This window comes from Oncorhynchus gorbuscha, linkage group LG23 (assembly GCF_021184085.1).
Source record: "Oncorhynchus gorbuscha isolate QuinsamMale2020 ecotype Even-year linkage group LG23, OgorEven_v1.0, whole genome shotgun sequence".
Classification (NCBI taxonomy): domain Eukaryota; kingdom Metazoa; phylum Chordata; class Actinopteri; order Salmoniformes; family Salmonidae; genus Oncorhynchus; species Oncorhynchus gorbuscha.
In genome coordinates this window covers 35,472,866-35,543,683 of record NC_060195.1, presented here as the reverse complement: position 1 = coordinate 35,543,683, position 70,818 = coordinate 35,472,866, and the positions used below count along the sequence as shown (strand labels likewise).

Here is a 70,818-nt window from a genome sequence, read left to right as displayed (position 1 = left end):
CATCCGCTTAGCCCTAGGCGAATGGCGACAGTGGTTGGAGGGGGCGACCATTCCTTTTGTCGTTTGGACAGACCATAAGAACCTTGAGTACATCCGTTCTGCCAAACGACTTAATGCCCGTCAAGCTCGTTGGGCGTTGTTTTTCGCTCGTTTCGAGTTTGTGATTTCTTACCGTCCGGGTAGCAAGAACACCAAGCCTGATGCCTTATCCCGTCTGTTTAGTTCTTCTGTGGCTTCTACTGATCCCGAGGGGATTCTTCCTTATGGGCGTGTTGTCGGGTTAACAGTCTGGGGAATTGAAAGACAGGTTAAGCAAGCACTCACGCACACTGCGTCGCCGCGCGCTTGTCCTAGTAACCTCCTTTTCGTTCCTGTTTCCACTCGTCTGGCTGTTCTTCAGTGGGCTCACTCTGCCAAGTTAGCTGGTCATCCCGGTGTTCGAGGCACTCTTGCGTCTATTCGCCAGCGCTTTTGGTGGCCGACTCAGGAGCGTGACACGCGCCGTTTCGTGGCTGCTTGTTCGGACTGCGCGCAGACTAAGTCGGGTAACTCTCCTCCTGCCGGTCGTCTCAGACCGCTCCCCATTCCTTCTCGACCATGGTCTCACATCGCCTTAGACTTCATTACCGGTCTGCCTTTGTCTGCGGGAAGACTGTGATTCTTACGGTTGTCGATAGGTTCTCTAAGGCGGCACATTTCATTCCCTCGCTAAACTTCCTTCCGCTAAGGAGACGGCACAAATCATTATTGAGAATGTATTCAGAATTCATGGCCTCCCGTTAGACGCCGTTTCAGACAGAGGCCCGCAATTCACGTCACAGTTTTGGAGGGAGTTCTGTCGTTTGATTGGTGCGTCCGTCAGTCTCTCTTCCGGGTTTCATCCCCAGTCTAACGGTCAAGCAGAGAGGGCCAATCAGACGATTGGTCGCATACTACGCAGCCTTTCTTTCAGAAACCCTGCGTCTTGGGCAGAACAGCTCCCCTGGGCAGAATACGCTCACAATTCGCTTCCTTCGTCTGCTACCGGGTTATCTCCGTTTCAGAGTAGTCTGGGTTACCAGCCCCTCTGTTCTCATCCCAGCTTGCCGAGTCCAGCGTTCCCTCCGCTCAAGCGTTTGTCCAACGTTGTGAGCGCACCTGGAGGAGGGTGAGGTCTGCACTTTGCCGTTACAGGGCACAGACTGTGAGAGCCGCCAATAAACGCAGGATTAAGAGTCCAAGGTATTGTTGCGGCCAGAGAGTGTGGCTTTCCACTCGCAACCTTCCTCTTACGACAGCTTCTCGTAAGTTGACTCCGCGGTTCATTGGTCCGTTCCGTGTCTCCCAGGTCGTCAATCCTGTCGCTGTGCGACTGCTTCTTCCGCGACATCTTCGTCGCGTCCATCCTGTCTTCCATGTCTCCTGTGTTAAGCCCTTTCTTCGCACCCCCGTTCGTCTTCCCTCCCCCTCCCGTCCTTGTCGAGAGCGCACCTATTTACAAGGTACATAAGATCATGGACATGCGTTCTCGGGGACGGGGTCACCAATACTTAGTGGATTGGGAGGGTTACGGTCCTGAGGAGAGGAGTTGGGTTCCGTCTCGGGACGTGCTGGACCGTTCACTCATTGATGATTTCCTCCGTTGCCGCCAGGATTCCTCCTCGAGTGCGCCAGGAGGCGCTCGGTGAGTGGGGGGGTACTGTCATGTTTGTCAATTATTATCATGTCTTGTCCCTGTGCTCCCCATTCTATTCGTTTCCCTCTGCTGGTCTTATTAGGTTCTTTCCCTCTTTCTATCCCTCTCTCTCCCCATCCCTCTCTCACTCTCTCGCTCTCTCTTCTCTCTATCGTTCCGTTCCTGCTCCCAGCTGTTCCTATTCCCCTAATCAATCATTTAGTCTTCCCACACCTGTTCCCGATCCTTTCCCCTGATTAGAGTCCCTATTTCTTCCTTTGTGTTCCGTTCCTGTCCTGTCGGTTCCTTGTTTAGAATTCACCGTGCTGTGATTGTGTATCGCCCTGTCGTGTCGTGTTTTCCTCAGATGCTGCGTGGTGAGCAGGTGTCTGAGTCTGTCTGGTTCAAGTGCCTTCCCGAGGCAACCTGCTGTTCACCTGCTGTTCAAGATCGAGTCTCCAGTTTGTCCTCGTCATTTCGAGTGAAAGTTGTTTTTTTGTTTGTATTTACTTTACTGGATTAAAGACTCTGTTTTCGCCAAGTCGCTTTTGGGTCCTCTTTCACCTGCATGACACAATAGGCCTATACAGTGGCAATTTTAGCATGTAAATCTTGGTGGGGAAGAAAATATAATTGTGGGATGATTGCCAGCAAAGCCACTACACAACACAACACTAAACAATACATGAACTGCACAATACCACTGCTACACCTGTCTAACAGCGGAGCCTTGTCTGGCAGTGAAACAGTTAATTCAGCCTCATTTACTGCCTTTAAAAAAAACCTAACTGATATGGCTGACTTGCTTTAACAAATGTGGTTTCTACTGACAATTGAGATGTACAAACTATGGCATAAGGGGATGACAAGAGGATAACAGGCAATCCGTAATTTCGATGAAAACATTTTTACATTTTTAATTTCACCTGTATTTAACCAGGTAGGCCAGTTGAGAACAAGTTCTCATTTACAACTGCGACCTGGCCAATATAAAGCAAAGCAGTGCGACAAAAACAACAACATAGTCACACATGGGATAAACAGACGTACAGTCAATAACACAATAGAAAAATCTATATACAGTGTGTGCAAATGTAGTAAGATTAGGGAGGTAAGGCAATAAATAGGCCATAGTGGGAAAATAATTACAGTTTAGCAATAACACTGGAGTGATAGATGTGCAGATGATGATATGCAAATAGAGATACTGGGGTGTAAAAGAGCAACAACAACAAAACAACCAAAAATAATATGGAGATGAGGTAGTTGGGTGGGCTATTTACAGATGGACTGTGTACAGGTGCTGTGATCGGTAAGCTGCTCTGACAGCTGATACTTAAAGTTAGTGAGGGAGATATAAGTCTCCAGCTTCAGTGATTTTTGCAATTTGTTGGCCAAAGGAGGTGTTGGCTTTGGGGATGACCAGTGTAATATACCTGCTGAAGCGCGTGCTACGGGTGGATGTTGCTATGGTGACCAGTGAGCTGAGATAAGGCAGTGCTTTACCTAGCAAAGACTTATAGATGACATGGAGCCAGTGGGTGTGGCGACCAATATGTAGCGAGGGCCAGCCAATGAGAGCATACAGGTCATAGTGGTGGGTAGTACAAAAACAGAGGGCACTGTGATAGACTACATCCATATTTGCTGAGTAGAGTGTTATTTTGTAAATGACATCACCGAAGTTAAGGATCGGTAGGATAGTCAGTTTTACGAGACTATGTTTGGCAGCATAAGTCAAGGAGGCTTTGTTTGCGAAATAGGAAGCCGATTCTGGATTTAATTTGGGATTGGTTAATGTGAGTCTGGAAGGAGAGTTTACAGTCTAACCAGACACCTAGGTATTTGTAGTTGCCCACATATTCTAAGTCAGAACCGTCCGGAGTAGTGATGCTAGTCGAGCGGGCGGGTGTGGGCAGCGATCAGTTGAAGAGCATGCATTTAGTTTTACTGCCATTTAAGAGCAGTTGGAAACCATGGAAGAAGTGTTGTATGGCGTTGATGCTCGTTTGGAGGTTTGTTAACACAGTGTCCAAAGAAGGGCCAGATATATAGAATGGTGTCGTCTGTGTAAATGTGGATCAGAGAATCACCCGTAGCAAGAGCGACATCATTTATATATACAGAGAAAAGAGTCGACCAGAGAATTGATCCCTGTGGCATCTCCCATAGAGACTGCCAGAGGTCCGGACTACAAGCCCTCCAATTTGACACACTGAACCCTATCTGAGAAGTAGTTGGTGAACCAGGTGAGGCAGTCATTTGAGAAACGAAGGCTATTGAGTCTGACAATAAGAATGGGTGAGGCGGGATGCAGGAAAGTATATTTAGTTTGTAGATGGAAAGTGAGATTAAAATATATGTGGAAAAATTAAAAACAGACTATTTACACGGGACAAGACAAACACACGTACGACTGCTACGCCATCTTGGATTGATGAGTGAGCTAAGACGGACATAGTCAATATAACTATTCGGCACTTTTGAAATGTACAGCGGCAGAATTCAGAACATGGGCCGTTCTTACAGTTTTCACCCTGTACACCAAGTCAGAATTAGGATAAATAAAGGGTTTCATATAAACAGACAATGAAAGCTCTTACAATATTCGATGATTACATTTCTCAAAAACAGGTTATAGGCTACATGTGCACCACCAAGTCAGAACAGTAGGCGAAATTAAGAGGTAAAAATAAACCAAATTATTAAGGTGAGTTACATGGCCTACTAACAGCTTACTACACAACATTTATTTACCTTATTTTATTTAACCTTTATTTAACTAGGCAAGTCAGTTAAGAACAAATTCTTATTTACAATGACGGCCTACCGGGTTAGGGTTAGGGTACTTTCTTAGCTACTGTATACATACAGTGGGGCAAAAAGTATTTAGTAAGCCACCAATTGTGCAAGTTCTCCCACTCAAAAAAGATGAAAGAGGCCTGTAATTTTCATCATAGGTACACGTCAACTATGACAGTCAAAATGAGAGAAAAAAGTCCAGAAAATCACATTGTAGGATTTTTAATGAATTTATATGCAAATTATGGTGTAAAATAAGTATTTGGTCAATAACAAAAGTTTATCTCAATACTTTGTTATATACCCTTTGTTAGCAATGACAGAGGTCAAACGTTTTCTGTAAGTCTTCACAAGATTTTCACACACTGTTGCTGGTATTTTGGCCCATTCCTCCATGCAGATCTCCTCTAGAGCAGTGATGTTTTGGGGCTGTTGCTGGGCAACACGGAATTTCAACTCCCTCCAAAGATTTTCTATGGGATTGAGATCTGGAGACTGGCTAGGCCACTCCAGGACCTTGAAATGCTTCTTATGAAACCACTCCTTCGTTGACTGGGCGGTGTGTTTGGGATCATTGTCATGCTGAAAGACCCAGCCCTTGCTGATGGAAGGAGGTTTTCACTCAAAATCTCACGATACATGGCCCCATTCATTCTTTCCTTTACACGGATCAGTCGTCCTGGTCCCTTTGCAGAAAAACAGCCCCAATGCATGATGTTTCCACCCCCATGCTTAACAGTAGGTATGGTGTTCTTTGGATGCAACTCAGCATTCTTTGTCCTCCAAACACGACAAGTTGAGTTTTTACCAAAAAGTTATATTTTGGTTTCCTCTGACCATATGACATTCTCCCAATCTTCTTCTGGATCATCCAAATGCTCTCTAGCAAACTTCAGACGGGCCTGGACATGTACTGGCTTAAGCAGGGGGACACGTCTGGCACTGCAGGATTTGAGTCCCTGGCGGCGTAGTGTGTTACTGATGGTAGGCTTTGTTACTTTGGTCCCAGCTCTCTGCAGGTCATTCACTAGGTCCCCCCGTGTGGTTCTGGGATTTTTGCTCACCGTTCTTGTGATCATTTTGACCCACGGGGTGAGATCTTGCATGGAGCCCCAGATCGAGGGAGATTATCAGTGGTCTTGTATGTCTTCCATTTCCTAATAATTGCTCCCACAGTTGATTTGTTCAAACCAAGCTGCTTACCTATTGCAGATTCAGTCTTCCTAGCCTGTTGCAGGTCTACAATTTTGTTTCTGGTGTCCTTTGACAGCTCTTTGATCTTGGCCATAGTGGATTCTGGAGTGTGACTGTTTAAGGTTGTGGACAGGTGTCTTTTATACTGATAACAAGTTCAAACAGGTGACATTAATACAGGTAACGAGTGGAGGACAGAGGAGCCTCTTAAAGAAGAAGTTACAGGTCTGTGAGAGCCAGGAATCTTGCTTGTTTGTAGGTGACCAAATACTTATTTTCCACCATAATTTGCAAATAAATGAATAAAAAATCCTACAATGTGATTTTGTGTTTTTTTTTCTTCTCATTTTGTCTGTCATAGTTGAAATGTAACTATGATGAAAATTACAGGCCTCTCTCATCTGTTTAAGTGGGAGAACTTGCACAATTGCTGGCTGACTAAATACTTTTTTGCCCCACTGTATCTCCCTGGAATATTACATCATTTATGCAGCAGGATACAAGACATTTTTGGACTCACCACTCATTGTTGAATTTGCGATTTCACAATTGTTGTGTGATGTTTATGTCTAACGGCCGATGAGCACCAACGCGTTTTATCTATAATTTTTCATCATTATTTCTCTGCATATGACAAAGATTAAAAATGATTTGCCAGTAGATTATCGACTTAATTCATGATGATGACTGCTAGCTAAGTCCAATCAAAGCTACTGTAGATATAACGTGATTTGATGAAATGTTATCTGTGGCCAATGACCTGGCCTTCTTGGATGGGCACTTCTAATGTAACTCTATGGCAGCACCCAAGGGGCTTGAATCATCGAAGTCTACCCTTAGACTTGGCGGTGACGTAGAGCCAATCACGGCACAATGCTCCGTAATTGTTTCTGGCTTGCCCCATCACCACAGAAAGCACTGAGCTAGGTTGAAACACCTGCATTTTGGAGCTGCCTTACTCAAGAAAACAAAAAAGAGACCATATTTGTATACGGCTTTATTAACTCAACCATTTATTTTATATTTTTTACATTGTTCGTAAACTGATATGTGACACGTATTAATGTCAAAATAACATGCAAAACAGGCAAGCCCCCCCCCACAATTTTAAAAAACAAATTTCTTTGCTAAAAAAATTGGGTGCTCAAAACCAGCCCCACATGCTCTGAATGACAGTCGCCACTGGGCCTATAGCAAATGCAGCATACGGCATTCATTTTTCACATGCAAATAGCACTTTTCAGTAGTGCTGAAAGCATGCCATTCCATGATCACAGCATTTTGTTTTTCAACTTGAATCAATGAGCCCAATCAGTCCTCCATGACAACTAAATCATAAACAACAGAGTAGGACTGGCTAATAGGTCATTATTTTTGGGGTTATGCTCAGGTAAAACAATTTGGCTAACCTATACTTCCATATTTCCAAGTCCTATTCTTGAAGATCAAGGGGTATAACATTTATTGGAATGACTGGAATTCTGATAGACTTTGGTTTTTAATGTAAAGATATAATTGAATCATATTATTAAATGTAGTAGAAAGCAATGGGTTAGAAGAAGCCTACATAATCAACCCATAAAGTAAAAATTACCATCCATATATGGCCAGCTATGTAAACTTCAACATTGATTTATCCTGCAATAGACGTCGTTCAATTGGTAACATACATTTTGGTCTTCTTCTAATGCCTCTTAAGGGGAAAGAAATCTAAAAATAACTGAAGGTAATCAGATTACATTACTGAGTTTGGGTTATCCAAAAGTTACGTTACTGATTACAATTCTTGACAGGTAACTAGTAAATGTAACTGATTACATTTAGGCAATAACCTACCCAACCCTGTGTGTGTGACCCAGCTGCAGTCAAGCGGCCCCTATACTCCCCAAGGACAAGCTTTGCTGGATAGGCATTCAAATATTTATCTCTTAAAAGGACAAAGGTCAATTCCATCCATTCATAGAATTTAGGCTACTGAAATTAATTTTGTAAACTGAAAGTTTTCATCGAAAACATACTGAAATGATTTTAATTACCTAAAATAATAACTGAGAATGAAAATGTCACTGTTTAAACGAGAAACCTACACAGATTATATAACCTACACTCCACTCCAGTCTTTAAACTACTTGCCACAACTTGTCAGTCTAGCAATTTATCTTATCATAGGCAGGTCTCGCCATCTAGTGGTGAAATGTAACACTAACACAGGTACACAACGATGTAGTCATTGCAAAAGAGTGCTATGCCAAAACAAGTCAATGGCAAAACAATCATAAGGAACAGTTCGAAAATAACTCCAGTGGGAGGGTGGTCCAAAATAGGGAGGGCTGTCAAATTCTGTTATTTTTGCTTTGGAGAGGGTTGTGTGGTATTGTATTGGGAACAGGAGAGGGTAGTGCGTTTTTTTCCTTAACATTTGCCATTTTGCAGGTTTTACTATATCATTTCTTCCACAAATGTCCTCATCTGCTTGGATGAACCTCCCCTATATCTAGGTGTTTTGTTACTTCCCTTTTGACCTATGCTTTTTCATGTGCTTACTATACCACAGGGCAATATAGTCTATCGGTCTAACTCTCTATCCTGCCTTCTATGCGCCATTCATAGTGGCAATAGTGGTAGGTATATAATTTGTCCAGATCTAGGCTAACTATCAATACAAAGGGAGTGGCTCCTAATGCGTTACCGGATCTTTTATTTCTGAGGCTCATAAATATAGCATCAAAATGCTGACAATCTGATTTCTCCGAGCTGAACACTGTCTGCAGTCGGCTCTGATCGTAGTGTAATGAAACAGGCAGAGAGAGTGAGCTCGTCCGTCCGTAGACCTGCGTAGCATCGACTGTGCCAAAAAAGTCTATATCCACATTTTTAAATACAGTTATTGTTATTTGTGGTCGTAATCATTATGTTTTAGTTCATAACATGTTTTACAAGGGGAGAGTTATGTGAGAATATATTTAACATTGGGTGGGGTGTGTATATTTTTTAATGACAGATCAAGTTGCACAACCACCAATGACTCTGTTCCATTACATTACACAGTCATTGTCTGCTGTACAGGGGAGTTTTGTGAAGAGCCAATCTGAACATTAACAAGTCTCGCTTTTGTTATGGTTTAGGAAGCATAAGGACCTTATATTTCATATCAGTGAGAAATGATTTTCTAAAAACAAAAGGTTAAATTGATACACACCTTGATAGGGTTAAGGTTAGTGTTCCCACATGGCCATATCTACATGTTACAGCACTTGGTTACTGAAGACAGAGGCATTTGCTAATTAGCTATCTAGCATGCTCCAAACACCTTTGTGTAAGCGTAACTTGGGAAGTGTAGTGGAAGTGTAGTTTCGTTGGATGGAGGAACCAATAGCTGTATGGATCTGCGCAAAACCTCTACAGTAAGTGTGTCTGTTTTATTTGAAGGATCCTTACCTTGCTGATGAAAGATAAGGGCCATGTGTTTCGAAAACCGTAGGAACCTTGAAAGGACTCCTTGTCCTATCGTAAGTTTCTCAGAGTTCTAGCCAGGTCAGCTCATACATAGTTCAATGGTTCTCGGTCTCTCCTTAGTCACACTGACGTTTACAATTCTAATTCATTATTCATGTTACAGAATCAAATGATTACTAATAGTTACATTTGTCTAATTATTCATTATATCTGTTACATAATGTCACAATTACGTTTCAGGGTGGAATTTTTTTAGTCATTACCTTTAAGCATATACATTCCCTTATCAGTAGCACTTTAATTTCCTTCTGACTTTGTAATATGATGTATTTCTGGAGCAAGATAGGAATTTCTCAGATATAACGCTGCTTTTGAAATTGTGTTTTGAGGGTGAGTGCAAATGATAGGGCTAGGTAGCTAACAAGACAACTAGTTAGCTTCGGCTAACAGAGAAACTGACAGGATGTTTAATCTCATGTTTTTAGCTTCCCATATGATCTCTGCGTGTTGGCTAAGTTACTGTAGCTACCAGAAATATTTGTGTTTTTGTTTGTTTCTTTATATTTACAGCTTGTAGCAGCACAACCAAGGAGGATGAGAATGGGCCTGCCAAGAAAACAAAATAGCCTTCCAAGTGGAAAGTAGAGGTTTGGAAGAGAAGGATTCTGGGTAAATCCTACTTTGGCAGGGAACAGATCATTGAGTTGACTATGACTATTCATATCTGCATTGTTTGATTATTTATTACATACATGATTCTTACCAGAAAACTTTTATTCCATGCTGCAATGTCTGATTTGCATACTAGGAACATGATTAATAGTGAAATTTCGATATGAATGGTTTTACTGTTGTACCATTTACCTGATACTACTTGATATTTCAATCTGAGTAGAAAATTCAACATCACACTTTGTGTAAATATTTTTAGGACGCATTCACAATCACATTTACTTGAAATTATATTGTGAAATAAATGTTCATTCATGCGATTGAAATTGTGAAATTATTCTAATATCTTGAGTACCGTCTACATGTTTATAAAACTGAGCACTATGATAGATATTAAGTCAAATTTGAAAAATACAGTAATTAACACTGTACAGCACGGGAGGGTCGGAGAATGAGTCCAAATAAAAGTTTACGAAACGTAGCGCGTACAGTAGGTCACTTCTTGAATACGTACTCCATTTGTACTTATTTTGAAACATGCATAGATGCAAGCTTCAAAGGAAAATATGCAAATAAATATGACACAAACGTTTAAAAAATGACACAACATCTATTGAAATCAATGGCAGCTAAATTGTTACGATTCACATATCTAGCTGATAATTGTGAAGTCAAACGTTTGCTTTGTGTATATCTTGATTCGTCTATTGTTGCCATTGTCCTGGCTGGAAGGAGGTTCAGTGAATGGGGTGATGAAGCGTAAGGTAATACAGTAGGGAGAGTGCGAGTGCTTCCTAAATGTATTGTTTTATGCATTCTCCTCACTCGCGTCCACACAAAAACGTACTCAAGAGAACGGAGTGGAGAATACAATCGGAGCATGAGTGTGGAGCATAGCAGTATGTTTGGAAAAACACCCCTAGAGTTTGAGAGCTACAAGCCCCCACTCACCCAGTAATTGTTTAAATGTCTCTAAATTATCCTATTAAAACACTACATGAGAAATACGTAATGAACTCACAACAATTCAAAGTGCAGAGTATAAAACATTACTTAGCCTCATATATTATTAACAGCTAGGATAGCGTCGTCTACTGGTAGGTCTATTTTGAATCAATATTTAAACTCGCCACCACACTACCTTCCACTGGTGTTTCCCAAATGCAGTCCTCAGGTTGCCCCAGCAACACACATTCACATTTTAGAGCCAGACAAGAACACTTGATTCAATTTGTTAACTAATCCTTCGATTAGTTAAATCAGTCCAGAGCTACAACAACAACAACGTGTGCTGATTGAACTAAACTAAATAGTTGGAGGATGCAGGCGTCGATCCCGCTACCTCTCGCATGCTAAGCGAGCGCTCTAACATTTGAGCTAATCCCCCTGTGCCTCCTAAAAGAAGTATGAAATCTCAATGACCGCACTGCCAAATCCCTCGTCCATAAGAAAGGATACGTTTTAAAAAGTATGCTTGCTTCAGCTTTCTAAAAGTATTTTTCATGGTAGTTCAGTAAATGTTGAAGTAGTGACTGCAGTAAGCCCAGTGGTGGAAATAGTTGTATTGTTGGGTTAGTATCCAGAGCTACAACAACAATGTGTGCTGATTGAACCAAACTAAATTTTTGGAGGATGCAGGCATCGATCCCGCTACCTCTCGCATACTAAGTAGGTACTCTACCATTTGAGCTAATCCCCCTGTGCCTCCAACAAGAAGTATGAAATCTCAATGACCGCACTGCCAAATCCCTCGTCCATAAGAAAGGATACTTTTTAAAAGTATGCTTGCTTCAGCTGTCTAAAAGTATTTTTCATGGTAGTTCAGTAAAGGTTGAAGTAGTGACTGCAGTAAGCCCAGTGGTGGAAATAGTTGTATTGTTGGGAAATTATCCAGAGCTACAACAACAATGTGTGCTGATTGAACCAAGCTAAATATTTGGAGGATACAGGCATCAATCCCGCTACCTCTCGCATGCTAAGCGAGCGCTCTAACATTTGAGCTAATCCCCCTATGACTCCAACAAGAAGTATGAAATCTCGATGACCGCACTGCCAAATCCCTCGTCCATGAGAAAGGATACTTTAAAAAAAGTATGCTTGCTTCAGCTGTCTAAAAGTATTTTCATGGTAGTTCAGTAAAGGTTGAAGTAGCGACTGCAGAAAGCCCAGTGGTGGAAATAGTTGAATTGTTGGGTTAGTATCCAGAGCTACAACAACAATGATTGAACCAAACTAAATAGTTTCAGGATACAGGCATCGATACCACTACCTCTTGCATGGCAAGCGAGCGCTCTACCATTTGAGCTAATCCCCCTGCAGCTCCAATCAAAAGTATGAAATCTCAATGACCGCACTGCCAAATCCCTCGTCCATAAGAAAGGATAATTTTTAAAAAGTATGATTGCTTCAGCTGTCTAAAAGTATTTTTCATGGTAGTTCAGTAAAGGTTGAAGTAGTGACTGCAGTGAGCCCAGTGGTGGAAATAGTTGTATTGTTGGGTTAGTATCCAGAGCTTCAACAACAATGTGTGCTGATTGAACCAAACTAAATAGTTGGAGGATGCGGTCATCAATCCCGCTACCTCTCGCATGCTAAGCGAGCGCTCTACCATTTGATCTAATCCCCCTGCATCTCCAATCAGAAGTATGAAATCTCAATGACTGCACTGCCAAATCCCTCGTCCATAAGAAAGGATACTTTTTTAAAAGTATGCTTGCTTCAGCTGTCTAAAAGTATTTTTCATGGTAGTTCAGTAAAGGTTGAAGTAGTGACTGCAGTAAGCCCAGTGGTGGAAATAGTTGTATTGTTGGGTTAGTATCCAGAGCTTCAACAACAATGTGTGCTGATTGAACCAAACTAAATAGTTGGAGGATGCGGGCATCGATCCCACTACCTCTCACATGCTAAGCAAGCGCTCTACCATTTGAGCTACTCCCCCTGTGCCTCCAATAAGAAGTATGAACTCTCAATTACCGCACTGCCAAATCCCTCGTCCCTAAGAAAGGATTCTTGCTTCAGCTGTCTAAAAGTATTTTTCATGGTAGTTCAGTAAAGGTTGAAGTAGTGACTGCAGTAAGCCCAGTGGTGGAAATAGTTGCATTGTTGGGTTAGTATCCAGAGCTACAACAACAATGATTGAACCAAACTAAATAGTTGGAGGATGCGGGCATCGATCCTGCTACCTCTTGCATGCTAAGCAAGCTCTCTACCATTTGAGCTAATCCCCTGTGCCTCAAACAAGAAGCATGAAATCTCAATGACCGCACTGCCAAATCCCTCGTCCATAAGAAAGGATACTTTTTAAAAGTATGCTTGCTTCAGCTGTCTAAAAGTATTTTTCATGGTAGTTCAGTAAAGGTTGAAGTAGTGACTGCAGTAAGCCCAGTGGTGGAAATAGTTGTATTGTTGGGTTAGTATCCAGAGCTACAACAACAATGTGTGCTGATTGAACCAAACTAAATATTTGGAGGATACAGGCATCAATCCCGCTACCTCTCGCATGCTAAGCGAGCGCTCTACCATTTGAGCTAATCCCCATGACTCCAACAAGAAGTATGAAATCTCAATGACCGCACTGCCAAATCCCTCGTCCATGAGAAAGGATACTTTTTTAAAAAAGTATGCTTGCTTCAGCTGTCTAAAAGTATTTTCATGGTAGTTCAGTAAAGGTTGAAGTAGCGACTGCAGAAAGCCCAGTGGTGGAAATAGTTGAATTGTTGGGTTAGTATCCAGAGCTACAACAACAATGATTGAACCAAACTAAATAGTTTCAGGATACGGGCATCGATCCCGCTACCTCTTGCATGGCAAGCAAGCGCTCTACCATTTGAGCTAATCCCCTGCAGCTCCAATCAAAAGTATGAAATCTCAATGACCGCACTGCCAAATCCCTCGTCCCTAAGAAAGGATTCTTGCTTCAGCTGTCTAAAAGTATTTTTCATGGTAGTTCAGTAAAGGTTGAAGTAGTGACTGCAGTAAGCCCAGTGGTGGAAATAGTTGTATTGTTGGGTTAGTATCCAGAGCTTCAACAACAATGTGTGCTGATTGAACCAAACTAAATAGTTGGAGGATGCGGGCATCGATCCCACTACCTCTCACATGCTAAGCAAGCGCTCTACCATTTGAGCTACTCCCCCTGTGCCTCCAATAAGAAGTATGAACTCTCAATTACCGCACTGCCAAATCCCTCGTCCCTAAGAAAGGATTCTTGCTTCAGCTGTCTAAAAGTATTTTTCATGGTAGTTCAGTAAAGGTTGAAGTAGTGACTGCAGTAAGCCCAGTGGTGGAAATAGTTGTATTGTTGGGTTAGTATCCAGAGCTACAAAAACAATGTGTGCTGATTGAACCAAACTAAATAGTTGGAGGATGCAGGCATCGATCCCACTACCTCTCGCATGCTAAGCGAGCGCTCTACCATTTGAGCTAATCCCCCTGCAGCTCCAATCAAAAGTATGAAATCTCAATGACCGCACTGCCAAATCCCTCGTCCATAAGAAAGGATACTTTTTAAAAGTATGCTTGCTTCAGCTGTCTAAAAGTATTTTTCATGGTAGTTCAGTAAAGGTTGAAGTAGTGACTGCAGTGAGCACAGTGGTGGAAATAGTTGTATTGTTGGGTTAGTATCCAGAGCTACAACAACAATGTGTGCTGATTGAACCAAACTAAATAGTTGGAGGATGCGGGCATCGATCCCGCTACCTCTCACATACTAAGCGAGCGCTCTACCATTTGAGCTAATCCCCCAGCAGCTTCATAAAGAAGTATGAAATCTCAATGACCGCACTGCCAAATCCCTCGTCCATAAGAAAGGATACTTTTTTAAAAGTATGCTTGCTTCAGCTGTCTAAAAGTATTTTTCATGGTAGTTCAGTAAAGGTTGAAGTAGTGACTGCAGAAAGCCCAGTGGTGGAAATAGTTGAATTGTTGGGTTAGTATCCAGAGCTACAACAACAATGATTGAACCAAACTAAATAGTTTCAGGATACGGGCATCGATACCGCTACCTCTTGCATGGCAAGCGAGCGCTCTACCATTTGAGCTAATCCCCCTGCAGCTCCAATCAAAAGTATGAAATCTCAATGACCGCACTGCCAAATCCCTCGTCCCTAAGAAAGGATTCTTGCTTCAGCTGTCTAAAAGTATTTTTCATGGTAGTTCAGTAAAGGTTGAAGTAGTGACTGCAGTAAGCCCAGTGGTGGAAATAGTTGTATTGTTGGGTTAGTATCCAGAGCTTCAACAACAATGTGTGCTGATTGAACCAAACTAAATAGTTGGAGGATGCGGGCATCGATCCCGCTACCTCTCACATGCTAAGCAAGCGCTCTACCATTTGAGCTACTCCCCCTGTGCCTCCAATAAGAAGTATGAACTCTCAATTACCGCACTGCCAAATCCCTCGTCCCTAAGAAAGGATTCTTGCTTCAGCTGTCTAAAAGTATTTTTCATGGTAGTTCAGTAAAGGTTGAAGTAGTGACTGCAGTAAGCCCAGTGGTGGAAATAGTTGTATTGTTGGGTTAGTATCCAGAGCTACAAAAAACAATGTGTGCTGATTGAACCAAACTAAATAGTTGGAGGATGCAGGCATCGATCCCACTACCTCTCGCATGCTAAGCAAGCGCTCTACCATTTGAGCTAATCCCCCTGCAGCTCCAATCAAAAGTATGAAATCTCAATGACCGCACTGCCAAATCCCTCGTCCATAAGAAAGGATACTTTTTAAAAGTATGCTTGCTTCAGCTGTCTAAAAGTATTTTTCATGGTAGTTCAGTAAAGGTTGAAGTAGTGACTGCAGTGAGCCCAGTGGTGGAAATAGTTGTATTGTTGGGTTAGTATCCAGAGCTACAACAACAATGTGTGCTGATTGAACCAAACTAAATAGTTGGAGGATGCAGGCATCAATCCCGCTACCTCTCACATGCGAAGCAAGCACTCTACCATTTGAGCTAATTCCCCCTGCGCCTCCAACAAGAAGTATGAAATCTCAATGACCGCACTGCCAAAGCCCTCTAAATAGTTGGAGGATGCAGGCATCGATCCCAACTACCTCTCGCATGCTAAGCGAGCGCTCTACCATTTGAGCTAATCCCCCTGCGGCTTCATAAAGAAGTATGAAATCTCAATGACCGCACTGCCAAATCCCTCGTCCATAAGAAAGGATACTTTTTAAAAGTATGCTTGCTTCAGCTGTCTAAAAGTATTTTTCATGGTAGTTCAGTAAAGGTTGAAGTAGCGACTGCAGAAAGCCCAGTGGTGGAAATAGTTGAATTGTTGGGTTAGTATCCAGAGCTACAACAACAATGATTGAACCAAACTAAATAGTTTCAGGATACGGGCATCGATACCGCTACCTCTTGCATGGCAAGCGAGCGCTCTACCATTTGAGCTAATCCCCCTGCAGCTCCAATCAAAAGTATGAAATCTCAATGACCGCACTGCCAAATCCCTCGTCCCTAAGAAAGGATTCTTGCTTCAGCTGTCTAAAAGTATTTTTCATGGTAGTTCAGTAAAGGTTGAAGTAGTGACTGCAGTAAGCCCAGTGGTGGAAATAGTTGTATTGTTGGGTTAGTATCCAGAGCTTCAACAACAATGTGTGCTGATTGAACCAAACTAAATAGTTGGAGGATGCGGGCATCGATCCCGCTACCTCTCACATGCTAAGCAAGCGCTCTACCATTTGAGCTACTCCCCCTGTGCCTCCAATAAGAAGTATGAACTCTCAATTACCGCACTGCCAAATCCCTCGTCCCTAAGAAAGGATTCTTGCTTCAGCTGTCTAAAAGTATTTTTCATGGTAGTTCAGTAAAGGTTGAAGTAGTGACTGCAGTAAGCCCAGTGGTGGAAATAGTTGTATTGTTGGGTTAGTATCCAGAGCTACAAAAACAATGTGTGCTGATTGAACCAAACTAAATAGTTGGAGGATGCAGGCATCGATCCCACTACCTCTCGCATGCTAAGCGAGCGCTCTACCATTTGAGCTAATCCCCCTGCAGCTCCAATCAAAAGTATGAAATCTCAATGACCGCACTGCCAAATCCCTCGTCCATAAGAAAGGATACTTTTTAAAAGTATGCTTGCTTCAGCTGTCTAAAAGTATTTTTCATGGTAGTTCAGTAAAGGTTGAAGTAGTGACTGCAGTAAGCCCAGTGGTGGAAATAGTTGTATTGTTGGGTTAGTATCCAGAGCTACAACAACAATGTGTGCTGATTGAACCAAACTAAATAGTTGGAGGATGCGGGCATCGATCCCGCTACCTCTCACATGCTAAGCGAGCGCTCTACCATTTGAGCTAATCCCCTGCAGCTTCAACAAAAGTATGAAATCTCAATGACCGCACTGCCAAATCCCTCGTCCATAAGAAAGGATACTTTTTAAAAGTATGCTTGCTTCAGCTGTCTAAAAGTTTTTTCATGGTAGTTCAGTAAAGGTTGAAGTAGTGACTGCAGTAAGCCCAGTGGTGGAAATAGTTGTATTGTTGGGTTAGTATCCAGAGCTACAACAACAATGATTGAACCAAACTAAATAGTTGGAGGATGCGGGCATCGATCCCGCTACCTCTTGCATGCAAGCGAGCGCTCTACCATTTGAGCTAATCCCCCTGCAGCTCCAATCAAAAGTATGAAATCTCAATGACCGCACTGCCAAATCCCTCGTCCCTAAGAAAAGAAAGGATTCTTGCTTCAGCTGTCTAAAAGTATTTTTCATGGTAGTTCAGTAAAGGTTGAAGTAGTGACTGCAGTAAGCCCAGTGGTGGAAATAGTTGTATTGTTGGGTTAGTATCCAGAGCTTCAACAACAATGTGTGCTGATTGAACCAAACTAAATAGTTGGAGGATGCAGGCATCGATCCCGCTACCTCTCACATGCTAAGCAAGCGCTCTACCATTTGAGCTACTCCCCTGTGCCTCCAATAAGAAGTATGAAATCTCAATTACCGCACTGCCAAATCCCTCCTCCGTCCCTAAGAAAGGATTCTTGCTTCAGCTGTCTAAAAGTATTTTTCATGGTAGTTCAGTAAAGGTTGAAGTAGTGACTGCAGTAAGCCCAGTGGTGGAAATAGTTGTATTGTTGGGTTAGTATCCAGAGCTACAAAAACAATGTGTGCTGATTGAACCAAACTAAATAGTTGGAGGATGCAGGCATTGATCCCGCTACCTCTCGCATGCTAAGCGAGCGCTCTACCATTTGAGCTAATCCCCCTGCGGCTTCATAAAGAAGTATGAAATCTCAATGACCGCACTGCCAAATCCCTCGTCCATAAGAAAGGATACTTTTTAAAAGTATGCTTGCTTCAGCTGTCTAAAAGTATTTTTCATGGTAGTTCAGTAAAGGTTGAAGTAGTGACTGCAGTGAGCACAGTGGTGGAAATAGTTGTATTGTTGGGTTAGTATCCAGAGCTACAACAACAATGTGTGCTGATTGAACCAAACTAAATAGTTGGAGGATGCAGGCATCGATCCCGCTACCTCTCGCATGCTAAGCGAGCGCTCTACCATTTGAGCTAATCCCCCTGCGGCTTCATAAAGAAGTATGAAATCTCAATGACCGCACTGCCAAATCTCTCGTCCATAAGAAAGGATACTTTTTTAAAAGTATGCTTGCTTCAGCTGTCTAAAAGTATTTTTCATGGTAGTTCAGTAAAAGTTGAAGTAGTGACTGCAGTGAGCACAGTGGTGGAAATAGTTGTATTGTTGGGTTAGTATCCAGAGCTTACAACAACAATGTGTGCTGATTGAACCAAACTAAATAGTTGGAGGATGCGGGGATCGATCCCATTACCTCTCGCATGCGAAGCGAGCACTCTACCATTTGAGCTAATCCCCCTGTGCCTCCAACAAGAAGTATGAAATCTCAATGACCGTACTGCCCTAATCCCTCGTCCATAAGAAAGGATACTTTTTAAATAGTATGCTTGCTTCAGCTCTCTAAAAGTATTTTTCATGGTAGTTCAGTAAAGGTTGAAGTAGTGACTGCAGCAAGCCCAGTGGTGGAAATAGTTGTATTGTTGGGTTAGTATCCAGAGCTACAACAACAATGTGTGCTGATTGAACCAAACTAAATAGTTAGAGGATGCAGGCATCGATCCCGCTACATCTCATATGCTAAGCGAGCGCTCTACCATTTGAGCTAATCCCCCTGCGCCTCCAACAAGAAGTATGAAATCTCAATGACCGCACTGCCAAATCCCTCTAAATAGTTGGAGGATGCAGGCATCGATCCCGCTACCTCTCACATGCTAAGCAAGTGCTCTGCCATTTGAGCTAATCCCCAGCGCCTCCAACATGAAGTATGAAATCTCAATGACCGCACTGCCAAATCCCTCGTCCATAAGAAAGGATAATTTCTTTAAAGTATGCTTGCTTCAGCTGTCTAAAAGTATTTTTCATGGTGGTTCAGTAAAGTTTGAAGTAGTGACTGCAGTGAGCACAGTGGTGGAAATAGTTGTATTGTTGGGTTAGTATCCAGAGCTTCAACAACAATGTGTGCTGATTGAACCAAACTAAGTAGTTGGAGGATGAAGGCATCGATCCCGCTACCTATCACATGCTAAGCGAGCGCTCTACCATTTGAGGTAACCCCCCTGTGCTTCCAACAAGAAGTATGACATCTCAATGACCGCACTGCCAAATCCCTCATCCATAAGAAAGGATAATTTTTAAAAAGTATGCTTGCTTCAGCTGTCTAAAAGTATTTTTCATGGTAGTTCAGTAAAGGTTGAAGTAGTGACTGCAGTGAGCCCAGTGGTAGAAATAGTTGTATTGTTGGGTTAGTATCCAGAGCTTCAACAACAATGTGTGCTGATTGAACCAAACTAAATAGTTGGAGGATGCGGGCATCGATCCCGCTACCTCTCACATGCTAAGCGAGCGCTATACCATTTGAGCTACTCCCCCTGTGCCTCCAATAAGAAGTATGAAATCTCAATTACCGCACTGCCAAATCCCTCGTCCCTAAGAAAGGATTCTTGCTTCAGCTGTCTAAAAGTATTTTTCATGGTAGTTCAGTAAAGGTTGAAGTAGTGACTGCAGTAAGCCCAGTGGTGGAAATAGTTGTATTGTTGGGTTAGTATCCAGAGCTTCAACAACAATGTGTGCTGATTGAACCAAACTAAATAGTTGGAGGATGCGGGCATCGATCCCGCTACCTCTCACATGCTAAGCAAGCGCTCTACCATTTGAGCTACCCCCCCTGTGCCTCCAATAAGAAGTATGAACTCTCAATTACCGCACTGCCAAATCCCTCGTCCCTAAGAAAGGATTCTTGCTTCAGCTGTCTAAAAGTATTTTTCATGGTAGTTCAGTAAAGGTTGAAGTAGTGACTGCAGTAAGCCCAGTGGTGGAAATAGTTGTTTTGTTGGGTTAGTATCCAGAGCTACAAAAACAATGTGTGCTGATTGAACCAAACTAAATAGTTGGAGGATGCGGGCATCAATCCCGCTACCTCTCGCATGCTAAGCGAGCACTCTACCATTTGAGCTAATCCCCCTGCAGCTCCAATCAAAAGTATGAAATCTCAATGACCGCACTGCCAAATCCCTCGTCCATAAGAAAGGATAATTTTTAAAAAGTATGCTTGCTTCAGCTGTCTAAAAGTTATTTTCATGGTAGTTCAGTAAAGGTTGAAGTAGTGACTGCAGTAAGCCCAGTGGTGGAAATAGTTGTATTGTTGGGTTAGTATCCAGAGCTACAAAAACAATGTGTGCTGATTGAACCAAACTAAATAGTTGGAGGATGCAGGCATCGATCCCGCTACCTCTCACATGCTAAGCGAGCGCTCTACCATTTGAGCTAATCCCCCTGCGCCTCCAACACAAAGTATGAAATCTCAATGACCGCACTGCCAAATCCCTCGTCCATAAGAAAGGATACTTTTTAAAAAGTATGCTTGCTTCAGCTCTCTAAAAATATTTTTCATGGTAGTTCAGTAAAGGTTGAAGTAGTGACTGCAGTAAGCCCAGTGGTGGAAATAGTTGCATTGTTGGGTTAGTATCCAGAGCTACAACAACAATGTGTCCTGATTGAACCAAACTAAATAGTTGGAGAATGCAGGCATCGATACAGCTACCTCTCACATGCTAAGCGAGAGCTTAACCATTTGAGCTAATCCCCCTGTGCCTCCAACAAGAAGTATGAAATCTAAATGTCCTCACTGCCAAATCCCTCGTCCATAAGAAAGGATAATTTTTTAAAAGTATGCTTGCTTCAGCTGTCTAAAAGTATTTTTCATGGTAGTTCAGTAAAGGTTGAAGTAGTGACTGCAGTAAGCCCAGTGGTGGAAATAGTTGTATTGTTGGGTTAGTATCCAGAGCTTCAACAACAATGTGTGCTGATTGAACCAAACTAAATAGTTGGAGGATGCGGGCATCGATCCCACTACCTCTCACATGCTAAGCGAGCGCTCTACCATTTGAGCTACTCACCCTGTGCCTCCAATAAGAAGTATGAAATCTCAATTACCGCACTGCCAAATCCCTCGTCCCTAAGAAAGGATTCTTGCTTCAGCTGTCTAAAAGTATTTTTCATGGTAGTTCAGTAAAGGTTGAAGTAGTGACTGTAGTAAGCCCAGTGGTGGAAATAGTTGTATTGTTGGGTTAGTATCCAGAGCTACAACAACAATGATTGAACCAAACTAAATAGTTTCAGGATACGGGCATCGATACTGCTACCTCTTGCATGGCAAGCAGGCGCTCTACCATTTGCGCTAATCAGCCTGTGCCTCAAATTAGAAGCATGAAATCTCAATGACCGCACTGCCAAATCCCTCGTCCATAAGAAAGGATAATTTTTAAAAAGTATGATTGCTTCAGCTGTCTAAAAGTATTTTTCATGGTAGTTCAGTAAAGGTTGAAGTAGTGACTGCAGTGAGCCCAGTGGTGGAAATAGTTGTATTGTTGGGTTAGTATCCAGAGCTTCAACAACAATGTGTGCTGATTGAACCAAACTAAATAGTTGGAGGATGAAGGCATCGATCCCGCTACCTATCACATGCTAAGCGAGCGCTCTACCATTTGAGGTAATCCCCCTGTGCTTCCAACAAGAAGTATGACATCTCAATGACCACACTGCCAAATCCCTCATCCATAAGAAAGGATAATTTTTAAAAAGTATGCTTGCTTCAGCTGTCTAAAAGTATTTTTCATGGTAGTTCAGTAAAGGTTGAAGTAGTGACTGCAGTGAGCCCAGTGGTAGAAATAGTTGTATTGTTGGGTTAGTATCCAGAGCTTCAACAACAATGTGTGCTGATTGAACCAAACTAAATAGTTGGAGGATGCGGGCATCGATCCCGCTACCTGTCACATGCTAAGCAAGCGCTCTACCATTTGAGCTACTCCCCCTGTGCCTGCAATAAGAAGTATGAAATCTCAATTACCGCACTGCCAAATCCCTCGTCCCTAAGAAAGGATTCTTGCTTCAGCTGTCTAAAAGTATTTTTCATGGTAGTTCAGTAAAGGTTGAAGTAGTGACTGCAGTAAGCCCAGTGGTGGAAATAGTTGTATTGTTGGGTTAGTATCCAGAGCTTCAACAACAATGTGTGCTGATTGAACCAAACTAAATAGTTGGAGGATGCGGGCATCGATCCCGCTACCTCTCACATGCTAAGCAAGCACTCTACCATTTGAGCTACTCCCCCTGTGCCTCCAATAAGAAGTATGAACTCTCAATTACCGCACTGCCAAATCCCTTGTCCCTAAGAAAGGATTCTTGCTTCAGCTGTCTAAAAGTATTTTTCATGGTAGTTCAGTAAAGGTTGAAGTAGTGACTGCAGTAAGCCCAGTGGTGGAAATAGTTGTATTGTTGGGTTAGTATCCAGAGCTACAAAAACAATGTGTGCTGATTGAACCAAACTAAGTAGTTGGAGGATGCAGGCATCAATCCCGCTACCTCTCACATGCGAAGCAAGCACTCTACCATTTGAGCTAATTCCCCTGCGCCTCCAACAAGAAGTATGAAATCTCAATGACCGCACTGCCAAATCCCTCGTCCATAAGAAAGGATACTTTTTTAAAAGTATGCTTGCTTCAGCTGTCTAAAAGTATTTTTCATGGTAGTTCAGTAAAGGTTGAAGTAGTGACTGCAGTAAGCCCAGTGGTGGAAATAGTTGTATTGTTGTGTTAGTATCCAGAGCTACAACAACAATGTGTGCTGATTGAACCAAACTAAATAGTTGGAGGATGCAGGCATCGATCCCACTACTTCTCGCATGCTAAGCGAGCGCTCTACCATTTGAGCTAATCCCCCTGCAGCTCCAATCAAAAGTATGAAATCTCAATGACCGCACTGCCAAATCCCTCGTCCATAAGAAAGGATACTTTTTAAAAAGTATGCTTGCTTCAGCTGTCTAAAAGTTATTTTCATGGTAGTTCAGTAAAGGTTGAAGTAGTGACTGCAGTAAGCCCAGTGGTGGAAATAGTTGTATTGTTGGGTTAGTGTTCAGAGCTACAACAACGTGTGCTGATTGAACCAAACTTAATAGTTGGAGGATGCAGGCATCGATCCCGCTACCTCTAACATGCTAAGCGAGCGATCTACCATTTGAGCTAATCCCCCTGTGCCTCCAACACAAAGTATGAAATCTCAATGACCGCACTGCCAAATCCCTCGTCCATAAGAAAGGATACTTTTTAAAAAGTATGCTTGCTTCAGCTCTCTAAAAGTATTTTTCATGGTAGTTCAGTAAAGGTTGAAGTAGTGACTGCAGTAAGCCCAGTGGTGGAAATAGTTGTATTGTTGGGTTAGTATCCAGAGCTACAACAACGTGTGCTGATTGAACCAAACTAAGTAGTTGGAGGATGCAGGCATCAATCCCGCTACCTCTCACATGCAAAGCAAGCACTCTACCATTTGAGCTAATTCCCCTGCGCCTCCAACAAGAAGTATGAAATCTCAATGACCGCACTGCCAAAGCCCTCTAAATAGTTGGAGGATGCAGGCATCGATCCTGCTACCTCTCGCATGCTAAGCGAGCGCTCTACCATTTGAGCTAATCCCCCTGCGGCTTCATAAAGAAGTATGAAATCTCAATGACCGCACTGCCAAATCTCTCGTCCATAAGAAAGGATACTTTTTAAAAGTATGCTTGCTTCAGCTGTCTAAAAGTATTTTTCATGGTAGTTCAGTAAAAGTTGAAGTAGTGACTGCAGTGAGCACAGTGGTGGAAATAGTTGTATTGTTGGGTTAGTATCCAGAGCTTACAACAACAATGTGTGCTGATTGAACCAAACTAAATAGTTGGAGGATGCGGGGATCGATCCCATTACCTCTCGCATGCGAAGCGAGCACTCTACCATTTGAGCTAATCCCCCTGTGCCTCCAACAAGAAGTATGAAATCTCAATGACCGTACTGCCCTAATCCCTCGTCCATAAGAAAGGATACCTTTTAAATAGTATGCTTGCTTCAGCTCTCTAAAAGTATTTTTCATGGTAGTTCAGTAAAGGTTGAAGTAGTGACTGCAGTAAGCCCAGTGGTGGAAATAGTTGTATTGTTGGATTAGTATCCAGAGCTACAACAACAATGATTGAACCAAACTAAATAGTTTCAGGGTACGGGCATCAATACTGCTACCTCTTGCATGGCAAGCGGGCGCTCTACCATTTGCGCTAATCAGCCTGTGCCTCAAACAAGAAGCATGAAATCTCAATGACCGCACTGCCAAATCCCTCGTCCATAAGAAAGGATACTTTTTTAAAAGTATGCTTGCTTCAGCTGTCTAAAAGTATTTTTCATGGTAGTTCAGTAAATGTTGAAGTAGTGACTGCAGTAAGCCCAGTGGTGGAAATAGTTGTATTGTTGGGAAATTATCCAGAGCTACAACAACAATGTGTGCTGATTGAACCAAGCTAAATATTTGGAGGATACAGGCATCAATCCCGCTACCTCTCACATGCGAAGCAAGCACTCTACCATTTGAGCTAATTCCCCTGCGCCTCCAACAAGAAGTATGAAATCTCAATGACCGCACTGCCAAAGCCCTCTAAATAGTTGGAGGATGCAGGCATCGATCCCGCTACCTCTCGCATGCTAAGCGAGCGCTCTACCATTTGAGCTAATCCCCCTGCGGCTTCATAAAGAAGTATGAAATCTCAATGACCGCACTGCCAAATCTCTCGTCCATAAGAAAGGATACTTTTTAAAAGTATGCTTGCTTCAGCTGTCTAAAAGTATTTTTCATGGTAGTTCAGTAAAAGTTCAAGTAGTGACTGCAGTGAGCACAGTGGTGGAAATAGTTGTATTGTTGGGTTAGTATCCAGAGCTTACAACAACAATGTGTGCTGATTGAACCAAACTAAATAGTTGGAGGATGCGGGGATCGATCCCATTACCTCTCGCATGCGAAGCGAGCACTCTACCATTTGAGCTAATCCCCCTGTGCCTCCAACAAGAAGTATGAAATCTCAATGACCGTACTGCCCTAATCCCTCGTCCATAAGAAAGGATACCTTTTAAATAGTATGCTTGCTTCAGCTCTCTAAAAGTATTTTTCATGGTAGTTCAGTAAAGGTTGAAGTAGTGACTGCAGTAAGCCCAGTGGTGGAAATAGTTGTATTGTTGGATTAGTATCCAGAGCTACAACAACAATGATTGAACCAAACTAAATAGTTTCAGGGTACGGGCATCAATACTGCTACCTCTTGCATGGCAAGCGGGCGCTCTACCATTTGCGCTAATCCCCCTATGACTCCAACAAGAAGTATGAAATCTCGATGACCGCACTGCCAAATCCCTCGTCCATGAGAAAGGATACTTTAAAAAAAGTATGCTTGCTTCAGCTGTCTAAAAGTATTTTCATGGTAGTTCAGTAAAGGTTGAAGTAGCGACTGCAGAAAGCCCAGTGGTGGAAATAGTTGAATTGTTGGGTTAGTATCCAGAGCTACAACAACAATGTGTGCTGATTGAACCAAACTAAATAGTTGGAGGATGCGGGCATCGATCCCGCTACCTCTCACATACTAAGCCAGCGCTCTACCATTTGAGCTAATCTCCCAGCAGCTTCATAAAGAAGTATGAAATCTCAATGACCGCACTGCCAAATCCCTCGTCCATAAGAAAGGATACTTTTTTAAAAGTATGCTTGCTTCAGCTGTCTAAAAGTATTTTTCATGGTAGTTCAGTAAAGGTTGAAGTAGTGACTGCAGAAAGCCCAGTGGTGGAAATAGTTGAATTGTTGGGTTAGTATCCAGAGCTACAACAACAATGATTGAACCAAACTAAATAGTTTCAGGATACGGGCATCGATACCGCTACCTCTTGCATGGCAAGCGAGCGCTCTACCATTTGAGCTAATCCCCCTGCAGCTCCAATCAAAAGTATGAAATCTCAATGACCGCACTGCCAAATCCCTCGTCCATAAGAAAGGATAATTTTTAAAAAGTATGATTGCTTCAGCTGTCTAAAAGTATTTTTCATGGTAGTTCAGTAAAGGTTGAAGTAGTGACTGCAGTGAGCCCAGTGGTGGAAATAGTTGTATTGTTGGGTTAGTATCCAGAGCTTCAACAACAATGTGTGCTGATTGAACCAAACTAAATAGTTGGAGGATGCAAGCATCGATCCCGCTACCTATCACATGCTAAGCGAGCGCTCTACCATTTGAGGTAATCCCCCTGTGCTTCCAACAAGAAGTATGACATCTCAATGACCGCACTGCCAAATCCCTCATCCATAAGAAAGGATAATTTTTAAAAAGTATGCTTGCTTCAGCTGTCTAAAAGTATTTTTCATGGTAGTTCAGTAAAGGTTGAAGTAGTGACTGCAGTGAGCCCAGTGGTAGAAATAGTTGTATTGTTGGGTTAGTATCCAGAGCTTCAACAACAATGTGTGCTGATTGAACCAAACTAAATAGTTGGAGGATGCGGGCATCGATCCCGCTACCTCTCACATGCTAAGCGAGCGCTCTACCATTTGAGCTACTCCCCCTGTGCCTCCAATAAGAAGTATGAAATCTCAATTACCGCACTGCCAAATCCCTCGTCCCTAAGACAGGATTCTTGCTTCAGCTGTCTAAAAGTATTTTTCATGGTAGTTCAGTAAAGGTTGAAGTAGTGACTGCAGTAAGCCCAGTGGTGGAAATAGTTGTATTGTTGGGTTAGTATCCAGAGCTACAAAAACAATGTGTGCTGATTGAACCAAACTAAATAGTTGGAGGATGCAGGCATCGATCCCGCTACCTCTCACATGCTAAGCAAGCGCTCTACCATTTGAGCTAATCCCCCTGCGCCTCCAACACAAAGTATGAAATCTCAATGACCGCACTGCCAAATCCCTCGTCCATAAGAAAGGATACTTTTTAAAAAGTATGCTTGCTTCAGCTGTCTAAAAGTATTTTTCATGGTGGTTCAGTAAAGGTTGAAGTAGTGACTGCAGTAAGCACAGTGGTGGAAATAGTTGTATTGTTGGGTTAGTATCCAGAGCTTCAACAACAATGTGTGCTGATTGAACCAAACTAAATAGTTTGGAGGATGCGGGCATCGATCCCGCTACCTCTCACATGCTAAGCAAGCGCGCTACCATTTGAGCTACTCCCCTTGTGCCTCCAATAAGAAGTATGAAATCTCAATTACCTCACTGCCAAATCCCTCGTCCCTAAGAAAGGATTCTTGCTTCAGCTGTCTAAAAGTATTTTTCATGGTAGTTCAGTAAAGGTTGAAGTAGTGACTGCAGTAAGCCCAGTGGTGGAAATAGTTGTATTGTTGGGTTAGTATCCAGAGCTACAAAAACAATGTGTGCTGATTGAACCAAACTAATTAGTTGGAGGATGCGGGCATCGATCCCGCTACCTCTCGAATGCTAAGCAAGCGCTCTACCATTTGATCTAATCCCCCTGCATCTCCAATCAGAAGTATGAAATCTCAATGACCGCACTGCCAAATCCCTCGTCCATAAGAAAGGATAATTTTATAAAAGTATGCTTGCTTCAGCTGTCTAAAAGTATTTTTCATGGTAGTTCAGTAAAGGTTGAAGTAGTGACTGCAGTAAGCCCAGTGGTGGAAATAGTTGTATTGTTGGGTTAGTATCCAGAGCTACAACAACAATGTGTGCTGATTGAACCAAACTAAATAGTTGGAGGATGCAGGCATCGCTCCCGCTCCCTCTCACATGCTAAGCGAGCGCTCTACCATTTGAGCTAATTCCCCTGCGCCTCCAACAAGAAGTATGAAATCTCAATGACCGCACTGCCAAAGCCCTCTAAATAGTTGGAGGATGCAGGCATCGATCCCGCTACCTCTCGCATGCTAAGCGAGCGCTCTACCATTTGAGCTAATCCCCCTGCGTCTTCATAAAGAAGTATGAAATCTCAATGACCGCACTGCCAAATCCCTCGTCCATAAGAAAGGATACTTTTTAAAAGTATGCTTGCTTCAGCTGTCTAAAAGTATTTTTCATGGTAGTTCAGTAAAGGTTGAAGTAGTGACTGCAGTGAGCACAGTGGTGGAAATAGTTGTATTGTTGGGTTAGTATCCAGAGCTACAACAACAATGTGTGCTGATTGAACCAAACTAAATAGTTGGAGGATGCGGGCATCGATCCCGCTACCTCTCGCATGCTAAGCAAGCGCTCTACCATTTGAGCTAATCCCCCTGCAGCTTCATAAAGAAGTATGAAATCTCAATGACCGCACTGCCAAATCCCTCATCCATAAGAAAGGATACTTTTTTAAAAGTATGCTTGCTTCAGCTGTCTAAAAGTATTTTTCATGGTAGTTCAGTAAAGGTTGAAGTAGTGACTGCAGTAAGCCCAGTGGTGGAAATAGTTGTATTGTTGTGTTAGTATCCAGAGCTACAACAACGTGTGCTGATTGAACCAAACTAAATAGTTGGAGGATGCAGGCATCGATCCCACTACCTCTCGCATGCTAAGCGAGCGCTCTACCATTTGAGCTAATCCCCCTGCAGCTCCAATCAAAAGTATGAAATCTCAATGACCGCACTGCCAAATCCCTCGTCCATAAGAAAGGATACTTTTTAAAAAGTATGCTTGCTTCAGCTGTCTAAAAGTTATTTTCATGGTAGTTCAGTAAAGGTTGAAGTAGTGACTGCAGTAAGCCCAGTGGTGGAAATAGTTGTATTGTTGGGTTAGTGTCCAGAGCTACAACAACAATGTGTGCTGATTGAACCAAACTTAATAGTTGGCGGATGCAGGCATCGATCCCGCTACCTCTCACATGCTAAGCGAGCGCTCTACCATTTGAGCTAATCCCCCTGCGCCTCCAACACAAAGTATGAAATCTCAATGACCGCACTGCCAAATCCCTCGTCCATAAGAAAGGATACTTTTTAAAAAGTATGCTTGCTTCAGCTCTCTAAAAGTATTTTTCATGGTAGTTCAGTAAAGGTTGAAGTAGTGACTGCAGTAAGCCCAGTGGTGGAAATAGTTGTATTGTTGGGTTAGTATCCAGAGCTACAACAACGTGTGCTGATTGAACCAAACTAAGTAGTTGGAGGATGCAGGCATCAATCCCGCTACCTCTCACATGCGAAGCAAGCACTCTACCATTTGAGCTAATTCCCCTGCGCCTCCAACAAGAAGTATGAAATCTCAATGACCGCACTGCCAAAGCCCTCTAAATAGTTGGAGGATGCAGGCATCGATCCCGCTACCTCTCGCATGCTAAGCGAGCGCTCTACCATTTGAGCTAATCCCCCTGCGGCTTCATAAAGAAGTATGAAATCTCAATGACCGCACTGCCAAATCCCTCGTCCATAAGAAAGGATACTTTTTAAAAGTATGCTTGCTTCAGCTGTCTAAAAGTATTTTTCATGGTAGTTCAGTAAAGGTTGAAGTAGTGACTGCAGTGAGCACAGTGGTGGAAATAGTTGTATTGTTGGGTTAGTATCCAGAGCTACAACAACAATGTGTGCTGATTGAACCAAACTAAATAGTTGGAGGATGCGGGCATCGATCCCGCTACCTCTCGCATGCTAAGCGAGCGCTCTACCATTTGAGCTAATCCCCCTGCGGCTTCATAAAGAAGTATGAAATCTCAATGACCGCACTGCCAAATCTCTCGTCCATAAGAAAGGATACTTTTTTTAAAGTATGCTTGCTTCAGCTGTCTAAAAGTATTTTTCATGGTAGTTCAGTAAAAGTTGAAGTAGTGACTGCAGTGAGCACAGTGGTGGAAATAGTTGTATTGTTGGGTTAGTATCCAGAGCTACAACAACAATGTGTGCTGATTGAAACAAAATAAATAGTTGGAGAATGCAGGCATCAATCCCGCTACCTCTCACATGCTAAGCAAGCGCTCTACCATTTGAGCTAATCCCCCTGTGCCTCCAACAAGAAGTATGAAATCTCAATGTCCTCACTGCCAAATCCCTCGTCCATAAGAAAGGATACTTTTTTTATAGTATGCTTGCTTCAGCTGTCTAAAATTATTTTTCATGGTAGTTCAGTAAAGGTTGAAGTTGTCACTGCAGTAAGCCCGGTGGTGGAAATAGTTGTATTGTTCGGTTTAGTATCCAGAGCTTCAACAACAATGTGTGCTGATTGAACCAAACGAAATAGTTGGAGGATGCGGGCATCGATCCCACTACCTCTCGCATGCTAAGCGAGCGCTCTACCATTTGAGCTAATCCCCCTGCGGCTTCATAAAGAAGTATGAAATCTCAATGACCGCACTGCCAAGTCCCTCGTCCATAAGAAAGGATACTTTTTAAAAAGTATGCTTGCTTCAGCTGTCTAAAAGTATTTTTCATGGTATTTCAGTAGAGGTTGAAGTAGTGACTGCAGCAAGCCCAGTGGTGGAAATAGTTGTATTGTTGGGTTAGTATCCAGAGCTACAACAACAATGTGTGCTGATTGAACCAAACTAAATAGTTAGAGGATGCAGGCATCGATCCCGCTACATCTCATATGCTAAGCGAGCGCTCTACCATTTGAGCTAATCCCCCTGCGCCTCCAACAAGAAGTATGAAATCTCAATGACCGCACTGCCAAATCCCTCTAAATAGTTGGAGGATGCAGGCATCGAGCTACCTCTCACATGCTAAGCAAGTGCTCTGCCATTTGAGCTAATCCCCAGCACCTCCAACATGAAGTATGAAATCTCAATGACCGCACTGCCAAATCCCTCGTCCATAAGAAAGGATAATTTTTTAAAGTATGCTTGCTTCAGCTGTCTAAAAGTATTTTTCATGGTGGTTCAGTAAAGGTTGAAGTAGTGACTGCAGTAAGCCCAGTGGTGGAAATAGTTGTATTGTTGGGTTAGTATCCAGAGCTACAACAACAATGTGTGCTGATTGAACCAAACCAAATAGTTGGAGGATGCAGGTATCAATCCCGCTACCTCTCGCATGCGAAGCGAGCGCTCTACCATTTGAGGTAATCCCCCTGCACCTCCAACAAGAAGTATGAAATCTCAATGACCGCACTGCCAAATCCCTCGTCCATAAGAAAGGATACTTTTTAAAAGTATGCTTGCTTCAGCTGTCTAAAAGTATTTTTCATGGTAGTTCAGTAAAGGTTGAAGTAGTGACTGCAGTGAGCACAGTGGTGGAAATAGTTGTATTGTTGGGTTAGTATCCAGAGCTACAACAACAATGTGTGCTGATTGAACCAAACTAAATAGTTGGAGGATGCGGGCATCAAGCATGCTGGAGCTCTACCATTTGAGCTAATCCCCCTGCGGCTTCATAAAGAAGTATGAAATCTCAATGACCGCACTGCCAAAGCCCTCTAAATAGTTGGAGGATGCAGGCATCGATCCCGGTACCTCTCGCATGCTAAGCGAGCGCTCTACCATTTGAGCTAATCCCCCTGCGGCTTAATAAAGAAGTATGAAATCTCAATGACCGCACTGCCAAATCCCTCGTCCATAAGAAAGGATACTTTTTAAAAGTATGCTTGCTTCAGCTGTCTAAAAGTATTTTTCATGGTAGTTCAGTAAAGGTTGAAGTAGTGACTGCAGTGAGCACAGTGGTGGAAATAGTTGTATTGTTGGGTTAGTATCCAGAGCTACAACAACAATGTGTGCTGATTGAACCAAACTAAATAGTTGGAGGATGCGGGCATCGATCCCGCTACCTCTCACATGCTAAGCGAGCGCTCTACCATTTGAGCTAATCCCCCTGCGCCTCCAACAAGAAGTATGAAATCTCAATGACCGCACTGCCAAATCCCTCGTCCATAAGAAAGGATACTTTTTAAAAAGTATGCTTGCTTCAGCTGTCTAAAAGTATTTTTCATGGTAGTTCAGTAAAGGTTGAAGTAGTGACTGCAGTAAGCCCAGTGGTGGAAATAGTTGTATTGTTGGGTTAGTATCCAGAGCTACAACAACAATGTGTGCTGATTGAACCAAACTAAATAGTTGGAGGATGCAGGCATCAATCCCGCTACCTCTCACATGCGAAGCAAGCACTCTACCATTTGAGCTAATTCCCCTGCGCCTCCAACAAGAAGTATGAAATCTCAATGACCGCACTGCCAAAGCCCTCTAAATAGTTGGAGGATGCAGGCATCGATCCCGCTACCTCTCGCATGCTAAGCGAGCGCTCTACCATTTGAGCTAATCCCCCTGCGGCTTCATAAAGAAGTATGAAATCTCAATGACCGCACTGCCAAATCCCTCGTCCATAAGAAAGGATACTTTTTAAAAGTATGCTTGCTTCAGCTGTCTAAAAGTATTTTTCATGGTAGTTCAGTAAAGGTTGAAGTAGTGACTGCAGTAAGCACAGTGGTGGAAATAGTTGTATTGTTGGGTTAGTATCCAGAGCTACAACAACAATGTGTGCTGATTGAACCAAACTAAATAGTTGGAGGATGCGGGCATCGATCCCGCTACCTCTCGCATGCTAAGCGAGCACTCTACCATTTGAGCTAATCCCCCTGCGGCTCATAAAGAAGTATGAAATCTCAATGACCGCACTGCCAAATCCCTCGTCCATAAGAAAGGATACTTTTTTTAAAGTATGCTTGCTTCAGCTGTCTAAAAGTATTTTTCATGGTAGTTCAGTAAAGGTTGAAGTAGTGACTGCAGTAAGCCCAGTGGTGGAAATAGTTGTATTGTTGGGTTAGTATCCAGAGCTACAACAACAATGTGTGCTGATTGAAACAAACTAAATAGTTGGAGAATGCAGGCATCGATCCCGCTACCTCTCACATGCTAAGCAAGCGCTCTACCATTTGAGCTAATCCCCCTGTGCCTCCAACAAGAAGTATGAAATCTCAATGTCCTCACTGCCAAATCCCTCGTCCATAAGAAAGGATACTTTTTTTATAGTATGCTTGCTTCAGCTGTCTAAAATTATTTTTCATGGTAGTTCAGTAAAGGTTGAAGTTGTGACTGCAGTAAGCCCGGTGGTGGAAATAGTTGTATTGTTGGGTTAGTATCCAGAGCTCAACAACAATGTGTGCTGATTGAACCAAACTAAATAGTTGGAGGATGCGGGCATCGATCCCACTACCTCTCGCATGCTAAGCGAGCGCTCTACCATTTGAGCTAATCCCCTGCGGCTTCAAAAGAAGTATGAAATCTCAATGACCGCACTGCCAAGTCCCTCGTCCATAAGAAAGGATACTTTTAAAAAGTATGCTTGCTTCAGCTGTCTAAAAGTATTTTTCATGGTATTTCAGTAGAGGTTGAAGTAGTGACTGCAGCAAGCCCAGTGGTGGAAATAGTTGTATTGTTGGGTTAGTATCCAGAGCTACAACAACAATGTGTGCTGATTGAACCAAACTAAATAGTTAGAGGATGCAGGCATCGATCCCGCTACATCTCATATGCTAAGCGAGCGCTCTACCATTTGAGCTAATCCCCCTGCGCCTCCAACAAGAAGTATGAAATCTCAATGACCGCACTGCCAAATCCCTCTAAATAGTTGGAGGATGCAGGCATCGATCCCGCTACCTCTCACATGCTAAGCAAGTGCTCTGCCATTTGAGCTAATCCCCAGCACCTCCAACATGAAGTATGAAATCTCAATGACCGCACTGCCAAATCCCTCTTCCATAAGAAAGGATAATTTTTTAAAGTATGCTTGCTTCAGCTGTCTAAAAGTATTTTTCATGGTAGTTCAGTAAAGGTTGAAGTAGTGACTGCAGTAAGCCCAGTGGTGGAAATAGTTGTATTGTTGGGTTAGTATCCAGAGCTACAACAACAATGTGTGCCGATTGAACCAAACTAAATAGTTGGAGGATGCAGGTATCAATCCCGCTACCTCTCGCATGCGAAGCAAGCGCTCTACCATTTGAGGTAATCCCCCTGCACCTCCAACAGGAAGTATGAAATCTCAATGACCGCACTGCCAAATCCCTCGTCCATAAGAAAGGATACTTTTTAAAAGTATGCTTGCTTCAGCTGTCTAAAAGTATTTTTCATGGTAGTTCAGTAAAGGTTGAAGTAGTGACTGCAGTAAGCACAGTGGTGGAAATAGTTGTATTGTTGGGTTAGTATCCAGAGCTACAACAACAATGTGTGCTGATTGAACCAAACTAAATAGTTGGAGGATGCGGGCATCAATCCCGCTACCTCTCGCATGCTAAGCGAGCGCTCTACCATTTGAGCTAATCCCCCTGCGGCTTCATAAAGAAGTATGAAATCTCAATGACCGCACTGCCAAAGCCCTCTAAATAGTTGGAGGATGCAGGCATCGATCCCGGTACCTCTCGCATGCTAAGCGAGCGCTCTACCATTTGAGCTAATCCCCCTGCGGCTTCATAAAGAAGTATGAAATCTCAATGACCGCACTGCCAAATCCCTCGTCCATAAGAAAGGATACTTTTTAAAAGTATGCTTGCTTCAGCTGTCTAAAAGTATTTTTCATGGTAGTTCAGTAAAGGTTGAAGTAGTGACTGCAGTGAGCACAGTGGTGGAAATAGTTGTATTGTTGGGTTAGTATCCAGAGCTACAACAACAATGTGTGCTGATTGAACCAAACTAAATAGTTGGAGGATGTGGGCATCGATCCCGCTACCTCTCGCATGCTAAGCGAGCGCTCTACCATTTGAGCTAATCCCCCTGCGGCTTCATAAAGAAGTATGAAATCTCAATGACCGCACTGCCAAATCCCTCGTCCATAAGAAAGGATACTTTTTAAAAGTATGCTTGCTTCAGCTGTCTAAAAGTATTTTTCATGGTAGTTCAGTAAAGGTTGAAGTAGTGACTGCAGTAAGCCCAGTGGTGGAAATAGTTGTATTGTTGGGTTAGTATCCAGAGCTACAACAACAATGTGTGCTGATTGAACCAAACTAAATAGTTGGAGGATGCAGGCATCGATCCCGTTACCTCTCGCATGCGAAGCAAGCACTCTACCATTTGAGCTAATCCCCCTGCGCCTCCAACAAGAAGTATGAAATCTCAATGACCGCACTGCCAAATCCCTCGTCCATAAGAAAGGATACTTTTTAAATAGTATGCTTGCTTCAGCTGTCTAAAAGTATTTTTCATGGTAGTTCAGTAAAGGTTGAAGTAGTGACTGCAGTGAGCACAGTGGTGGAAATAGTTGTATTGTTGGGTTAGTATCCAGAGCTACAACAACAATGTGTGCTGATTGAACCAAACTAAATAGTTGGAGATGCAGGCATCAATCCCGCTACCTCTCACATGCTAAGCAAGCGCTCTACCATTTGAGCTAATCCCCCTGTGCCTCCAACAAGAAGTATGAAATCTCAATGTCCTCACTGCCAAATCCCTCGTCCATAAGAAAGGATACTTTTTTTATAGTATGCTTGCTTCAGCTGTCTAAAATTATTTTTCATGGTAGTTCAGTAAAGGTTGAAGTTGTGACTGCAGTAAGCCCGGTGGTGGAAATAGTTGTATTGTTGGGTTTAGTATCCAGAGCTACAACAACAATGTGTGCTGATTGAACCAAACTAAATAGTTGGAGGATGCGGGTATCGATCCCGCTACCTCACGCATGCTAAGCGAGCGCTCTACCATTTGAGCTAATCCCCCTGCGGCTTCATAAAGAAGTATGAAATCTCAATGACCGCACTGCCAAATCCCTCGTCCATAAGAAAGGATACTTTTAAAAAGTATGCTTGCTTCAGCTGTCTAAAAGTATTTTTCATGGTAGTTCAGTAGAGGTTGAAGTAGCGACTGCAGCAAGCCCAGTGGTGGAAATAGTTGTATTGTTGGGTTAGTATCCAGAGCTACAACAACAATGTGTGCTGATTGAACCAAACTAAATAGTTGGAGGATGCAGGCATCGATCACGCTACCTCTCACATGCTAAGCGAGCGCTCGACCATTTGAGCTAATCCCCCTGCGCCTCCAACAAGAAGTATGAAATCTCAATGACCGCACTGCCAAATCCCCATTGGAGGATGCAGGCTAATACCTCTCACATGCTGCAAGTGCTCTGCCATTTGAGCTAATCCCCAGCACCTCCAACATGAAGTATGAAATCTCAATGACCGCACTGCCAAATCCCTCGTCCATAAGAAAGGATAATTTTTTTAAAGTATGCTTGCTTCAGCTGTCTAAAAGTATTTTTCATGGTGGTTCAGTAAAGGTTGAAGTAGTGACTGCAGTAAGCCCAGTGGTGGAAATAGTTGTATTGTTGGGTTAGTATCCAGAGCTACAACAACAATGTGTGCTGATTGAACCAAACTAAATAGTTGGAGGATGCAGGTATCAATCCCGCTACCTCTCGCATGCGAAGCAAGCGCTCTACCATTTGAGGTAATCCCCCTGCACCTCCAACAAGAAGTATGAAATCTCAATGACCGCACTGCCAAATCCCTCGTACATAAGAAAGGATACTTTTTAAAAGTATGCTTGCTTCAGCTGTCTAAAAGTATTTTTCATGGTAGTTCAGTAAAGTTTGAAGTAGTGACTGTAGTAAGCCCAGTGGTGGAAATAGTTGTATTGTTGGGTTAGTATCCAGAGCTACAACAACAATGTGTGCTGATTGAACCAAACTAAATAGTTGGAGGATGCAGGCATCAATCCCGCTACCTCTCACATGCTAAGCGAGCGCTCTACCATTTGAGCTAATCCCCTGCGGCTTCATAAAGAAGTATGAAATCTCAATGACCATTTGCCAAAGCCCTCTAAATAGTTGGAGGATGCAGGCATCGATCCCCATACCTCTCCATGCTAAGCGAGCGCTCTACCATTTGAGCTAATCCCCCTGCGGCTTCATAAAGAAGTATGAAATCTCAATGACCGCACTGCCAAATCCCTCGTCCATAAGAAAGGATACTTTTTTAAAAGTATTCTTGCTTCAGCTGTCTAAAAGTATTTTTCATGGTAGTTCAGTAAAGGTTGAAGTAGTGACTGCAGTAAGCCCAGTGGTGGAAATAGTTGTATTGTTGGGTTAGTATCCAGAGCTACAACAACAATGTGTGCCGATTGAACCAAACTAAATAGTTGGAGGATGGGCATCGATCCCGCTACCTCTCGCATGCTAAGCGAGCGCTCTACCATTTGAGCTAATCCCCCTGCGGCTTCAACAAGAAGTATGAAATCTCAATGACCGCACTGCCAAATCCCTCGTCCATAAGAAAGGATACTTTTTTAAAAAGTATGCTTGCTTCAGCTGTCTAAAAGTATTTTTCATGGTAGTTCAGTAAAGGTTGAAGTAGTGACTGCAGTAAGCACAGTGGTGGAAATAGTTGTATTGTTGGGTTAGTATCCAGAGCTACAACAACAATGTGTGCTGATTGAACCAAACTAAATAGTTGGAGGATGCGGGCATCGATCCCATTACCTCTCGCATGCTAAGCGAGCACTCTACCATTTGAGCTAATCCCCCTGTGCCTCCAACAAGAAGTATGAAATCTCAATGACCGCACTGCCAAATCCCTCGTCCATAAGAAAGGATACTTTTTAAAAGTATGCTTGCTTCAGCTGTCTAAAAGTATTTTTCATGGTAGTTCAGTAAAGGTTGAAGTAGTGACTGCAGGAAGCCCAGTGGTGGAAATAGTTGTATTGTTGGGTTAGTATCCAGAGCTACAACAACAATGTGTGCTGATTGAACCAAACTAAATAGTTGGAGGATGCAGGCATCGATCCCGCTACCTCTCACATGCTAAGCAAGCGCTCTACCATTTGAGCTAATCCCCCTGTGCCTCCAACAAGAAGTATGAAATCTCAATGTCCTCACTGCCAAATCCCTCGTCCATAAGAAAGGATACTTTTAAAAAGTATGCTTGCTTCAGCTGTCTAAAAGTATTTTTCATGGTAGTTCAGTAAAGGTTGAAGTAGTGACTGCAGCAAGCCCAGTGGTGGAAATAGTTGTATTGTTGGGTTAGTATCCAGAGCTACAACAACAATGTGTGCTGATTGAACCAAACTAAATAGTTGGAGGATGCAGGCATCGATCCCGCTACCTCTCACATGCTAAGCGAGCGCTCTACCATTTGAGCTAATCCCCCTGCGCCTCCAACAAGAAGTATGAAATCTCAATGACCTTACTGCCAAATCCCTCTAAATAGTTGGAGGATGCAGGCATCGATCCCACTACCTCTCACATGCTAAGCAAGTGCTCTGCCATTTGAGCTAATCCCCAGCGCCTCCAACATGAAGTATGAAATCTCAATGACCGCACTGCCAAATCCCTCGTCCATAAGAAAGGATACTTTTTAAAAGTATGCTTGCTTCAGCTGTCTAAAAGTATTTTTCATGGTAGTTCAGTAAAGGTTGAAGTAGTGACTGCAGTGAGCACAGTGGTGGAAATAGTTGTGGTGGAAATAGTTGTATTGTTGGGTTAGTATCCAGAGCTGAGCTAACAACAACAATGTGTGCTGATTGAACCAAACTAAATAGTTGGAGGATGCAGGTATCGATCCCACAACCTATCACATGCTAAGCAAGCGCTCTACCATTTGAGCTAATCCCCCTGCTCCTTCATCACAAGAAGTATGAAATCTCAATGACCGCACTGCCAAATCCCTCGTCCATAAGAAAGGATACTTTTTTAAAAGTATGCTTGCTTCAGCTGTCTAAAAGTATTTTTCATGGTAGTTCAGTAAAGGTTGAAGTAGTGACTGCAGTAAGCCCAGTGGTGGAAATAGTTGTATTGTTGGGTTAGTATCCAGAGCTACAACAACAATGTGTGCTGATTGAACCAAACTAAATAGTTGGAGGATGCAGGCATCGATCCCGCTACCTCTCGCATGCGAAGCAAGCACTCTACCATTTGAGCTAATCCCCCTGCGCCTCCAACAAGAAGTATGAAATCTCAATGACCGCACTGCCAAATCCCTCGTCCATAAGAAAGGATACTTTTTTAAAAGTATGCTTGCTTCAGCTGTCTAAAAGTATTTTTCATGGTAGTTCAGTAAAGGTTGAAGTAGTGACTGCAGTAAGCCCAGTGGTGGAAATAGTTGTATTGTTGGGTTAGTATCCAGAGCTACAACAACAATGTGTGCTGATTGAACCAAACTAAATAGTTGGAGGATGCAGGCATCGATCCCACTACCTCTCACATGCTAAGCAAGCACTCTACCATTTTAGCTAATCCCCCTGTGCCTCCAACAGGAAGTATGAAATCTCAATGACCGCACTGCCAAATCCCTCGTACATAAGAAAGGATACTTTTTTTATAGTATGCTTGCTTCAGCTGTCTAAAATTATTTTTCATGGTAGTTCAGTAAAGGTTGAAGTTGTGACTGCAGTAAGCCCGGTGGTGGAAATAGTTGTATTGTTCGGTTTAGTATCCAGAGCTACAACAACAATGTGTGCTGATTGAACCAAACTAAATAGTTGGAGGATGCGGGCATCGATCCCGCTACCTCTCGCATGCTAAGCGAGCGCTCTACCATTTGAGCTAATCCCCCTGTGCCTTCAACAAGAAGTATGAAATCTCAATGACCGCACTGCCAAATCCCTCGTCCATAAGAAAGGATACTTTTTAAAAAGTATGCTTGCTTCAGCTGTCTAAAAGTATTTTTCATGGTAGTTCAGTAAAGGTTGAAGTAGTGACTGCAGTAAGCCCAGTGGTGGAAATAGTTGTATTGTTGGGTTAGTATCCAGAGCTACAACAACAATGTGTGCTGATTGAACCAAACTAAATAGTTGGAGGATGCAGGCATCGATCCCGCTACCTCTCACATGCTAAGCAAGCGCTCTACCATTTGAGCTAATCCCCCTGCGCCTCCAACAAGAAGTATGAAATCTCAATGACCGCACTGCCAAATCCCTCGTCCATAAGAAAGGATACTTTTTTAAAGTATGCTTGCTTCAGCTGTCTAAAAGTATTTTTCATGGTAGTTCAGTAAAGGTTGAAGTAGTGACTGCAGTAAGCCCAGTGGTGGAAATAGTTGTATTGTTGGGTTAGTATCCAGAGCTACAACAACAATGTGTGCTGATTGAACCAAACTAAATAGTGGAGGATGCGGGCATCGATCCCATTACCTCTCGCATGCGAAGCAAGCACTCTACCATTTGAGCTAATCCCCTGTGCCTCCAACAAGAAGTATGAAATCTCAATGACCGCACTGCCAAATCCCTCGTCCATAAGAAAGGATACTTTTTAAAAGTATGCTTGCTTCAGCTGTCTAAAAGTATTTTTCATGGTAGTTCAGTAAAGGTTGAAGTAGTGACTGCAGTAAGCCCAGTGGTGGAAATAGTTGTATTGTTGGGTTAGTATCCAGAGCTACAACAACAATGTGTGCTGATTGAACCAAACTAAATAGTTGGAGGATGCGGGCATCGATCCCGCTACCTCTCGCATGCTAAGCAAGCGCTCTACCATTTGAGCTAATCCCCCTGCTGCTTCAACAAGAAGTATGAAATCTCAATGACCGCACTGCCAAATCCCTCGTCCATAAGAAAGGATATTTTTTTAAAAGTATGCTTGCTTCAGCTGTCTAAAAGTATTTTTCATGGTAGTTCAGTAAAGGTTGAAGTAGTGACTGCAGTAAGCCCAGTGGTGGAAATAGTTGTATTGTTGGGTTAGTATCCAGAGCTACAACAACAATGTGTGCTGATTGAACCAAACTAAATAGTTGGAGGATGCAGGCATCGATCCCGCTACCTCTCGCATGCGAAGCAAGCGCTCTACCATTTGAGCTAATCCCCCTGTGCCTCCAACAGGAAGTATGAAATCTCAATGACCGCACTGCCAAATCCCTCGTACATAAGAAAGGATACTTTTTTTATAGTATGCTTGCTTCAGCTGTCTAAAATTATTTTTCATGGTAGTTCAGTAAAGGTTGAAGTTGTGACTGCAGTAAGCCCGGTGGTGGAAATAGTTGTATTGTTGGTTTAGTATCCAGAGCTACAACAACAATGTGTGCTGATTGAACCAAACTAAATAGTTGGAGGATGCAGGTATCGATCCCGCTACCTCACGCATGCTAAGCGAGCGCTCTACCATTTGAGCTAATCCCCCTGCGGCTTCATAAAGAAGTATGAAATCTCAATGACCGCACTGCCAAATCCCTCGTCCATAAGAAAGGATACTTTTTAAAAAGTATGCTTGCTTCAGCTGTCTAAAAGTATTTTTCATGGTAGTTCAGTAGAGGTTGAAGTAGTGACTGCAGCAAGCCCAGTGGTGGAAATAGTTGTATTGTTGGGTTAGTATCCAGAGCTACAACAACAATGTGTGCTGATTGAACCAAACTAAATAGTTGGAGGATGCAGGCATCGATCCCGCTACCTCTCACATGCTAAGCGAGCGCTCTACCATTTGAGCTAATCCCCCTGCGCCTCCAACAAGAAGTATGAAATCTCAATGACCGCACTGCCAAATCCCTCTAAATAGTTGGAGGATGCAGGCATCGATCCCGCTACCTCTCACATGCTAAGCAAGTGCTCTGCCATTTGAGCTAATCCCCAGCGCCTCCAACATGAAGTATGAAATCTCAATGACCGCACTGCCAAATCCCTCGTCCATAAGAAAGGATAATTTTTTAAAAGTATGCTTGCTTCAGCTGTCTAAAAGTATTTTTCATGGTGGTTCAGTAAAGGTTGAAGTAGTGACTGCAGTAAGCCCAGTGGTGGAAATAGTTGTATTGTTGGGTTAGTATCCAGAGCTACAACAACAATGTGTGCCGATTGAACCAAACTAAATAGTTGGAGGATGCAGGTATCAATCCCACTACCTCTCGCATGCGAAGCAAGCGCTCTACCATTTGAGGTAATCCCCCTGCACCTCCAACAGGAAGTATGAAATCTCAATGACCGCACTGCCAAATCCCTCGTCCATAAGAAAGGATACTTTTTTAAAAGTATGCTTGCTTCAGCTGTCTAAAAGTATTTTTCATGGTAGTTCAGTAAAGGTTGAAGTAGTGACTGCAGTAAGCACAGTGGTGGAAATAGTTGTATTGTTGGGTTAGTATCCAGAGCTACAACAACAATGTGTGCTGATTGAACCAAACTAAATAGTTGGAGGATGCAGGTATCGATCCCGCTACCTCTCGCATGCTAAGCAAGCGCTCTACCATTTGAGCTAATCCCCTGCGGCTCCAATCAGAAGTATGAAATCTCAATGACCGCACTGCCAAATCCCTCGTCCATAAGAAAGGATACTTTTTAAAAAGTATGCTTGCTTCAGCTGTCTAAAAGTATTTTTCATGGTAGTTCAGTAAAGTTTGAAGTAGTGACTGCAGTAAGCCCAGTGGTGGAAATTGTTTTATTGTTGGGTTAGTATCCAGAGCTACAACAACAATGATTGAACCAAACTAAATAGTTGGAAGATGCGGGCATCGATCCCGTTACCTATCACATGCGAAGCGAGCACTCTACCATATGAGCTAATCCCCCTGTGCCTCCAACAAGAAGTATGAAATCTCAATGACCGTACTGCCCAAATCCCTCGTCCATAAGAAAGGATACTTTTTAAATAGTATGCTTGCTTCAGCTCTCTAAAAGTATTTTTCATGGTAGTTCAGTAAAGGTTGAAGTAGTGACTGCAGTAAGCCCAGTGGTGGAAATAGTTGTATTGTTGGGTTAGTATCCAGAGCTAGAACAACAATGTGTGCTGATTGAACCAAACTAAATAGTTGGAGAATGCAGGAATCGATCCCGCTACCTCTCACATGCTAAGCAAGCACTCTACCATTTGAGCTAATCCCCCTGTGCCTCCAACAAGAAGTATGAAATCTCAATGTCCTCACTGCCAAATCCCTCGTCCATAAGAAAGGATACTTTTTTTATAGTATGCTTGCTTCAGCTGTCTAAAATTATTTTTCATGGTAGTTCAGTAAAGGTTGAAGTTGTCACTGCAGTAAGCCCGGTGGTGGAAATAGTTGTATTGTTCGGTTTAGTATCCAGAGCTACAACAACAATGTGTGCTGATTGAACCAAACTAAATAGTTGGAGGATGCGGGCATCGATCCCACTACCTCTCGCATGCTAAGCGAGCGCTCTACCATTTGAGCTAATCCCCCTGCGGCTTCATAAAGAAGTATGAAATCTCAATGACCGCACTGCCAAGTCCCTCGTCCATAAGAAAGGATACTTTTTAAAAAGTATGCTTGCTTCAGCTGTCTAAAAGTATTTTTCATGGTAGTTCAGTAGAGGTTGAAGTAGTGACTGCAGCAAGCCCAGTGGTGGAAATAGTTGTATTGTTGGGTTAGTATCCAGAGCTACAACAACAATGTGTGCTGATTGAACCAAACTAAATAGTTGGAGGATGCAGGCATCGATCCCGCTACATCTCATATGCTAAGCGAGCGCTCTACCATTTGAGCTAATCCCCCTGCGCCTCCAACAAGAAGTATGAAATCTCAATGACCGCACTGCCAAATCCCTCTAAATAGTTGGAGGATGCAGGCATCGATCCCGCTACCTCTCACATGCTAAGCAAGTGCTCTGCCATTTGAGCTAATCCCCAGCGCCTCCAACATGAAGTATGAAATCTCAATGACCGCACTGCCAAATCCCTCGTCCATAAGAAAGGATAATTTTTTAAAAGTATGCTTGCTTCAGCTGTCTAAAAGTATTTTTCATGGTGGTTCAGTAAAGGTTGAAGTAGTGACTGCAGTAAGCCCAGTGGTGGAAATAGTTGTATTGTTGGGTTAGTATCCAGAGCTACAACAACAATGTGTGCTGATTGAACCAAACTAAATAGTTGGAGGATGCAGGTATCAATCCCACTACCTCTCGCATGCGAAGCGAGCGCTCTACCATTTGAGGTAATCCCCCTGCACCTCCAACAAGAAGTATGAAATCTCAATGACCGCACTGCCAAATCCCTCGTCCATAAGAAAGGATACTTTTTTAAAAGTATGCTTGCTTCAGCTGTCTAAAAGTATTTTTCATGGTAGTTCAGTAAAGGTTGAAGTAGTGACTGCAGTAAGCCCAGTGGTGGAAATAGTTGTATTGTTGGGTTAGTATCCAGAGCTACAACAACAATGTGTGCTGATTGAACCAAACTAAATAGTTGGAGGATGCGGGTATCGATCACGCTACCTCTCGCATGCTAAGCGAGCGCTCTACCATTTGAGCTAATCCCCTGCGGCTCCAATCAGAAGTATGAAATCTCAATGACCGCACTGCCAAATCCCTCGTCCATAAGAAAGGATACTTTTTAAAAAGTATGCTTGCTTCAGCTGTCTAAAAGTATTTTTCATGGTAGTTCAGTAAAGTTTGAAGTAGTGACTGCAGTAAGCCCAGTGGTGGAAATTGTTTTATTGTTGGGTTAGTATCCAGAGCTACAACAACAATGATTGAACCAAACTAAATAGTTGGAAGATGCGGGCATCGATCCCGTTACCTATCACATGCGAAGCGAGCACTCTACCATATGAGCTAATCCCCCTGTGCCTCCAACAAGAAGTATGAAATCTCAATGACCGTACTGCCAAATCCCTCGTCCATAAGAAAGGATACTTTTTAAAAAGTATGCTTGCTGCAGCTCTCTAAAAGTATTTTTCATGGTAGTTCAGTAAAGGTTGAAGTAGTGACTGCAGGAAGCCCAGTGGTGGAAATAGTTGTATTGTTGGGTTAGTATCCAGAGCTAGAACAACAATGTGTGCTGATTGAACCAAACTAAATAGTTGGAGAATGCAGGCATCGATCCCGCACTACCTCTCACATGCTAAGCAAGCGCTCTACCATTTGAGCTAATCCCCCTGTGCCTCCAACAAGAAGTATGAAATCTCAATGTCCTCACTGCCAAATCCCTCGTCCATAAGAAAGGATACTTTTTTAAAGTATGCTTGCTTCAGCTGTCTAAAAGTATTTTTCATGGTAGTTCAGTAAAGGTTGAAGTAGTGACTGCAGTAAGCCCAGTGGTGGAAATAGTTGTATTGTTGGGTTAGTATCCAGAGCTACAACAACAATGATTGAACCAAACTAAATAGTTGGAGGATGCGGGTATCGATCCCCTACCTCTCACATGCAAAGCGAGCACTCTACCATTTGAGCTAATCCACCTGCCCGTCTAAAACGAACTATGAAATCTCAATGACCGCACTGCCAAATCCCTCGTCCATAAGAAAGGATACTTTTTTAAAAGTATGCTTGCTTCAGCTGTCTAAAAGTATTTTTCATGGTAGTTCAGTAAAGGTTGAAGTTGTGACTGCAGTAAGCCCGGTGGTGGAAATAGTTGTATTGTTGGGTTAGTATCCAGAGCTACAACAATGTGTGCTGATTGAACCAACCTAAATAGTTGGAGGATGCGGGCATCGATCCCGCTACCTCTCGCATGCTAAGCGAGCGCTCTACCATTTGAGCTAATCCCCCTGCAGTCTCCAATCAGAAGTATGAAATCTCAATGACCGCACTGCCAAATCCCTCGTCCATAAGAAAGGATACTTTTTTAAAAGTATGCTTGCTTCAGCTGTCTAAAAGTATTTTTCATGGTAGTTCAGTAAAGGTTGAAGTAGTGACTGCAGTGAGCCCAGTGGTGGAAATAGTTGTATTGTTGGGTTAGTATCCAAAGCTTCAACAACAATGTGTGCTGATTGAACCAAACTAAATTGTTGGAGGATGCAGGTATCGATCCCGCTACCTATCACATGCTAAGCGAGCGCTCTACCATTTGAGCTAATCCCCCTGTGCTTCCAACAAGAAGTATGAAATCTCAATGACCGCACTGCCAAATCCCTCGTCCATAAGAAAGGATATCTTTTAAAAAGTATGCTTGCTTCAGCTGTCTAAAAGTATTTTTCATGGTAGTTCAGTAAAGGTTGAAGTAGTGACTGCAGTAAGCCCAGTGGTGGAAATAGTTGTATTGTTGGGTTAGTATCCAGAGCTACAACAACAATGTGTGCTGATTGAACCAAACTAAATAGTTGGAGGATGCAGGTATCGATCCCGCTACCTCTCACATGCTAAGCGAGCACTCTACCATTTGAGCTAATCCCCCTGCGGCTCCAACATGAAGTATGAAATCTCAATGACCGCACTGCCAAATCCCTCTAAATAGTTGGAGAATGCAGGTATCAATCCCGTTACCTCTCGCATGCGAAGTGAGCGCTCTACCATGTGAGGTAATCCCCTGCACCTCCAACAAGAAGTATGAAATCTCAATGACCGCACTTTCGTACATAAGAAAAAAGTATGCTTGCTTCAGCTCTCTAAAAGTATTTTTCATGGTAGTTCAGTAAAGGTTGAAGTAGTGACTGCAGGAAGCCCAGTGGTGGAAATAGTTGTATTGTTGGGTTAGTATCCAGAGCTAGAACAACAATGTGTGCTGATTGAACCAAACTAAATAGTTGGAGAATGCAGGCATCGATCGCACTACCTCTCACATGCTAAGCAAGCGCTCTACCATTTGAGCTAATCCCCCTGTGCCTCCAACAAGAAGTATGAAATCTCAATGTCCTCACTGCCAAATCCCTCGTCCATAAGAAAGGATACTTTTTTAAAAGTATGCTTGCTTCAGCTGTCTAAAAGTATTTTTCATGGTAGTTCAGTAAAGGTTGAAGTAGTGACTGCAGTAAGCCCAGTGGTGGAAATAGTTGTATTGTTGGGTTAGTATCCAGAGCTACAACAACAATGATTGAACCAAACTAAATAGTTTGAGGATGCGGGTATCGATCCCTCTACCTCTCACATGCAAAGCGAGCACTCTACCATTTGAGCTAATCCACCTGCCCGTCTAAAACGAACTATGAAATCTCAATGACCGCACTGCCAAATCCCTCGTCCATAAGAAAGGATACTTTTTTAAAAGTATGCTTGCTTCAGCTGTCTAAAAGTATTTTTCATGGTAGTTCAGTAAAGGTTGAAGTTGTGACTGCAGTAAGCCCGGTGGTGGAAATAGTTGTATTGTTGGGTTAGTATCCAGAGCTACAACAATGTGTGCTGATTGAACCAACCTAAATAGTTGGAGGATGCGGGCATCGATCCCGCTACCTCTCGCATGCTAAGCAAGCGCTCTACCATTTGAGCTAATCCCCCTGCAGGTCCAATCAGAAGTATGAAATCTCAATGACCGCACTGCCAAATCCCTCGTCCATAAGAAAGGATACTTTTTTAAAAGTATGCTTGCTTCAGCTGTCTAAAAGTATTTTTCATGGTAGTTCAGTAAAGGTTGAAGTAGTGACTGCAGTGAGCCCATTGGTGGAAATAGTTGTATTGTTGGGTTAGTATCCAAAGCTTCAACAACAATGTGTGCTGATTGAACCAAACTAAGTTGTTGGAGGATGCAGGTATCGATCCCGCTACCTATCACATGCTAAGCGAGCACTCTAGCATTTGAGCTAATCCCCCTGTGCTTCCAACAAGAAGTATGAAATCTCAATGACCGCACTGCCAAATCCCTCGTCCATAAGAAAGGATATCTTTTAAAAAGTATGCTTGCTTCAGCTGTCTAAAGTATTTTTCATGGTAGTTCAGTAAAGGTTGAAGTAGTGACTGCAGTAAGCCCAGTGGTGGAAATAGTTGTATTGTTGGGTTTAGTATCCAGAGCTTCAACAACAATGTGTGCTGATTGAACCAAACTAAATAGTTGGAGGATGCGGGCATCGATCACGCAACCTCTCACATGCGAAGCGAGCGCTCTACCATTTGAGCTAATCCCCCTGCGGCTCCAATCAGAAGTATGAAATCTCAATGACCGCACTGCCAAGTCCCTCGTCCATAAGAAAGGATACTTTTTAAAAAGTATGCTTGCTTCAGCTGTCTAAAAGTATTTTTCATGGTAGTTCAGTAGAGGTTGAAGTAGTGACTGCAGTGAGCCCAGTGGTGGAAATAGTTGTATTGTTGGGTTAGTATCCAGAGCTACAACAACAATGTGTGCTGATTGAACCAAACTAAATAGTTAGAGGATGCAGGCATCGATCCCGCTACCTCTCATATGCTAAGCGAGCGCTCTACCATTTGAGCTAATCCCCCTGCGCCTCCAACAAGAAGTATGAAATCTCAATGACCGCACTGCCAAATCCCTCTAAATAGTTGGAGGATGCAGGCATCAATCCCGCTACCTCTCACATGCTAAGCAAGTGCTCTGCCATTTGAGCTAATCCCCAGCGCCTCCAACATGAAGTATGAAATCTCAATGACCGCACTGCCAAATCCCTCGTCCATAAGAAAGGATACTTTTTAAAAAGTATGCTTGCTTCAGCTGTCTAAAAGTATTTTTCATGGTAGTTCAGTAAAGTTTGAAGTAGTGACTGCAGTAAGCCCACTGGTGGAAATAGTTGTATTGTTGGGTTAGTATCCAGAGCTACAACAACAATGATTGAACCAAACTAAATAGTTTGAGGATGCGGGCATCGATCCCTCTACCTCTCACATGCAAAGCGAGCACTCTACCATTTGAGCTAATCCACCTGCCCATCTAAAACGAACTATGAAATCTCAATGACCGCACTGCCAAATCCCTCGTCCATAAGAAAGGATACTTTTTTAAAAGTATGCTTGCTTCAGCTGTCTAAAAGTATTTTTCATGGTAGTTCAGTAAAGGTTGAAGTAGTGACTGCAGTAAGCCCAGTGGTGGAAATAGTTGTATTGTTGGGTTAGTATCCAGAGCTACAACAACAATGTGTGCTGATTGAACCAAACTAAATAGTTGGAGGATGCAGGCATCGATCCCGCTACCTCTCGCATGCTAAGCAAGCGCTCTACCATTTGAGCTAATCCCCCTGCAGCTCCAACAAGAAGTATGAAATCTCAATGACCGCACTGCCAAATCCCTCGTCCATAAGAAAGGATACTTTTTAAAAAGTATGCTTGCTTCAGCTGTCTAAAAGTATTTTTCATGGTAGTTCAGTAAAGGTTGAAGTAGTGACTGCAGTAAGCCCAGTGGTGGAAATAGTTGTATTGTTGGGTTAGTATCCAGAGCTACAACAACAATGTGTGCTGATTGAACCAAACTAAATAGTTGGAGGATGCAGGCATCGATCCCGCTACCTCTCACATGCTAAGCGAGCACTCTACCATTTGAGCTAATCCCCTGCGCCTCCAACAAGAAGTATGAAATCTCAATGACCGCACTGCCAAATCCCTCGTCCATAAGAAAGGATACTTTTTTTAAAGTATGCTTGCTTCAGCTGTCTAAAAGTATTTTTCATGGTAGTTCAGTAAAGGTTGAAGTAGTGACTGCAGTAAGCCCAGTGGTGGAAATAGTTGTATTGTTGGGTTAGTATCCAGAGCTACAACAACAATGTGTGCTGATTGAACCAAACTAAATAGTTGGAGGATGCAGGTATCGATCCCGCTACCTCTCACATGCTAAGCAAGCGCTCTACCATTTGAGCTAATCCCCCTGTGCCTCCAACAAGAAGTATGAAATCTCAATGACCGCACTGCCAAATCCCTCGTCCATAAGAAAGGATACTTTTTTAAAAAGTATGCTTGCTTCAGCTGTCTAAAAGTATTTTTCATGGTAGTTCAGTAAAGGTTGAAGTAGTGACTGCAGTAAGCCCAGTGGTGGAAATAGTTGTATTGTTGGGTTAGTATCCAGAGCTACAACAACAATGTGTGCTGATTGAACCAAACTAAATAGTTGGAGGATGCAGGCATCGATCTGCTACCTCTGTCATGCTAAGCGAGTGCTCTCCATTTGCTAATCCCCTGCGCTCCAACAAGAAGTATGAAATCTCAATGACCGCACAAATCCCTATAGTTGGAGGATGCAGGCTAACCTCTCACATGCTGAGCATTCTACCATTTTAGCTAATCCCCTGTGCTCCAACAAGAAGTATGAAATCTCAATGACCGCACTGCCAAATCCCTCGTCCATAAGAAAGGATAATTTTTTAAAAGTATGCTTGCTTCAGCTGTCTAAAAGTATTTTTCATGGTAGTTCAGTAAAGGTTGAAGTAGTGACTGCAGTAAGCCCAGTGGTGGAAATAGTTGTATTGTTGGGTTAGTATCCAGAGCTACAACAACAATGATTGAACCAAACTAAATAGTTGGAGGATGCGGGCATCGATCCCGCTACCTCTCACATGCTAAGCGAGCGCTCTACCATTTGAGCTAATCCCCTGCGCTCCAACAAGAAGTATGAAATCTCAATGACCGCACTGCCAAATCCCTCGTCCATAAGAAAGGATACTTTTTAAAAAGTATGCTTGCATCAGCTGTCTAAAAGTATTTTTCATGGTAGTTCATTAAAGGTTGAAGTTGTGACTGCAGTAAGCCGGTGGTGGTGGAAATAGTTGTATTGTTGGGTTAGTATCCAGAGCTACAACAACAATGTGTGCTGATTGAACCAAACTAAATATTTGGAGGATGCGGGCATCGATCACGCTACCTCTCGCATGCTAAGGGAGCGCTCTACCATTTGAGCTAATCCCCCTGCGGCTCCAATCAGAAGTATGAAATCTCAATGACCGCACTGCCAAATCCCTCGTCCATAAGAAAGGATACTTTTTTAAAGTATGCTTGCTTCAGCTGTCTAAAAGTATTTTTCATGGTAGTTCAGTAAAGGTTGAAGTAGTGACTGCAGTAAGCCCAGTGGTGGAAATAGTTGTATTGTTGGGTTAGTATCCAGAGCTACAACAACAATGTGTGCTGATTGAACCAAACTAAATAGTTGGAGGATGCAGGCATCGATCCCGCTACCTCTCACATGCTAAGCGAGCGCTCTACCATTTGAGCTAATAATCCCCCTGCAGATCCAATCAAGAAGTATGAAATCTCAATGACCGCACTGCCAAATCCCTCGTCCATAAGAAAGGATACTTTTTAAAAAGTATGCTTGCTTCAGCTGTCTAAAAGTATTTTTCATGGTAGTTCAGTAAAGGTTGAAGTAGTGACTGCAGTAAGCCCAGTGGTGGAAATAGTTGTATTGTTGGGTTAGTATCCAGAGCTACAACAACAATGTGTGCTGATTGAACCAAACTAAATAGTTGGAGGATGCAGGCATCGATCCCGCTACCTATCACATGCTAAGCGAGCGCTCTACCATTTGAGCTAATCCCCTGCGGCTCCAATCAGAAGTATGAAATCTCAATGACCGCACTGCCAAATCCCTCGTCCATAAGAAAGGATACTTTTTAAAAAGTATGCTTGCTTCAGCTGTCTAAAAGTATTTTTCATGGTAGTTCAGTAAAGGTTGAAGTAGTGACTGCAGTAAGCCCAGTGGTGGAAATAGTTGTATTGTTGGGTTAGTATCCAGAGCTACAACAACAATGTGTGCTGATTGAACCAAACTAAATAGTTGGAGGATGCAGGTATCGATCACGCTACCTCTCGCATGCTAAGCGAGCGCTCTACCATTTGAGCTAATCCCCTGCGGCTCCAATCAGAAGTATGAAATCTCAATGACCGCACTGCCAAATCCCTCGTCCATAAGAAAGGATACTTTTTAAAAAGTATGCTTGCTTCAGCTGTCTAAAAGTATTTTTCATGGTAGTTCAGTAAAGGTTGAAGTAGTGACTGCAGTAAGCCCAGTGGTGGAAATAGTTGTATTGTTGGGTTAGTATCCAGAGCTACAACAACAATGATTGAACCAAACTAAATAGTTGGAGGATGCGGGCATCGATCCCGCTACCTCTCACATGCTAAGCGAGCGCTCTACCATTTGAGCTAATCCCCTGTGACTCCAACAAGAAGTATGAAATCTCAATGACCGCACTGCCAAATCCTCGTCCATAAGAAAGGATACTTTTTAAAAAGTATGCTTGCTTCAGCTGTCTAAAAGTATTTTTCATGGTAGTTCAGTAAAGGTTGAAGTAGTGACTGCAGTAAGCCCAGTGGTGGAAATAGTTGTATTGTTGGGTTAGTATCCAGAGCTACAACAACAATGTGTGCTGATTGAACCAAACTAAATAGTTGGAGGATGCAGGCATCGATCCCACTACCTCTCACATGCTAAGCAAGCGCTCTACCATTTGAGCTAATCCCCCTGTGCTCCAACAAGAAGTATGAAATCTCAATGACCGCACTGCCAAATCCCTCGTCCATAAGAAAGGATACTTTTTAAAAAGTATGCTTGCTTCAGCTGTCTAAAAGTATTTTTCATGGTAGTTCAGTAAAGGTTGAAGTAGTGACTGCAGTAAGCCCAGTGGTGGAAATAGTTGTATTGTTGGGTTAGTATCCAGAGCTACAACAACAATGATTGAACCAAACTAAATATTTGGAGGATGCGGGCATCGATCCCGCTACCTCTCACATGCTAAGCGAGCGCTCTACCATTTGAGCTAATCCCCCTGCGCCTCCAACAAGAAGTATGAAATCTCAATGACCGCACTGCCAAATCCCTCGTCCATAAGAAAGGATACTTTTTTAAAAGTATGCTTGCTTCAGCTGTCTAAAAGTATTTTTCATGGTAGTTCAGTAAAGGTTGAAGTAGTGACTGCAGTAAGCCCAGTGGTGGAAATAGTTGTATTGTTGGGTTAGTATCCAGAGCTACAACAACAATGATTGAACCAAACTAAATAGTTGGAGGATGCGGGCATCGATCCCGCTACCTCTCGCATGCTAAGCGAGCACTCTACCATTTGAGCTAATCCCCCTGTGCCTCCAACAAGAAGTATGAAATCTCAATGACCGCACTGCCAAATCCCTCGTCCATAAGAAAGGATACTTTTTTAAAAAGTATGCTTGCTTCAGCTGTCTAAAAGTATTTTTCATGGTAGTTCAGTAAAGGTTGAAGTAGTGACTGCAGTAAGCCCAGTGGTGGAAATAGTTGTATTGTTGGGTTAGTATCCAGAGCTACAACAACAATGTGTGCTGATTGAACCAAACTAAATAGTTGGAGGATGAAGGCATCGATCCCACTACCTCTCACATGCTAAGCAAGCACTCTACCATTTGAGCTAATCCCCCTGTGACTCCAATAAGAAGTATGAAATCTCAATGACCGCACTGCCAAATCCCTCGTCCATAAAAAAGGATACTTTTTTAAAGTATGCATGCTTCAGCTGTCTAAAAGTATTTTTCATGGTAGTTCAGTAAAGGTTGAAGTAGTGACTGCAGTAAGCCCAGTGGTGGAAATAGTTGTATTGTTGGGTTAGTATCCAGAGCTACAACAACAATGATTGAACCAAACTAAATAGTTGGAGGATGCGGGCATCGATCCCGCTACCTCTCACATGCGAAGCGAGCGCTCTACCATTTGAGCTAATCCCCCTGCGCCCAACAAGAAGTATGAAATCTCAATGACCGCACTGCCAAATCCCTCGTCCATAAGAAAGGATACTTTTTTAAAGTATGCATGCTTCAGCTGTCTAAAAGTATTTTTCATGGTAGTTCAGTAAAGGTTGAAGTAGTGACTGCAGTAAGCCCAGTGGTGGAAATAGTTGTATTGTTGGGTTAGTATCCAGAGCTACAACAACAATGATTGAACCAAACTAAATAGTTGGAGGATGCTAGCATCAATCCCGCTACCTCTCACATGCTAAGCGAGCACTCTACCATTTGAGCTAATCCCCATGCAGATCCATTCAGAAGTATGAAATCTCAATGACCGCACTGCCAAATCCCTCGTCCATAAGAAAGGATACTTTTTTAAAAGTATGCTTGCTTCAGCTGTCTAAAAGTATTTTTCATGGTAGTTCAGTAAAGGTTGAAGTAGTGACTGCAGTAAGCCCAGTGGTGGAAATAGTTGTATTGTTGGGTTAGTATCCAGAGCTACAACAACAATGTGTGCTGATTGAACCAAACTAAATAGTTGGAGGATGCAGGTATCGATCCCGCTACCTCTCACATGCTAAGCGAGCGCTCTACCATTTGAGCTAATCCCCTGCGGCTCCAATCAGAAGTATGAAATCTCAATGACCGCACTGCCAAATCCCTCGTCCATAAGAAAGGATACTTTTTAAAAAGTATGCTTGCTTCAGCTGTCTAAAAGTATTTTTCATGGTAGTTCAGTAAAGGTTGAAGTAGTGACTGCAGTAAGCCCAGTGGTGGAAATAGTTGTATTGTTGGGTTAGTATCCAGAGCTACAACAACAATGATTGAACCAAACTAAATAGTTGGAGGATGCGGGCATCGATCCCGCAACCTCTCACATGCAAAGCAAGCGCTCTACGATTTGAGCTAATCCCCCTGTGCCTTCAACTAGAAGTATGAAATCTCAATGACCGCACTGCCAAATCCCTCGTCCATAAGAAAGGATACTTTTAAAAAAGTATGCTTGCTTCAGCTCTCTAAAAGTATTTTTCATGGTAGTTCAGTAAAGGTTGAAGTAGTGACTGCAGTAAGCCCAGTGGTGGGAATAGTTGTATTGTTGAGTTAGTATCCAGAGCTACAACAACAATGTGTGCTGATTGAACCAAACTAAATAGTTGGAGGATGCAGGCATCGATCCCGCTACCTCTCACATGCTAAGCGAGCGCTCTACCATTTGAGCTAATCCCCCTGTGCCTTCAAAGAAGTATGAAATCTCAATGACCGCACTGCCAAATCCCTCGTCCATAAGAAAGGATACTTTTTAAAAAGTATGCTTGCTTCAGCTCTCTAAAAGTATTTTTCATGGTAGTTCAGTAAAGGTTGAAGTAGTGACTGCAGTAAGCACAGTGGTGGAAATAGTTGTATTGTTGGGTTAGTATCCAGAGCTACAACAACAATGATTGAACCAAACTAAATAGTTGGAGGATGCAGGTATTGATCCACCTACCTCTCACATGCTAAGCGAGCACTCTACCATTTGAGCTAATCCCCCTGTGAATCCAATAAGAAGTATGAAATCTCAATGACCGCACTGCCAAATCCATCGTCCATAAGAAAGGATATTTTTAAAAAGTATGCTTGCTTCAGCTGTCTAAAAGTATTTTTCATGGTACTTCAGTAAAGGTTGAAGTAGTGACTGCAGTGAGCCCAGTGGTGGAAATAGTTGTATTGTTGGGTTAGTATCCAAAGCTTCAACAACAATGTGTGCTGATTGAACCAAACTAAATTGTTGGAGGATGCAGGTATCGATCCCGCTACCTCTCACATGCTAAGCGAGCGCTCTACCATTTGAGCTAATCCCCTGCAGTTCCAATCAGAAGTATGAAATCTCAATGACCGCACTGCCAAATCCCTCGTCCATAAGAAAGGATACTTTTTAAAAAGTATGCTTGCTTCAGCTGTCTAAAAGTATTTTTCATGGTAGTTCAGTAAAGTTTGAAGTAGTGACTGCAGTAAGCCCAGTGGTGGAAATAGTTGTATTGTTGGGTTAGTATCCAGAGCTACAACAACAATGATTGAACCAAACTAAATAGTTGGAGGATGCGGGCATCAATCCCACTACCTCTCACATGCGAAGCGAACGCTCTACCATTTGAGCTAATCCACCTGCGCCTCCAACAAGAAGTATGAAATCTCAATGACCGCACTGCCAAATCCCTCGTCCATAAGAAAGGATACTTTAAAAAAAGTATGCATGCTTCAGCTGTCTAAAAGTATTTTTCATGGTAGTTCAGTAAAGGTTGAAGTAGTGACTGCAGTAAGCCCAGTGGTGGAAATAGTTGTATTGTTGGGTTAGTATCCAGAGTTACAACAACAATGATTGAACCAAACTAAATAGTTGGAGGATGCGGATATCGATTCTGCTATCTCTCTCATGCTAAGCAAGCGCTCTACCATTTGAGCTAATCCCCCTGTGCCTTCATCTAGAAGTATGAAATCTCAATGACCGCACTGCCAAATCCCTCGTCCATAAGAAAGGATACTTTTAAAAAAGTATGCTTGCTTCAGCTCTCTAAAAGTATTTTTCATGGTAGTTCAGTAAAGGTTGAAGTAGTGACTGCAGTGAGCCCAGTGGTGGAAATAGTTGTATTGTTGGGTTAGTATCCAAAGCTTCAACAACAATGTGTGCTGATTGAACCAAACTAAATTGTTGGAGGATGCAGGTATCGATCCCGCTATCTATCACATGCTAAGCGAGCGCTCTACCATTTGAGCTAATCCCCCTGCGGCTCCAATCAGAAGTATGAAATCTCAATGACCGCACTGCCAAATCCCTCGTCCATAAGAAAGGATACTTTTTTAAAAAGTATGCTTGCTTCAGCTGTCTAAAAGTATTTTTCATGGTAGTTCAGTAAAGTTTGAAGTAGTGACTGCAGTAAGCCCAGTGGTGGAAATAGTTGTATTGTTGGGTTAGTATCCAGAGCTACAACAACAATGATTGAACCAAACTAAATAGTTGGAGGATGCGGGCATCGATCCCGCAACCTCTCACATGACAAAGCGAGCGCTCTACCATTTGAGCTAATCCCCTGTGCCTTCAACTAGAAGTATGAAATCTCAATGACCGCACTGCCAAATCCCTCGTCCATAAGAAAGGATAATTTTTAAAAAGTATGCTTGCTTCAGCTGTCTAAAAGTATTTTTCATGGTAGTTCAGTAAAGGTTGAAGTAGTGACTGCAGTAAGCCCAGTGGTGGAAATAGTTGTATTGTTGGGTTAGTATCCAGAGCTACAACAACAATGTGTGCTGATTGAACCAAACTAAATAGTTGGAGGATGCAGGCATCGATCCCGCTACCTCTCACATGCTAAGCGAGCGCTCTACCATTTGAGCTAATCCCCTGTGCCTTCCAACAAGAAGTATGAAATCTCAATGACCGCACTGCCAAATCCCTCGTCCATAAGAAAGGATACTTTTTTAAAAAAGTATGCTTGCTTCAGCTGTCTAAAAGTATTTTTCATGGTAGTTCAGTAAAGGTTGAAGTAGTGACTGCAGTAAGCCCAGTGGTGGAAATAGTTGTATTGTTGGGTTAGTATCCAGAGCTACAACAACAATGATTGAACCAAACTAAATAGTTGGAGGATGCAGGCATCGATCCACGCTACCTCTCACATGCTAAGCGAGCGCTCTACCATTTGAGCTAATCCCCCTGTGCCTCCAACAAGAAGTATGAAATCTCAATGACCGCACTGCCAAATCCCTCGTCCATAAGAAAGGATACTTTTTAAAAAGTATGCTTGCTTCAGCTGTCTAAAAGTATTTTTCATGGTAGTTCAGTAAAGGTTGAAGTAGTGACTGCAGTAAGCCCAGTGGTGGAAATAGTTGTATTGTTGGGTTAGTATCCAGAGCTACAACAACAATGTGTGCTGATTGAACCAAACTAAATAGTTGGAGGATGCAGGCATCGATCCCGCTACCTCTCACATGCTAAGCAAGCGCTCTACCATTTGAGCTAATCCCCCTGTGCCTCCAACAAAAAGTATGAAATCTCAATGACCGCACTGCCAAATCCCTCGTCCATAAGAAAGGATAATTTTTTTAAAAAGTATGCTTGCTTCAGCTGTCTAAAAGTATTTTTCATGGTAGTTCAGTAAAGGTTGAAGTGGTGACTGCAGTAAATCCAGTGGTGGAAATAGTTGTATTGTTGGGTTAGTATCCAGAGCTACAACAACAATGTGTGCTGATTGAACCAAACTAAATAGTTGGAGGATGCAGGCATCGATCCCGCTACCTCTCACATGCTAAGCGAGCGCTCTACCATTTGAGCTAATCCCCTGTGCCTCCAACAAGAAGTATGAAATCTCAATGACCGCACTGCCAAATCCCTCGTCCATAAGAAAGGATACTTTTTTAAAAAGTATGCTTGCTTCAGCTGTCTAAAAGTATTTTTCATGGTAGTTCAGTAAAGGTTGAAGTAGTGACTGCAGTAAGCCCAGTGGTGGAAATAGTTGTATTGTTGGGTTAGTATCCAGAGCTACAACAACAATGATTGAACCAAACTAAATAGTTGGAGGATGCAGGCATCGATCCCGCTACCTCTCACATGCTAAGCGAGCACTCTACCATTTGAGCTAATCCCCTGTGCTTCCAACAAGAAGTATGAAATCTCAATGACCGCACTGCCAAATCCCTCGTCCATAAGAAAGGATAATTTTTAAAAAGTATGCTTGCTTCAGCTGTCTAAAAGTATTTTTCATGGTAGTTCAGTAAAGGTTGAAGTAGTGACTGCAGTAAGCCCAGTGGTGGAAATAGTTGTATTGTTGGGTTAGTATCCAGAGCTACAACAACAATGTGTGCTGATTGAACCAAACTAAATTGTTGGAGGATGCGGGCATCGATCCCGCAACCTCTCACATGCGAAGCGAGCACTCTACGATTTGAGCTAATCCCCCTGTGCCTTCAACTAGAAGTATGAAATCTCAATGACCGCACTGCCAAATCCCTCGTCCATAAGAAAGGATACTTTTAAAAAAGTATGCTTGCTTCAGCTCTCTAAAAGTATTTTTCATGGTAGTTCAGTAAAGGTTGAAGTAGTGACTGCAGTAAGCACAGTGGTGGAAATAGTTGTATTGTTGGGTTAGTATCCAGAGCTACAACAACAATGATTGAACCAAACTAAATAGTTGGAGGATGCAGGTATTGATCCACCTACCTCTCACATGCTAAGCGAGCACTCTACCATTTGAGCTAATCCCCCTGTGAATCCAATAAGAAGTATGAAATCTCAATGACCGCACTGCCAAATCCTCGTCCATAAGAAAGGATAATTTTTAAAAAGTATGCTTGCTTCAGCTGTCTAAAAGTATTTTTCATGGTAGTTCAGTAAAGGTTGAAGTAGTGACTGCAGTGAGCCCAGTGGTGGAAATAGTTGTATTGTTGGGTTAGTATCCAAAGCTTCAACAACAATGTGTGCTGATTGAACCAAACTAAATTGTTGGAGGATGCAGGTATCGATCCCGCTACCTATCACATGCTAAGCAAGCGCTCTACCATTTGAGCTAAACCCCCTGCAGCTCCAATCAGAAGTATGAAATCTCAATGACCGCACTGCCAAATCCCTCGTCCATAAGAAAGGATACTTTTTTAAAAAGTATGCTTGCTTCAGCTGTCTAAAAGTATTTTTCATGGTAGTTCAGTAAAGTTTGAAGTAGTGACTGCAGTAAGCCCAGTGGTGGAAATAGTTGTATTGTTGGGTTAGTATCCAGAGCTACAACAACAATGATTGAACCAAACTAAATAGTTGGAGGATGCGGGCATCAATCCCACTACCTCTCACATGCGAAGCGAGCGCTCTACCATTTGAGCTAATCCCCCTGCGCCTCCAACAAGAAGTATGAAATCTCAATGACCGCACTGCCAAATCCCTCGTCCATAAGAAAGGATACTTTTTAAAAAAGTATGCTTGCTTCAGCTGTCTAAAAGTATTTTTCATGGTAGTTCAGTAAAGGTTGAAGTAGTGACTGCAGTAAGCCCAGTGGTGGAAATAGTTGTATTGTTGGGTTAGTATCCAGAGTTACAACAACAATGATTGAACCAAACTAAATAGTTGGAGGATGCGGATATCGATTCTGCTATCTCTCTCATGCTAAGCAAGCGCTCTACCATTTGAGCTAATCCCCCTGTGCCTTCAACTAGAAGTATGAAATCTCAATGACCGCACTGCCAAATCCCTCGTCCATAAGAAAGGATACTTTTAAAAAGTATGCTTGCTTCAGCTCTCTAAAAGTATTTTTCATGGTAGTTCAGTAAAGGTTGAAGTAGTGACTGCAGTAAGCCCAGTGGTGGGAATAGTTGTATTGTTGAGTTAGTATCCAGAACTACAACAACAATGTGTGCTGATTGAACCAAACTAAATTGTTGGAGGATGCAGGCATCGATCCCGCAACCTCTCACATGCGAAGCGAGCGCTCTACGATTTGAGCTAATCCCCCTGTGCCTTCAACTAGAAGTATGAAATCTCAATGACCGCACTGCCAAATCCCTCGTCCATAAGAAAGGATACTTTTAAAAAAGTATGCTTGCTTCAGCTCTCTAAAAGTATTTTTCATGGTAGTTCAGTAAAGGTTGAAGTAGTGACTGCAGTAAGCCCAGTGGTGGAAATAGTTGTATTGTTGGGTTAGTATCCAGAGCTACAACAACAATGATTGAACCAAACTAAATAGTTGGAGGATGCAGGCATCGATTCTGCTACCTCTCTCATGCTAAGCGAGCGCTCTACCATTTGAGCTAATCCCCCTGTGCTTCCAACAAGAAGTATGAAATCTCAATGACCGCACTGCCAAATCCCTCGTCCATAAGAAAGGATACTTTTTAAAAAGTATGCTTGCTTCAGCTGTCTAAAAGTATTTTTCATGGTAGTTCAGTAAAGGTTGAAGTAGTGACTGCAGTAAGCCCAGTGGTGGGAATAGTTGTATTGTTGAGTTAGTATCCAGAGCTACAACAACAATGTGTGCTGATTGAACCAAACTAAATAGTTGGAGGATGCAGGTATCGATCCCGCTACCTCTCACATGCTAAGCGAGCGCTCTACCATTTGAGCTAATCCCCCTGCCTCCAATCAGAAGTATGAAATCTCAATGACCGCACTGCCAAATCCCTCGTCCATAAGAAAGGATACTTTTTAAAAAGTATGCTTGCTTCAGCTGTCTAAAAGTATTTTTCATGGTAGTTCAGTAAAGGTTGAAGTAGTGACTGCAGTAAGCCCAGTGGTGGAAATAGTTGTATTGTTGGGTTAGTATCCAGAGCTACAACAACAATGATTGAACCAAACTAAATAGTTGGAGGATGCGGGCATCGATCCCGCTACCTCTCACATGCTAAGCGAACGCTCTACCATTTGAGCTAATCCACCTGCGCCTCCAACAAGAAGTATGAAATCTCAATGACCGCACTGCCAAATCCCTCGTCCATAAGAAAGGATACTTTAAAAAAAGTATGCATGCTTCAGCTGTCTAAAAGTATTTTTCATGGTAGTTCAGTAAAGGTTGAAGTAGTGACTGAAGTAAGCCCAGTGGTGGAAATAGTTGTATTGTTGGGTTAGTATCCAGAGCTACAACAACAATGATTGAACCAAACTAAATAGTTGGAGGATGCGGATATCGATTCTGCTATCTCTCTCATGCTAAGCAAGCGCTCTACCATTTGAGCTAATCCCCCTGTGCCTTCAACTAGAAGTATGAAATCTCAATGACCGCACTGCCAAATCCCTCGTCCATAAGAAAGGATACTTTTAAAAAAGTATGCTTGCTTCAGCTCTCTAAAAGTATTTTTCATGGTAGTTCAGTAAAGGTTGAAGTAGTGACTGCAGTAAGCCCAGTGGTGGAAATAGTTGTATTGTTGGGTTAGTATCCAGAGCTACAACAACAATGTGTGCTGATTGAACCAAACTAAATTGTTGGAGGATGCAGGTATCGATCCCGCTACCTCTCACATGCTAAGCGAGCGCTCTACCATTTGAGCTAATCCCCCTGCGGCTCCAATCAGAAGTATGAAATCTCAATGACCGCACTGCCAAATCCCTCGTCCATAAGAAAGGATACTTTTTAAAAAGTATGCTTGCTTCAGCTGTCTAAAAGTATTTTTCATGGTAGTTCAGTAAAGTTTGAAGTAGTGACTGCAGTAAGCCCAGTGGTGGAAATAGTTGTATTGTTGGGTTAGTATCCAGAGCTACAACAACAATGATTGAACCAAACTAAATAGTTGGAGGATGCGGGCATCGATCCCGCTACCTCTCACATGCTAAGCAAGCGCTCTACCATTTGAGCTAATCCCCCTGTGCCTTCAACAAGAAGTATGAAATCTCAATGACCGCACTGCCAAATCCCTCGTCCATAAGAAAGGATACTTTTTAAAAAGTATGCTTGCTTCAGCTGTCTAAAAGTATTTTTCATGGTAGTTCAGTAAAGGTTGAAGTAGTGACTGCAGTAAGCCCAGTGGTGGAAATAGTTGTATTGTTGAGTTAGTATCCAGAGCTACAACAACAATGTGTGCTGATTGAACCAAACTAAATAGTTGGAGGATGCGGGCATCGATCCCGCTACCTCTCACATGCAAAGCGAGCGCTCTACCATTTGAGCTAATCCCCCTGTGCCTTCAACAAGAAGTATGAAATCTCAATGACCGCACTGCCAAATCCCTCGTCCATAAGAAAGGATACTTTTTTAAAAAGTATGCTTGCTTCAGCTGTCTAAAAGTATTTTTCATGGTAGTTCAGTAAAGGTTGAAGTAGTGACTGCAGTAAGCCCAGTGGTGGAAATAGTTGTATTGTTGGGTTAGTATCCAGAGCTACAACAACAATGATTGAACCAAACTAAATAGTTGGAGGATGCAGGTATCGATACCGCTACCTCTCTCATGCTAAACGAGCGCTCTACCATTTGAGCTAACCCCCCTGTGAATCCAACAAGAAGTATGAAATCTCAATGACCGCACTGCCAAATCCTCGTCCATTAAGAAAGGATATTTTTAAAAAGTATGCTTGCTTCAGCTGTCTAAAAGTATTCATGGTAGTTCAGTAAAGGTTGAAGTAGTGACTGCAGTAAGCCCAGTGGTGGAAATAGTTGTATTGTTGGGTTAGTATCCAGAGCTACAACAACAATGTGTGCTGATTGAACCAAACTAAATTGTTGGAGGATGCAGGTATCGATCCCGCTACCTATCACATGCTAAGCGAGCGCTCTACCATTTGAGCTAAACCCCCTGCAGCTCCAATCAGAAGTATGAAATCTCAATGACCGCACTGCCAAATCCCTCGTCCATAAGAAAGGATACTTTTTAAAAAAGTATGCTTGCTTCAGCTGTCTAAAAGTATTTTTCATGGTAGTTCAGTAAAGGTTGAAGTAGTGACTGCAGTAAGCCCAGTGGTGGAAATAGTTGTATTGTTGGGTTAGTATCCAGAGCTACAACAACAATGATTGAACCAAACTAAATAGTTGGAGGATGCGGGCATCAATCCCACTACCTCTCACATGCGAAGCTAAGCGCTCTACCATTTGAGCTAATCCCCCTGCGCCTCCAACAAGAAGTATGAAATCTCAATGACCGCACTGCCAAATCCCTCGTCCATAAGAAAGGATACTTTTTAAAAAAGTATGCTTGCTTCAGCTGTCTAAAAGTATTTTTCATGGTAGTTCAGTAAAGGTTGAAGTAGTGACTGCAGTAAGCCCAGTGGTGGAAATAGTTGTATTGTTGGGTTAGTATCCAGAGCTACAACAACAATGATTGAACCAAACTAAATAGTTGGAGGATGCGGCTATCGATTCTGCTATCTCTCTCATGCTAAGCAAGCGCTCTACCATTTGAGCTAATCCCCCTGTGCCTTCAACAAGAAGTATGAAATCTCAATGACCGCACTGCCAAATCCCTCGTCCATAAGAAAGGATACTTTTAAAAAGTATGCTTGCTTCAGCTGTCTAAAAGTATTTTTCATGGTAGTTCAGTAAAGGTTGAAGTAGTGACTGCAGTAAGCCCAGTGGTGGAAATAGTTGTATTGTTGGGTTAGTATCCAGAGCTACAACAACAATGTGTGCTGATTGAACCAAACTAAATAGTTGGAGGATGCAGGTATCGATCCCGCTACCTCTCACATGCTAAGCGAGCGCTCTACCATTTGAGCTAATCCCCCTGCGGCTCCAATCAGAAGTATGAAATCTCAATGACCGCACTGCCAAATCCCTCGTCCATAAGAAAGGATACTTTTTAAAAAGTATGCTTGCTTCAGCTGTCTAAAAGTATTTTTCATGGTAGTTCAGTAAAGTTTGAAGTAGTGACTGCAGTAAGCCCAGTGGTGGAAATAGTTGTATTGTTGGGTTAGTATCCAGAGCTACAACAACAATGATTGAACCAAACTAAATAGTTGGAGGATGCGGGCATCGATCCCACTACCTCTCACATGCTAAGCGAGCGCTCTACCATTTGAGCTAATCCCCCTGCGCCTCCAACAAGAAGTATGAAATCTCAATGACCGCACTGCCAAATCCCTCGTCCATAAGAAAGGATACTTTTAAAAGTATGCTTGCTTCAGCTGTCTAAAAGTATTTTTCATGGTAGTTCAGTAAAGGTTGAAGTAGTGACTGCAGTAAGCCCAGTGGTGGAAATAGTTGTATTGTTGGGTTAGTATCCAGAGCTACAACAACAATGATTGAACCAAACTAAATAGTTGGAGGATGCGGGCATCGATTCTGCTACCTCTCTCATGCTAAGCAAGCGCTCTACCATTTGAGCTAATCCCCCTGTGCCTTCAACAAGAAGTATGAAATCTCAATGACCGCACTGCCAAATCCCTCGTCCATAAGAAAGGATACTTTTTAAAAAGTATGCTTGCTTCAGCTGTCTAAAAGTATTTTTCATGGTAGTTCAGTAAAGGTTGAAGTAGTGACTGCAGTAAGCCCAGTGGTGGAAATAGTTGTATTGTTGGGTTAGTATCCAGAGCTACAACAACAATGTGTGCTGATTGAACCAAACTAAATAGTTGGAGGATGCGGGCATCGATCCCGCTACCTCTCACATGCGAAGCAAGCGCTCTACCATTTGAGCTAATCCCCCTGTGCCTTCAACAAGAAGTATGAAATCTCAATGACCGCACTGCCAAATCCCTCGTCCATAAGAAAGGATACTTTTTAAAAAGTATGCTTGCTTCAGCTGTCTAAAAGTATTTTTCATGGTAGTTCAGTAAAGGTTGAAGTAGTGACTGCAGTAAGCACAGTGGTGGAAATAGTTGTATTGTTGGGTTAGTATCCAGAGCTACAACAACAATGATTGAACCAAACTAAATAGTTGGAGGATGCAGGTATTGATCCCACTACCTCTCACATGCAAAGCAAGCACTCTACCATTTGAGCTAATCCCCCTGTGACTCCAATAAGAAGTATGAAATCTCAATGACCGCACTGCCAAATCCCTCGTCCATTAAGAAAGGATATTTTTAAAAAGTATGCTTGCTTCAGCTGTCTAAAAGTATTTTTCATGGTAGTTCAGTAAAGGTTGAAGTAGTGACTGCAGTAAGCCCAGTGGTGGAAATAGTTGTATTGTTGGGTTAGTATCCAGAGCTACAACAACAATGTGTGCTGATTGAACCAAACTAAATTGTTGGAGGATGCAGGTATCAATCCCGCTACCTATCACATGCTAAGCGAGCGCTCTACCATTTGAGCTAAACCCCCTGCGGCTCCAATCAGAAGTATGAAATCTCAATGACCGCACTGCCAAATCCCTCGTCCATAAGAAAGGATACTTTTTTAAAAGTATGCTTGCTTCAGCTGTCTAAAAGTATTTTTCATGGTAGTTCAGTAAAGTTTGAAGTAGTGACTGCAGTAAGCCCAGTGGTGGAAATAGTTGTATTGTTGGGTTAGTATCCAGAGCTACAACAACAATGTTTGCTGATTGAACCAAACTAAATAGTTGGAGGATGCAGGCATCAATCCCACTACCTCTCACATGCTAAGCGAGCACTCTACCATTTGAGCTAATCCCCCTGTGCCTCCAACAAGAAGTATGAAATCTCTAAGACCGCACTGCCAAATCCCTCGTCCATAAGAAAGGATCATTTTTAAAAAGTATGCTTGCTTCAGCTGTCTAAAAGTATTTTTCATGGTAGTTCAGTAAAGGTTGAAGTAGTGACTGCAGTAAGCCCAGTGGTGGAAATAGTTGTATTGTTGGGTTAGTATCCAGAGCTACAACAACAATGTGTGCTGATTGAACTAAACTAAATATTTGGAGGATGCAGGCATCGATCCCACTACCTCTCACATGCTAAGCGAGTACTCTACCATTTGAGCTAATCCCCCTGTGACTCCAATAAGAAGTATGAAATCTCAATGACCGCACTGCCAAATCCCTCGTCCATAAGAAAGGATAATTTTTTAAAAGTATGTTTGCTTCAGCTGTCTAAAAGTATTTTTCATGGTAGTTCAGTAAAGGTTGAAGTAGTGACTGCAGTAAGCCCAGTGGTGGAAATAGTTGTATTGTTGGGTTAGTATCCAGAGCTACAACAACAATGTGTGCTGATTGAACCAAACTAAATAGTTGGAGGATGCAGGCATCGATCCCGCTACCTCTCACATGCTAAGCAAGCGCTCTACCATTTGAGCTAATCCCCTGCAGCTCCAATCAGAAGTATGAAATCTCAATGACCGCACTGCCAAATCCCTCGTCCATAAGAAAGGATACTTTTTAAAAAGTATGCTTGCTTCAGCTGTCTAAAAGTATTTTTCATGGTAGTTCAGTAAAGGTTTAAGTAGTGACTGCAGTAAGCCCAGTGGTGGAAATAGTTATATTGTTGGGTTAGTATCCAGAGCTACAACAACAATGTGTGCTGATTGAACCAAACTAAATAGTTTGAGGATGCAGGCATCGATCCCTCTACCTATCACATGCTAAGCTAGCGCTCTACCATTTGAGCTACTCCCCTGTGCCTCCAATAAGAAGTATGAAATCTCAATGACCGCACTGCCAAATCCCTCGTCCCTAAGAAAGGATATGCTTGCTTCAACTGTCTAAAAGTATTTTCATGGTAGTTCAGTAAAGGTTGAAGTAGTGACTGCAGTAAGCCCAGTGGTGGAAATAGTTGTATTGTTGGGTTAGTATCCAGAGCTACAAAAACAATGTGTGCTGATTGAACCAAACTAAATAGTTGGAGGAAGCAGGCATCGATCCCGCTACCTCTCGCAAGCTAAGCGAGCGCTCTACCATTTGAGCTAATCCCCCTGCAGCTACAAACAGAAGTATGAAATCTCAATGACCGCACTGCCAAATCCCTCGTCCATAAGAAAGGATAATTTTTAAAAAGTATGCTTGCTTCAGCTGTCTAAAAGTATTTTTCATGGTAGTTCAGTAAAGGTTGAAGTAGTGACTGCAGTAAGCCCAGTGGTGGAAATAGTTGTATTGTTGGGTTAGTATCCAGAGCTACAACAACAATGTGTGCTGATTGAACCAAACTAAATAGTTGGAGGATGCAGGCATCGATGCCGCTACCTCTCACATGCTAAGCAAGCGCTCTACCATTTGAGCTAATCCCCCTGCGTCTCCAACACAAAGTAAGAAATCTCAATGACCGCACTGCCAAATCCCTCGTCCATAAGAAAGGATACTTTTTAAAAAGTATGCTTGCTTCAGCTCTCTAAAAATATTTTTCATGGTAGTTCAGTAAAGGTTGAAGTAGTGACTGCAGTAAGCCCAGTGGTGGAAATAGTTGTATTGTTGGGTTAGTATCCAGAGCTACAACAACAATGTGTGCTGATTGAACCAAACTAAATAGTTGGAGGATGCAGGCATCGATCCGGCTACCTCTCACATGCTAAGCGAGCGCTCTACCATTTGAGCTAATCCCCCTGTGCCTCCAACAAGAAGTATGAAATCTCAATGTCCTCACTGCCAAATCCCTCGTCCATAAGAAAGGATACTTTTTTAAAAAGTATGCTTGCTTCATCTGTCTAAAAGTATTTTTCATGGTAGTTCAGTAAAGGTTGAAGTAGGGACTGCAGTAAGCCCAGTGGTGGAAATAGTTGTTTTGTTGGGTTAGTATCCAGAGCTACAACAACAATGTGTGCAGATTGAACCAAACTAAATAGTTTGAGGATGCAGGCATCAATACCGCTACCTATCACATGCTAAGCGAGCGCTCAACCATTTGAGCTACTCCCCCTGTGCCTCCAATAAGAAGTATGAAATCTCAATTACCGCACTGCCAAATCCCTCGTCCCTAAGAAAGGATACTTGCTTCAACTGTCTAAAAGTATTTTTCATGGTAGTTCAGTAAAGGTTGAAGTAGTGACTGCAGTAAGCCCAGTGGTGGAAATAGTTGTATTGTTGGGTTAGTATCCAGAGCTACAACAACAATGTTTGCTGATTGAACCAAACTAAATAGTTGGAGGATGCAGGCATCAATCCCACTACCTCTCACTTGCTAAGCGAGCACTCTACCATTTGAGCTAATCCCCCTGTGCCTCCAACAAGAAATATGAAATCTCTAAGACCGCACTGCCAAATCCCTCGTCCATAAGAAAGGATCATTTTTAAAAAGTATGCTTGCTTCAGCTGTCTAAAAGTATTTTTCATGGTAGTTCAGTAAAGGTTGAAGTAGTGACTGCAGTAAGCCCAGTGGTGGAAATAGTTGTATTGTTGGGTTAGTATCCAGAGCTACAACAACAATGTGTGCTGATTGAACTAAACTAAATATTTGGAGGATGCAGGCATCGATCCCACTACCTCTCACATGCTAAGCGAGTACTATACCATTTGAGCTAATCCCCCTGTGACTCCAATAAGAAGTATGAAATCTCAATGACCGCACTGCCAAATCCCTCGTCCATAAGAAAGGATAATTTTTTAAAAGTATGCTTGCTTCAGCTGTCTAAAAGTTATTTTCATGGTAGTTCAGTAAAGGTTGAAGTAGTGACTGCAGTAAGCCCAGTGGTGGAAATAGTTGTATTGTTGGGTTAGTATCCAGAGCTACAACAACAATGTGTGCTGATTGAACCAAACTAAATAGTTGGAGGATGCAGGCATCGATCCCGCTACCTCTCACATGCTAAGCAAGCGCTCTACCATTTGAGCTAATCCCCCTGCAGCTCCAATCAGAAGTATGAAATCTCAATGACCGCACTGCCAAATCCCTCGTCCATAAGAAAGGATACTTTTTTAAAAGTATGGTAGTTCAGTAAAGGTTTAAGTAGTGACTGCAGTAAGCCCAGTGGTGGAAATAGTTATATTGTTGGGTTAGTATCCAGAGCTACAACAACAATGTGTGCTGATTGAACCAAACTAAATAGTTTGAGGATGCAGGCATCGATCCCGCTACCTATCACATGCTAAGCGAGCGCTCAACCATTTGAGCTACTCCCCCTGTGCCTCCAATAAGAAGTATGAAATCTCAATTACCGCACTGCCAAATCCCTCGTCCCTAAGAAAGGATACTTGCTTCAACTGTCTAAAAGTATTTTTCATGGTAGTTCAGTAAAGGTTGAAGTAGTGACTGCAGTAAGGCCAGTGGTGGAAATAGTTGTATTGTTGGGTTAGTATCCAGAGCTACAAAAACAATGTGTGCTGATTGAACCAAACTAAATAGTTGGAGGATGCAGGCATCGATCCCGCTACCTCTCACATGCTAAGCGAGCGCTCTACCATTTGAGCTAATCCCCCTGCAGCTCCAAACAGAAGTATGAAATCTCAATGACCGCACTGCCAAATCCCTCGTCCATAAGAAAGGATACTTTTTTTAAAGTATGCTTGCTTCAGCTGTCTAAAAGTATTTTTCATGGTAGTTCAGTAAAGGTTGAAGTAGTGACTGCAGTAAGCCCAGTGGTGGAAATAGTTGTATTGTTGGGTTAGTATCCAGAGCTACAACAACAATGTGTGCTGATTGAACCAAACTAAATAGTTGGAGGATGCAGGCATCGATCCCGCTACCTCTCACATGCTAAGCGAGCGCTCTACCATTTGAGCTAATCCCCCTGCGCCTCCAACAAGAAGTATGAAATCTCAATGACCGCACTGCCAAATCCCTCGTCCATAAGAAAGGATACTTTTTTTAAAAAGTATGCTTGCTTCAGCTGTCTAAAAGTATTTTTCATGGTAGTTCAGTAAAGGTTGAAGTAGTGACTGCAGTAAGCCCAGTGGTGGAAATAGTTGTATTGTTGGGTTAGTATCCAGAGCTACAACAACAATGTGTGCTGATTGAACCAAACTAAAAATAGTTGGAGGATGCAGGCATCGATCCCACTACCTCTCACATGCTAAGCGAGTACTCTACCATTTGAGCTAATCCCCCTGTGCCTCCAACAAGAAGTATGAAATCTCAATGACCGCACTGCCAAATCCCTCGTCCATAAGAAAGGATACTTTTTAAAAGTATGCTTGCTTCAGCTGTCTAAAAGTTTTTTCATGGTAGTTCAGTAAAGGTTGAAGTAGTGACTGCAGTAAGCCCAGTGGTGGAAATAGTTGTATTGTTGGGTTAGTATCCAGAGCTACAACAACAATGTGTGCTGATTGAACCAAACTAAATAGTTGGAGGATGCAGGCATCGATCCCGCTACCTCTCACATGCTAAGCGAGCGCTCTACCATTTGAGCTAATCCCCCTGCAGCTCCAAACAGAAGTATGAAATCTCAATGACCGCACTGCCAAATCCCTCGTCCATAAGAAAGGATACTTTTTAAAAAGTATGCTTGCTTCAGCTGTCTAAAAGTATTTTTCATGGTAGTTCAGTAAAGGTTGAAGTAGTGACTGCAGTAAGCCCAGTGGTGGAAATAGTTGTATTGTTGGGTTAGTATCCAGAGCTACAACAACAATGTGTGCTGATTGAACCAAACTAAATATTTGGAGGATGCAGGCATCGATCCCACTACCTCTCACATGCTAAGCGAGAGTACTCTACCATTTGAGCTAATCCCCCTGTGACTCCAACAAGAAGTATGAAATCTCAATGACCGCACTGCCAAATCCCTCGTCCATAAGAAAGGATAATTTTTTAAAAGTATGCTTGCTTCAGCTGTCTAAAAGTTTTTTTCATGGTAGTTCAGTAAAGGTTGAAGTAGTGACTGCAGTAAGCCCAGTGGTGGAAATAGTTGTATTGTTGGGTTAGTATCCAGAGCTACAACAACAATGTGTGCTGATTGAACCAAACTAAATAGTTGGAGGATGCAGGCATCGATCCCGCTACCTCTCACATGCTAAGCAAGCGCTCTACCATTTGAGCTAATCCCCCTGCAGCTCCAATCAAGAAGTATGAAATCTCAATGACCGCACTGCCAAATCCCTCGTCCATAAGAAAGGATACTTTTTAAAAAGTATGCTTGCTTCAGCTGTCTAAAAGTATTTTTCATGGTAGTTCAGTAAAGGTTTAAGTAGTGACTGCAGTAAGCCCAGTGGTGGAAATAGTTGTATTGTTGGGTTAGTATCCAGAGCTACAACAACAATGTGTGCTGATTGAACCAAACTAAATAGTTTGAGGATGCAGGCATCGATCCCGCTACCTATCACATGCTAAGCGAGCGCTCAACCATTTGAGCTACTCCCCCTGTGCCTCCAATAAGAAGTATGAAATCTCAATTACCGCACTGCCAAATCCCTCGTCCCTAAGAAAGGATACTTGCTTCAACTGTCTAAAAGTATTTTTCATGGTAGTTCAGTAAAGGTTGAAGTAGTGACTGCAGTA

The 70,818-nt window shown here is 42.6% G+C and overlaps 16 non-coding genes across 16 annotated transcripts; all 16 read right to left on the bottom strand.

The window, feature by feature from the left end:
• Nucleotides 1–14,448: 14,448 nt before the first annotated feature.
• Nucleotides 14,449–14,521, bottom strand: trnat-agu. Its single transcript has one exon. It is a non-coding gene; the product is annotated as a tRNA-Thr (tRNA).
• A 9,170-nt stretch (nt 14,522–23,691) lies between these two features.
• On the bottom strand, nt 23,692–23,764 carry trnaa-agc. Its single transcript has one exon. It is a non-coding gene; the product is annotated as a tRNA-Ala (tRNA).
• A 4,511-nt stretch (nt 23,765–28,275) lies between these two features.
• trnaa-agc lies at nt 28,276–28,348 on the bottom strand. Its single transcript has one exon. It is a non-coding gene; the product is annotated as a tRNA-Ala (tRNA).
• Nucleotides 28,349–29,650: 1,302 nt separating this feature from the next.
• trnaa-agc lies at nt 29,651–29,723 on the bottom strand. The gene has a single exon. It is a non-coding gene; the product is annotated as a tRNA-Ala (tRNA).
• Nucleotides 29,724–30,275: 552 nt separating this feature from the next.
• On the bottom strand, nt 30,276–30,348 carry trnaa-agc. The gene has a single exon. It is a non-coding gene; the product is annotated as a tRNA-Ala (tRNA).
• A 1,416-nt stretch (nt 30,349–31,764) lies between these two features.
• On the bottom strand, nt 31,765–31,837 carry trnaa-agc. Its single transcript has one exon. It is a non-coding gene; the product is annotated as a tRNA-Ala (tRNA).
• A 684-nt stretch (nt 31,838–32,521) lies between these two features.
• On the bottom strand, nt 32,522–32,594 carry trnaa-agc. The gene has a single exon. It is a non-coding gene; the product is annotated as a tRNA-Ala (tRNA).
• Nucleotides 32,595–39,417: 6,823 nt separating this feature from the next.
• On the bottom strand, nt 39,418–39,490 carry trnaa-agc. Its single transcript has one exon. It is a non-coding gene; the product is annotated as a tRNA-Ala (tRNA).
• Nucleotides 39,491–40,349: 859 nt separating this feature from the next.
• Nucleotides 40,350–40,422, bottom strand: trnaa-agc. The gene has a single exon. It is a non-coding gene; the product is annotated as a tRNA-Ala (tRNA).
• A 2,550-nt stretch (nt 40,423–42,972) lies between these two features.
• trnaa-agc lies at nt 42,973–43,045 on the bottom strand. Its single transcript has one exon. It is a non-coding gene; the product is annotated as a tRNA-Ala (tRNA).
• A 2,226-nt stretch (nt 43,046–45,271) lies between these two features.
• Nucleotides 45,272–45,344, bottom strand: trnaa-agc. Its single transcript has one exon. It is a non-coding gene; the product is annotated as a tRNA-Ala (tRNA).
• A 1,589-nt stretch (nt 45,345–46,933) lies between these two features.
• Nucleotides 46,934–47,006, bottom strand: trnaa-agc. The gene has a single exon. It is a non-coding gene; the product is annotated as a tRNA-Ala (tRNA).
• A 5,126-nt stretch (nt 47,007–52,132) lies between these two features.
• trnaa-agc lies at nt 52,133–52,205 on the bottom strand. The gene has a single exon. It is a non-coding gene; the product is annotated as a tRNA-Ala (tRNA).
• A 232-nt stretch (nt 52,206–52,437) lies between these two features.
• Nucleotides 52,438–52,510, bottom strand: trnaa-agc. The gene has a single exon. It is a non-coding gene; the product is annotated as a tRNA-Ala (tRNA).
• Nucleotides 52,511–53,054: 544 nt separating this feature from the next.
• trnaa-cgc lies at nt 53,055–53,127 on the bottom strand. Its single transcript has one exon. It is a non-coding gene; the product is annotated as a tRNA-Ala (tRNA).
• Nucleotides 53,128–61,680: 8,553 nt separating this feature from the next.
• Nucleotides 61,681–61,753, bottom strand: trnaa-ugc. Its single transcript has one exon. It is a non-coding gene; the product is annotated as a tRNA-Ala (tRNA).
• Nucleotides 61,754–70,818: the final 9,065 nt, after the last annotated feature.